Source organism: Rutidosis leptorrhynchoides, chromosome 11 (assembly GCF_046630445.1).
Source record: "Rutidosis leptorrhynchoides isolate AG116_Rl617_1_P2 chromosome 11, CSIRO_AGI_Rlap_v1, whole genome shotgun sequence".
Classification (NCBI taxonomy): domain Eukaryota; kingdom Viridiplantae; phylum Streptophyta; class Magnoliopsida; order Asterales; family Asteraceae; genus Rutidosis; species Rutidosis leptorrhynchoides.
Window position 1 is genome coordinate 63,402,418 of NC_092343.1, and position 72,089 is coordinate 63,474,506.

Consider the following 72,089-nt stretch of genomic DNA (forward strand, 5'->3'; position numbering starts at 1 on the left):
CGTTAGAATGATTTAGTTCATTTGGCAAGCGATGGAATAGATTTATGGCTATACATTATGGAGAAATCAAAATCAAAAGGTTTTTTAGGAAAAAGAATTGCCCTCCTTCCACAGTCCTAAACGATATTCAAGTATAATCATCTAAGTGGATATCTAAAAACTAAAAAAAAAAAAAAAAAAAAGAAGATCGAATGGCATGCGTGGCTATAAAATCCGCCGAGTTGCTGCAGTATTGGACGTGCATGGGTTTTCTAAAATGTTGTTGTCCCTTCCACTGTAGTCATGATTTTATACTTACATAAAGTTGTTGAAACGCCTCGAACACGTTTAAGCAAAATCGACCAAATTTTATTTTATTTTTTATTTTTTTAATAGAAGAAGTGCGCGGCGCGCAAAATCCTTGTGCGTCGCGATTTGTAACGGATTTTCAAAACAGTCTTTTAACCCAGACCTGGTCACCAGTACCAGGACATCTGCGCGTCGCGCAAAAAAGGTGCGCATCGCGCAATATTTGATTTTGAAAACAGTCACCATTCAGTAGCTGAACTAAATTTCAAAATTTTCTATGTATTGGAAAATGACCCAATACATGTCAACAAGGTTGTAAAATTCGCTATTAGGAGATTAATCGGTCGGAACTTTGGAAGGATTAATCAGCAATTCGTGGCTTAATCAGCAATTCGGGGATTAATTGGGGATTATTCGGATTGTACTTTATACATTTAAATATTAAATTTCAATAATTATATGTATATATATATATATATATATATATATATATATATATATATATATATATATAAGAAAACTATAAACATAAACATAAATTTTAACAAAATTGTCTAAAATTGTTCATTTTGTTTAAAAAATTTTAAAGTTTTAGTTTAAATTCATGTTAAAATGTTGACCAATTTTGACTTTGACCGACTTTGATTATCAAATTTGATTTTGGCCCATCAATTGGTGTTGACCGATTAATTAAATGGATTTTAGAAAATCGGAACAGGTTGCTCTTAAAAATGAGTAATCGGAGATTAATCGGGTTTTTTACTACAGTGCATGTCAATGTTGACCCACACATGTTCAAACACATTGATATCGCATATTTTATACGCATTTTCCTTAGCGATATCGGGTACATTTTGGTCCTTTTGGATACGATTTGAAATTATTTCGGTGAAAGTTGTGAAAAGTTTGAGTTTCAAGACCAAGGAGGTTAATTTTGAAGTTATTTGATGGTTTTGGGTGATTTTCGATGTAAACGAGTGAAAGGGTTTGGTCCGATTCGAGTTTTGGTGTTTGTATTAAGTTTTTCAGCTCATTTCAGCAAAAGTGATATGGAGCGCCGCTCCAAAAGGTGGCGCGCCGCGCCATTACACATAAAATACAGTTCGAGCGTTTTTTAAAAGGCAGATTTAGCTCACCAGTTATTTGGCGCGCCGCGCGAGGAAATGGCGCGCCGCGCGAGTAAGGGCGCGCCGCGCAGTGTCTTAACCGGGTTCAGAATTTTACCTATTTAAAGCCCGAAAATTACCCTAATTGATCATTATCGTATCCAGACGAATTCCAGCAGCTTTTTGACGAACTTAGGTGATTTTTGGGGATTTCCAAGGTCATTCTAAGGTATCAATCATTTCGGAAACAAGTCTCGATTCGTTTATCTTTCAGGATTCAATCATTGATTAGGTTAATCTCTTATCATAAACAATGAATTTCTCTATTACTTTATTTGTGATTTTTATTGTTGCCATGATTATTGGCTAAGTTCTTTAATGTTTGTCTAGATTTAATAACCTATGTATTGGATGCTACTTATCAGTTGTTTGATTAAATTATGATGATTTGATGTTTGAATTAAAGAACCATTCTTATTGAAGCTAGACTCTTCGATTCAATTGGTTGTGTACTTGTTTGATAGGACGAGAGTTCATTAATTTAGTGCATTAATTTACAATTGGTTTGTCTTAATTGATTGTTTGCTTACTCGGAGACGAGAGTAAATTGAATTCAAAAGGCTAGACGAAATAGGGGTGAATTATGCGCAACGAGAGTTGGTGTGATTGTGATTTGAGTCTTCATCTCAGTTGAACTGTTTAGTCACAATTAGGAGGTCTTAGGCTACGGGGAATTCCTTGTCGTATAATCTTAATTGAAGTGTTTGCGCTGGGAAATTCTAGGTGAACCGACTAGATAATTCACATAAGTTAGATAATAACTGGGGCTTAATCTAAATGCATCCAATACTAGGTGAAAAAGGTCTAGACAAGCATTCGTTTTCTTAATTGTTTACAACTATCTTATTTTACTCGTTTGTTTGCTTTAAAGCTTAAAACTGAAAACACCAAAAATATTGTTCAATCTTGTTATTAATTAAGGCTATCTTTGATTTTGGCTAATCGTTAAATAGCCAACCAAACAAATTATCTCGTAATTCAATTTTCTAGATTTAATTTAGTTTAATTCATTAGTTACAATCTTAATTTTCACGTCTAAACTGTCCTTGGAACGATCTTGGATTTACCAACTTTATGCTATTGCACGACCGGGTACACTGCCCGTTAGTGTGTAGTAAATCTTTAAACCGGTTTTTCCCATTATAAATAATAGACGCGATTTCACACATCACACATTTACCACTTCCAATTGGGTTCCAGATTCAATTCCAACATAGTTAATCGTAAAATGGGTTTGACGACCCGTTACAAAAAAATGACAATTTCAACCCAATTACATTTAACCATGACACACGATGAGCATGACCGTCGGGACCATCTATCCATATGCAAGTCTTCAAAATACAAATGCCCACAAGCAAGTAAGCTATTCCACGCCCTTACCCTTGTCCTTCAAAATGCTTGAATCAATAAAAAGAATAAACAACGAGGGGGTAAGCAATACGCTTAGCGAATGCAATAATTACATATATACATACATAATTTGCTTACTTGCAATCACTTACACACAACAATACACAAACGTTATCACGAACCCTATAGCATGTCAACAACACAATCGTGGTCGACTAAAAGTGAAGCCTTACGGAATGCACTTACCACACAACACAATCATGGTCGATGAAAGTTGAATCCTCACGGATAACACTTACTACTTATCACAATTCAAAGGTGGTCGACGAAAAGCGAATCCTCATAGATAACACTTACCACATATCAAACGCAAACATGACCGATGAAAAGTGAATCCTTGCGGATAATACTTACCATATTGCATCAAGTGGCCGACGAAGAGCGAATCCTCACGCCCGGATATCACTCGCCACATTACCCGCAAGCAACCAAGTTATATACGCATATATATAATAATTCCACTCACCTTGATTATCGGATGAATGAAATCTTAAGCTTGAACTTCCGTTAATCGACAATGTAAATAACTATTACATTTCATACATACATCCAAGCTAAATTCACACTAGCTTAATCAAATTCCGACAAGTGCAATTTCAACCCATTTTGCACTTGACTCGAATTGACTAGGTCAAACTCAACCCAAAACACCCATAATTACTAGTAGTTCGTTATGATGCTTGTAAATCACATTTTACACAAAAATCAAGTACTTCAAGCACTTGTTTAGTCACAAAGTCACAAAATCACCCTTTGGCCTAACCTCAAAGTAAAACACCAAATTTCAATTGACAACTTGTTTAACTCAACACAATCACTAGCACACTAAATGTTCTAGTGATCTCAACAACAAAAAGACCCAAACCTACCAAAATTCATCATCCAAACCCTAACCCTCAACATTAGGGTTCATACACCTAAAATTGACCAAAAACCCCCAATTTCTCAAGATATGGGGTTTATAGCTCAACCCTTACCCCATACCCTAATCAACCCGAAATTAAAGCATAAAATTCGGATTTAGGTTTTATTTCAAGTGTTGAACAAGACTAGAGAGCAGCTATACTAAGATTGGTCTACAATTTGAGTTCAAAAGATCACCTTCTTCCCCAAAATCAAACTTTCTCACTCTAACTCATTTTTCTCACTCAAAAGTGTGTGTTTGGTTTGAGATAGAAGTGAGCTATGTGATGTTCCAGATCAGTTTTACCAACCCAAAATGTTCACATGCAAAATTCCAGATCAACTTTACAAACTCAAAATGTTCACATGCAAAATTCCAAAATGGTGTATTGCATCTCCTTGATCCCATGCATCATTTGTAGTTTTCAAGATTTAATAATAATATTCTTAGCTTTTTTATTTTTTAAAAAAAATGAAAATACAATGACATTAAGTATAAGACCATTGCATTAAAATTTAACATGTTTTGAAGCATTATAAAAATAAATTTTTTTAAGAATGTGATGGTGATCGACAATGTTAATTCAATTTATGTTTATAGAATTTGATTGATTTATTGTTGACGATTTGCTGATTTAATGTTGACACTAAGTGATAATTTTAAACGATTGGTTGCATTAAATAATCTATGGCAAATTCGTTAGAAAAGTATTTAGCCAAATGACATTGTCTATTATCAAAAACTCAAACTACAACTGAATATCCGACGTGGGGTTATCAATTATCATTTTTTTATTAACTGTTTCAATTTTAGTTATATTCAATCTTTTTGTAATAGTAAATTTATATCTAAAATTTTGTTCAACTTCTTGCTTTGACTTGATTTATTTCTTTTGCACAACTTTTGTTGATTTAATTGACGTGCTCATAAATGATATATTATATTTGTAATTTTTATTCTCGAAACTCACAAATGTTGAGGGTCTTAAGCTAGTTTTAATTTATTAGTTTAGAAATTACATATAATATATATACATATATATATATATATATATATATATATATATATATATATATATATATATATATATATATATATATATGTATATATAATGTAAATATATATAATACATAATATATACTTCCTCTGTCCCAAAATAATTGTTCTGTTGAACTTTTCAAAATCAAATTATTAAGTTTTGATTTGAATTTTTTTTTGGTTTTTGCTATAGAATATTTGATGAAATTTATATAAATAGATTGATTTTCGAATGTATTTTCATTTTGTATAACTTTCATTCGATATTATATAACATAAAGAGAGATATTTATAGTCAAAATTGAAGAAATAAAATTTAAAAAGTCAAAATAGGACAAAAATTTTGAAACAGAGTGAGTGAGTGAGTAGTAATAATAATAATAATAATAATAATAATAATAATAATAATAATAATAATAATAATAATAATAATAATAATAATAATAATAGGACATTGGGTTGTCTGGAGGGAACGACAGGGCCCTCAGACCTGCAGATGTGTTACTTTATTCCTGGGATTGTGGTCGCGATGTTTGTGTTGACTTGACAGGGTCTTCTCCTTTGACACAGTCTGGGCTTTCTGACTTTGTCCCTGGACGTGCTGTGATTGATGCGGCTCGTCGGAAGCGGGTCAAGTACGAATCTAGTTGTCTGGCGTTTGGTTATGGTTTCATTCCTTTCTCATTTTCTTCCCTTGGGGAATTAGAGAAGGAGGCTGTTTCTTTGCTAAAGCGGGTTCAGAAGAGTTCGATGGCGCAAGATATTGGTGCCAGTGCTGCTGCTCATATTTTTACTAGGATAGGTTTTGCTATTGCTAGAGGTGTGGGGGCCCAGATTGTCTCTAGGCTTCCCACTAATTTTTTGTAAGTTTTAAAACTTTTAAGTTTATTATTATTTATTATAATAATAATAATAATAATAATAATAATAATAATAATAATAATAATAATATAGCTAAATTAACAACCAATATCCAGCCGATGGTCACTAACCTAGTTATTTCTATTGGCAATCCAAAATAGAATTCCTTACCATTAAAATAAAGAGAGAGTAATTGTGTGATCTATCTTGATTAACTAAAATAAAAAAAGATGGAGTAATAAATAAGACACACCTTCACTATCATAGCAGCCGAGTTCACCTTCACTATCATAGCAGCCAAGTTCGACTAGCTAAACGACACTTCATCCGAAATGTCCTAAATTGACCATTACTTCACCAACTCATTTGTCAACATAGCATACCACATCTGTACTAAAAGTACTATCGTATTCCTTTTCATTAAAAATTTCTAAAAGCACCAATAATATCTTTATTTTTGTCGTTACAATGATCTTCGGTCAAAATTACTCTAGTTTTAACTTTTACTGAGCCACCTTCATCTCTTATTTAAACCCTCGGTCCATTACTCTAGGTTGATGTCATAAACTTGTTAATTTCTAATACACGGTAGCAAAGTTGCAAAATTCGTTATTTGGGGATTAATCAGTTGAGACTTTAAAATAATTAATCGTTAATTCGGAGATTAAATGGGGATTAATTGGATTGTATTGTATACATTTAAATATAAATTTTAAAATTTATATGTGTAAATATAGAAAAATTCATAAATATAAAAATAAACTTTAACATAATTTTTTAAAATTGTTTATTTTGCTTCAAAACTATAAAGTTCTAGTTTAATTCATTTTAAAATGTTAACCATTTTTTTACTTTTATCGACTTTGATTATCAAATTCGATTTTGACCCATCAATTGACGTTGACCGTTTAATTAAACGGATTTTTGGAAATCGGAACGGATAAAATGATTAATCAGAGATTAATCGGGGAGTAATCGGGTTTTTTACAACATTGCACGGTAGTGCTCCTCGGACTTAACGGTCAATCAATGTTATTTTGAAGGGTAGTTAATCTCAATTCATTTATTTAACCCTCCATAAGAGATTAATTAATTCAAGATAAGTTTAATTGTCAAGAATTTAAAACCACAAATCAGCACATATAATTTTTTCAACTTAATAATATTATTAGAGTATGTATTATGATTAGTCGACTCATTTGTATATATGAGATTAAGGTCGCTAGGATTTAGATAGTTGATTAGAGTTCTGTATTGTAATCTATATATAATCGATCAATGTAATACATAATACTCACGGGAAATTTTATTATTCTACATGGTATCATGCTTTAAGGTCATATCTCTTCTTTTCTTTCTTCGCCACCACTATCGAAAACCGGTCTTCGCCGCCATCAAAATTGGTCTGCCGCCGCCACCGAGTACCGATCTACAACCGCTTTTCTTACTTTCTTTCTTTTCACGCTCTCCGTCCGCGAATCATCTATTTTCTAAACTTTTCTTATTATTGAACAAAAATTTTGTTGTCGCATGCTCATACCAGCAACTGTCACATGTATCAAAATAACCATCATCTTCTCTTTATTAAACATAAAAAAATAGTTTTCTTCTCATTAGAGGACTCTTAACCACGACGTTATGTCATGGTATCACTGACTGCCACATCATGGTCACATCAACACGTTCTTCCCATCACTAACCAAAGACTAACTGCTAATCACCATGACATACCACAACTTGGCCCCACTTTCAAGTTTTAATATTAAACTTAATTATTATTATTACTTGTATTTTATATAAAAAGAATTATGATATTAGTATTTGTATAAAAATTATTATTATTATTATTATTATTATTATTATTATTATTATTATTATTATTATTATTATTATTATTATTATTATTATTTGTGTTTGTAAAATAATTACGTCAAACAAGTGAACATTTTATTGAATTAAAAAAGACTGAAATACAAGACATGAAAATATACAAACGATTACATCAAAGTTAAAAACAATAAACACTAAACGTCCTCGCTAAACTTGTTCGCATACTTCTTCGTTATGTTATTCCTAGCTCGCATCAACAAGTCGTATTAGTCGGGTGGAATGTCGGAAGACACCTATTGCGCTAGAAGCTTCAAACTTTCCAACATCACATGAGTGTCGACTTGATCCTCCAACTTTCTTGTCCTTTTTTCAGCCTCCTCCTTTACCGCCCTCATGGTCTCACGTGTAGCATTTGCAGTTTCATAATACATGCTCTAGCATCCTCTGAACAACAACGAGATGCCGCGTTAGACGAACAAGAACTCTTTTGACTCTTTGCACGATTCGGTGGAAGACGGATTGGTGGACCTCGAAATAAATTCTCCAAATTGACTATCGGGGTTGGAGTCTGATCGGCATCTCCCAATTTGACAGGGTCAGGCTCGGTTTGTTGACGTTTGACGGTCACCACACTTTCATACGTTAAAAATTGAGGACTCCCTCACAACCCTCGGCGCTTCTTCATACGCGGAGATTCTATTTTGTTGATCACGAAAACTTCTTAACTTGCAAAATGATATCCACGTCGTTGTGTCTACTAGGCCAATGATTAACAAGTTTATCATAAAAAGCGATAAACAACTTGATATCTTTGGACATCTTGCTCCACTTGCCCGTTATTTGATTCATACGCCTTTGTTCCGTTACTTGAGAGTTGTAATCTTGTTGGACGCTCCCCCAAAAAGAGTTATGTGTTTGGGAGTTTCCGATATCGGGATTTATAGTAGCCCGCATCCAACACTCTGCCAAAATCCTACCCGATATCGGGATTTATAGTAGCCCGCATCCAACACTCTGCCAAAATTCTACTTTCTTCATCCGACCACAAAACCTTTGCTCTTTTTCCTTTTTTTGGCCGTGACATTTTCTTGTGTTTCTTCTACATGCTCAAATTCGGGTTGTGTTTCTTGCACTTCGATGGGTTCGTCTTCTTCAGGTTCTGTGTCAAACGTCGGTATGTAAGGGCTTTGAGGTTGGTTATATTGAGATTGGTTTTATTGTGGTGTTCGAGGTTGGTTATATTGAAATGTTTGAGGCTGATAGTGCGGGTTATTGAGGTAATGAGGTATGGAATATAAATTCACGGCCCAATTATTTAGTTGAGGATATAGAGGATATTGCGTGTTAGAAGACGAGCCCATGGGAGATTGATGTTGCATATTCATGTGAGATTGATGTTGCACGTTTGGGTGAGATTGTTGATGGGGATTTTGTTGAGCTTGATGAAGCGTGTTTTGGAGCTCCGAATTCCACATATCTTCATCGACGGTAGTTTGTTGTTGTTGTTGTTGTTGTTGTTGTTGTTGTTGTTGTTGTTTGTTAGAAGACATGGTGATCAAGTTGATGGGGATGATGAAGTTGATGATAAACAAGAGTTGAATGTTGATGAAAATAAGATATAGATGTTGGGTGTATATTAATGAGAGTGTAGATGGAAAAAAAATAAAAATAAAAAATAACTAGCCGTTTGAAAAAGAAAAAAAACAAAATCTAGCCGTTCGAACCAATTATCCATTATTCAATTGGTCATCCAACGAAAATTTGAGGAACGGTGGAAGGATCACGGCCCAACGGCGGCATGCTAGTAACGGCGGCATCCAACAGCGGACCGAATAACGGCGAACCGAATAACAGCTCCAACCACGGACCGTTACTAGCCCCCTTATTCTTCTTTTTTCTTTGAACATTGAGAAAAAAATAGAAATTCTAATTGGTCAGTACAAATTTTTTTTACCGCCCACCAATTTTAATCACTGCCACTTTTGTTTAGCCAACCTTTTGTCCTCTTCTTTTGTTTATTGGTAAACATTTTTTTAAAAATAAATAAATAACAATTCACATATCTCCTCGATTTCTTATTTATTTTTATCTCACTCTTCAAGTTTGATTCTATCTTTTTTTTTAATTATTTTATTTATAAAAAATAAAACATTTCCTTCAAAATCTTCCTATATTTCTTTATTTTATTTCTTTCAAAAAAAAAAAAAATCTATTCTATTCTTCTTGTTTTATTTATATAAACTTCTACCCTATAGTCATCTTCCATCCCTTCTTAATCTTAATCTTAAGATTTATGGTCTTTTATCATTTTTCTTCTTTCTACATTTTTTTTATCGTTTCTCTCTTTATTTTATTTTTTTAAAGAAAAAAAATATTCTTGATATCTCCTTCGTATTGTTTCCTATTTTGCATTTCTTATTTTATTTTCTTTCCTTAAAAAAAGGTTAGCCAAGCAAAAGCATTTAGACAAGCTGCCAAGACTTCGAGCTTCAAAAACGGATCATATTTTTAGTTTGATTATTATTATTCTAAATGATTAGATCAACCTTTTTTTTTTCTTTCTTTTTTTTTTTATGTATTTACGATTCAGTTTGAGCGGATATATTTTCCTTCCTCTCCAATTGCGGGGGAGTATTAGACTAGAGTACGTATTAGAGTATGTATTTTGATTAGTCGGCCCATTTGTATATATGGGTTTAAGGTCCGTTAGGGTTTAAATAATTGATTAGAGCTCTGTATTGTAATCTATAAATAGTCGATCAATGTAATACATATTACCCACGGGAAATTCTTTTATTCTTGAACGGAATTCTATTATTCTTCACACACACACACACACACACACACACACACACACACACACACACACACATATATATATATATATATATATATATATATATATATATATATATATATATATATATATATACTAGTTTTATGAGACCGTGCGTTGCACGACACTTGTATAAATTAGTATACGATAACGTCAGTACCGATAATTATAATAAAAAAATCATATATCACCGATAACATTTTTATCGAAAACAATATTATCAAAAACATTGTATACGATAATGTTAGTAATGCACACACTTCATATAATGTATGATTAGATGAGTATGAGGTATTGACAACATTAGTATCGTAAACGTTAGTATTGATTATTGATTACAATTACAATACAATAATTAGTTGTTCTCATTCAATGTCGTAAAGTTTCTTGAACATATAGTGATACGTTTATGAGCCCGTCCGTTAAAATATTTAAATATCATACTTTGTATTTAGTATAGATATTTGATTGTTTAATTAAATTAAGTTATATACCTAATTTTATTTAAAGTTTATTAATTTATTTTACGTATATTTCACACACACATTTGTGTTGTGGAGTATAACTTCTGCTCAAGTATAGTCTTATGTATTAGGACACATATATTGTTTACTATTTTTTATGTGTATACCTGCTAATAGCCAATAATAATATTGTCAAATTATATTTAAGTAATTGTATTGTACTTAGAATATGATTAAACAATATTAATTTTTATTGTTATATTATTTTATTTATTTAATTTGAATTATTATTTTTAGTTTTTATATATTTGTTAACGTCAAAAGTAAAGTTCTATTGCCCTTGTTAGTTTCATTTTTATTATTTTATTTATTTAATTTAATATTTAAAGTAATTTTATTTTATCTAGAATATGAATACTTTCCTTATTTGAGAAAATATTAAATATATGGAAAGAACGATAAAATGACATGTGGCAAAATTAATAAAGAGTTGACACGTCAGCATAATAACACATGTTATATATATATATATATATATATATATATATATATATATATATATATATATATATATATATATATATATATATATATATATAAAGCTTACTTTGAGCTTCAACAAACCAGGAACTGTTTAAGTGAATCAACATGAAATTCGGCCGACTAATAGTGAAATGTGTGAATAAATTGAGACAAATAGAGTAAAAGTTAGTGTTCATAAAAATGAATTTTAAAATGTAATATCAGTTAATGTTACATTAGTGATTTATATTAACTAAATTGATAACGAATGTTAAGTAATAATTTTCATGAGTATTACATATAAGGAAAATGGTCCAAATCGAACTTATAATTTTGATTGAAATCTCTTTAATGAATTTAAATTGAAATTTAATGGGAATTACGAGTTCAATTTAAGTGTAATTACAAGCCTGATTGTGAATATAGATTGCCCAAATTGAACTTGTGATTTACTTACAATCACTTAAATTAGACTAGTAAAGGACTCGTAATTCACACTTAAATCAGATTTATAATTCACACTAAGTTTCAAAAAAAATTTATAAATGTATGAATATTAAATGGTCCAAAAAACTAACATAAAATACGAAAATAATCAATAAAGATATTGTTTTTATAAAATGTCAAAAAACGGATGATGAGGTGATGTGTACGTGACGTCTACACACTGATGATGTGGCTGTAGAATCTATAAATTTTTAAATTATAATTTTTTCAGACATAAATTGAAAAACACAATATTTTTTAAGGATTCAAATAAATTACATATTGATAATTTAAGTAACTTAGACTATTTACCTTACATGTAACAATGATTAATAACAAGATGTCAAAAGATTAAAATATCCTTTAGATTAATATATTAGTATGAACAGTAAATATGTAGTTTCAATTGATATATTATAAATAATCTAAGAATATAAATATTACGTATAATTTTGATTAGCTTTTATCATAAACAATGTTAGCAATTCACCATTAGTTGTTAAGTTCCTAATCAAACACATCTTAAATATAATATGAATATACTTGGTGCATCACGGGTGTCTTTTGTTTACCATGGTCAATACTTGTGGACGGTTAATATTTTGCATGCACTCTATAAATACCATACGCAAACATCAAACATCAAATATCCACACCAAATCAAAACACACAATTATCAAATCTTCTATTAAGCATGGGTAGTTATAACCAAGAGGAGATTGTTCGGCCACTTGCAAACTATCATCCCAGCCTTTGGGGTGATCAGTTTCTCCATTATGATGAGGTACGTGTACATTTTGCATTTCAGCCACCATTTTTAAAAGTTTCAAGATATGAAAGAGTTTGAATACATATATTTTTGTCAAATGTATTACTCCGTAACAATAAAAAAAGCAATCTGTAGTGCCCAAAGCTAAAGCATTAAATTAAAAGATTTGTTATAATTCATGTAATTAATTATAATTACTCAATTACCCTTAGATATAGATATTAATATAATACGAGTAATAAAATCTCTTTACATGATAAATTTATTTAATTATATGATATAATATAAGTTTTAGTCATTTTATTTATTAAGTACTATTGGAAAATTTGATTTTCAAAAACACCAAAAAATATTGCTATTAAACATCGTAATCAAATCTGAATACCATTTATCTACAATACATCTTGCTATATCTGATTGTCTGATTTAGATTATCTAAAACACATAGTATTATTTTTTTTCAAAAGCAAATTCAAACACCTCTTAAGTGTATATCTTGAGGTTTAAACTATATTGGTTAGCTATAACTATAAGTTTAAAAGGGATCCGAGCTTTATTTTTATATCTTAATTCGATGTATAACGTGTTGTTAGAAACTCATCTACATAAACCCATGACGTCATTGTTAGGCCAAAACACAATAAATAGTCAAGGTTCCCTAGGAGATATACGAGCCGCATGACATTTACACATAGGGATGCTATGACTTAGATTCATATGTAAAGATCTCAAAAGTTAAAACGGTGAGCTATCTGGACATTTATATTTTATATTTTAATAAAAAGCCATGACAAAAGATATTAGTTACACATAACATTTTAATTTTAAGGGACTAAGTGTTAAGTAATTATACATTCATACTCTTGTAAGATGGAAGATCAAATTTTGTGGTACTGTCTAAAAATCATGATCTAACATAATAATTTTTATAATGATTTTTCCCTTAATTCAGCAAGAAGAACAAGATGATGTAAAGCAAATTATTGCAAGTTTAATAGAAGTAAGGAAAGAAATACTTGTAGCGTTGAATGATGCGACAAAGCATACTAATTTGTTGAAACTAGTTGATGATATCCAACGCCTTGGAATACCGTACTACTTCGAACAGGAGATTACACAATCTTTGGAACATATTTATACTGTATACGGTGATGAATGGAATGGTGATAACACTCCCTGTTGGTTTCGACTCCTAAGAACAGCAGGGTTTTATGTTTCATGCGGTTAGTGTTTATAAATTTAATCTAAATCTAAATTATATATTAAATCTTAGCTCAAAATAACTTGCTAATAATATTTTTAACCAAATCAGAAAGTTTTGGCAAATACAAGAATGATGATGGATCTTTTAAAGAATCCTTAATCAACGATGTTCGAGGAATGCTCGAGTTATATGAGGCGGCTTATTTGAGAGTTCCTGGCGAAATCATACTAGATGAACTTCTAGCTTTTACTAAAACCCATCTTGAAAACATCGCTAACGATCCCCTTCGGTGCAATCACACTCTTTCTAAGCACATACGTGAAGCACTAGAGCGGCCAATACACAAAAGTTTGCCACGTCTAGAAGCGGTACGATATATTGCCTTTTATGGGCAAGAAGGTTCTCATAACAAGACGTTACTAAGACTTGCAAAATTGGGGTTCAACGAACTTCAATCCTTGCATAAGAAGGAGCTTAGTGAACTTTCCCGGTATGCAAATAAGACCTTCGGCCCTTCCTCATTCTCGTGTTCCTCGTCTAGATTTAAAGTGTCATAATAATAATAATATGTGAAATTGCCAATTTAAAATGTGCCTTAAATTATTATAGGTGGTGGAAAGCTTTTGATCCTACAAAGAATTTGCATTTTGTAAGAGATAGGTTGGTTGAAGCCTATTTTTGGATACTCGGTGTGTACTATGAGCCTCAATATTCTAAAAGTAGGATTTTCTTGACAAAAGCGTTTCAAATGGCAACAACAGCTGATGACATGTACGATTCTTATGGGATATATGAAGAGCTTGAGCTTTTTATAAAAGCGGTTCGCAGGTATATACACACATCTAACACGACCAACATGAATCTTTTGACGAATACAAATATCATTATATTGTATTTACATTTTTACTAAATATATTTACTAGGTGGTCGATTACCTGCCTGGATGAAATTCCAGATTACATGGAAACACCTTACAAAATGCTCTTAAGTATTTATGAAGAAATGGAGGAAATCATGGCGAAGGAAGGAAAAGCATATCAAGTTAAATATGCTAAAGACTCGGTTAGTTAATTTATTTCCGACATTTTACTTTTACGTGCATACAAAGAGATTAAGATATAAGTTAATGTTTTATTTACAACACAGATGATAGAGTATATTGAAAGTTATCATAAAGAAGCAGAATGGCTACATAAGGGTTATGTGCCAACATTTGAGGAGCATAAAGCACTTACATATGTAAGTTGCGGCTACATAATGCTTACAACGGCGAGTTTTGTTGCGATGGGAGATATAGTTACACAAGAATCACTAGAATGGGCTCTTCAAAATCCTCCACTTGTAAAAGCGTCGTCTGCCATTAATAGAACCATGGATGATCTTGTCGGTTACAAGGTACATATACATAATACAAAATCTATAGTTTACTTTCTTCTATATATAATTGTGCTTGAAACTAGATAATTAATGAGATCAAATTTAATGACTTAAAATGCAGGATGAGCAACAAAGAACACACTTTATATCGAGTGTCCAAGTTTATATGAAGGAACATAATGTCACGGAGGAGTACGTCCATAAGTTATTTAAAGAAAAAATTGAAGATACATGGAAAATTATGAACCTAGAAGCTCTTACGTGTAAAGAGGTGCCTATGGTTCTAAAATTGCGGGCAATAAACTTGGCACGCGTAATGGATACTCTATATAAATATCAAGATAACTTGAAAGTTGTTGGAAAAGAAGTTCAGGAGCATGTCAAAGCATTTTTCATTGATCCTATGAGAGTTTAAGTAACGATGTTTTATGGCCAGTCATGTTCCAAACCGTAAAAGTTCGATCAAATTGTGTCGAGTAGTTCTCAATGGTCATTGAAGGAGGTCGAGTAATACTTATATCATATTTGTATTATGTATTTGTGGATTTATTAAGCTATGTTTATTATACTCCGTAATAATCTTTGTTTAAAGCTTTAAACTATGTATTATCTTCATGTTGTTTCGTCATTAAAAGACTTAAAAGAATAAGTTAAAGATAAAAACTTGAGTAGTCAGCATTCACCACCATACGTGTGAATCAAAAATTTAGTTAATCCACAATTTTATATGTATAACTATTCTAGAAATGCAACATGAACCATTAAGCATAATTGTATAAAATATTTTTTAATTCAGATCTCATCGAACCTACTAGATTAATCTTAAAAATAAATAAATAAAGTTGGACATACCCAATAATGTACACTAACATGATTGTACAAATCAATGTCCAACTTAAAACATCTATATATTACACAAAAATACTTCAAACATTACCTTCAAAAATCACCAACGAGATGAAACAATATACTCACCGTGTTTTTGTCGAAAGAAAAACTTAAAGAATAATTGATGTGTTTTTCCATTTTTCGTACGTTACATTTAAAAAACAAGAATTTTAATATTGATGTTATTAATGTTTGCCTTATAAACCTATATATTATATATTATATTATATGAATATATGTCTTGATCTTATTTGCATGTGACCTCAAATTGTCAAATATGATAACTATAATTTTTTTTTTTAACGGCGATTTATTAACATCAATAAATCATTCTAACAAACTCACACTAATGTAACTCACAAGGTCAAACTGTAGGATCTATTTATTTAAGGAATTAAATTAATCGCATACTCAAAATCAATAGTGTGGAATCCTATTAACTGGGATTTTCAACAACTATACTTTAATATGGAATTGATTCAAGTGATTATATGAACGTTTTGATAACTGTAATCGAGACCTGGAGTTATATAATTAATAATAACGACTTGAGACAGAATTATGCAGCCAAGGTTGTGCAAAGCAAGTATATTTGAATGAAACTTGTAACTCTTATTTATAGTGACATGATCTTCATTCGTACGGATGAGTTCTTTGTCTGTGCAGATGGCTTACTCATCCATATAGGATAGTTTCATCCGTATGAATGAGATTCTCATTCGTGCGGATGAACTAGAAATTTAATTTTAACATTCACAAAGTTATACTTGATTAACCTATAATATATTAAACATGTAACGCATATAAGTTAATCAAACAATTAATAACCAAAGCCCAAATACTATCAAATATTCAAATTACATCACAAATATAACAACCAAGTAATGAACTACATACTATATGTTTTTGCGCCAACAGAAGTATATATACAATGGTAGGTGTTTAGAAATACATCACTACCACTAACTGTATATGAATATATGTTTCTACAAAATATACAACAATATGTATGGTAGAATTTCTCGATATGGTCATTCGATAAGTCGCTGTGAGGACGACTCCTATACACTTCCTGCGAGAATTGGAAAAGTGTCTACGAATAAAGCACAATATACATATTCGTCACATACTCTCTGAATACCTTTCAATTTGAACCCAATAATGACTTGTTGTCTAATTTTTGCCCTTACACTCATGTCTATTCGTTTCATCAAAGGGAGTTGTGATATAACTTATTAATCTGGAGAACTAATCACATATTGACTACACGCGTCTATCATACATATCATATAATGTCTTTTTCTTGAGCATCAAAACTTCTAGAATAACCACACACACACATACACATGTTATGCATGTGACTGGGTCTGGTTATTGAAAGCGTAAGTGAATTTTGAATCACTTCGACAAGGTGAACCTTCAAAATGAAAGCATCGTCTGATGGGAAAATGGTCACAACGGGCAAACTACAAAGCGGAAACAAACCCGTTTGACAAGCATTTCCCGACCCGTATGAACCCGTGAGGAAACTAACAAATAAGGTATATCACAATCACCACAAATCAGCCCCAATTCTGTCCCAAATCAGCAAATACGAAATAACAAAGCACACACAATACACACGAGACTTTTTACGTGGAAAACCCCTCAAAATCGAGAGTAAAAACCACGGGACTCGTAAGCCACTTAAATTCCACTATCATCAACAAGGAGAGCAATACAATAATCCTTCTTTAGATCAACTAGAGGTATACAACATCATCATACTCTTGAACAACAATAATCAACAAGTATATGAAGAAATTAAAGACAAAAGAGTAATAACATCACCCAAAATTCTGCTACTGTTCGACCTGCTGTAACTTGAGCTACAGACCTCTTTAGACTAATTCAACGGTTGAAAATCTTGGCACTGATGTCAGGAAGACACAGCCCAAATTTGATGAAGATCCAACGGTTAGATCTCCGGGGATCGTCTCTTTTCTGTCTTGCTGTCACTGTAGACGGAAATGGAGTTTTTTTCACACTTTTTCTTGATCTCAATCTGATCTCTCTCTCTCCCGTATCAATTGAAGATAGCTGGACACAATTCAAAATAATGCCCTCAAATGTTTGACCAAGTCAACAAACCATTTGGGCCTAAATTGTTGGGCTTGGGCCATTACTTTCACATAAATGGAAACAAACTAATAAACCCAACAAATCTACCCCTTTCCAATTATGTGGAAGAGTTCGCCATCCCGGCGATCGAGCAACATACCTTGAGCTTCTCACTTGCTAAAGCCTTTGTAAACATGTCGGAACCATTATCATCGGTGTGAACTTTATCAAGTTCAAACGAACCATCTTCAAGACGTTCTCTAATCCAATGATACCGCACATCTATATGTTTTGTCCGCTTATGATACATAGAATTTCTAGCCAAATGAATCGCACTCTCATTATCACAAAGAACCACATATCGTGATTGCTTAAATCCAAGGTCTTGTAGAAATCTTTTCATCCACAGTAGTTCTTTGCACGCTTCTGTTGCTGCCATATACTCAGCCTCGGTTGTAGACAATGCAACACACTTTTGTAACCTTGATTGCCATGAAACTGCTCCCCCTGCGAAAGTCATCAAATATCCAGAAGTGGATTTCATGTTATCTTTGTTTCCTGCCATATCTGAGTCTGTATAACCAACAAGCATCGGCTCTCCATTTTCGAATGTGATACCTAACTTTGAAGTACCTCGTATGTAACATCCCGCATTTTTTCGTTAAATTATTTTTAACGCCGTCTTTTTTTTTTATTTTATTATTTAATATCCTCAGTATCTCGATTCGTATCCTCCATTAGCTACATTCTTAAAATATTTTCGTTATTGGATTATAACGTCTCCCGTACTCCCGTATAATTCAAAATATTCGTTCGGTAAATTCCCGCACCCGACTATAAACTAGAGGGACTAGGTTTGCCAAAAAGACAAAGAGGTGACTAGCACTTTGACTAGTCAACCTCCTCCCCATCTTTCTTTTTCATTTCTTTTCCAATTTCTTTTCATACTTCTCCATTTTCTCTCAATCCTTCAAAAAGGAAATCATCATCCATTTCAAATCGATCAAGCTTCAATCCAAACAAATTACATATTTGGAGCATCTTTTTGACTACTTTTAAATTGTGTCGCATAGGTTTCAATTGTACGTTTAACATTGTAATGTAACTAGCCGTCGAACTTCTTTTGTAAACTTGAAACACCCTTTTACATTGAAATGAATGCGACATATTTTGGTCAAACGTTGTCGTAAAGACTTATGACCATGTAATGGGACCTACGTAGTCGACGCCGTCACTTGACGATTTGTCGGGGTCGCTACAAGTGGTATCAGAGCCTTGGTTGTAGGGATTTAGAGTTCATTTGTGTCCACCCCGAGTCATAAGGTACATAGGTGAATCTAGACTACAACCGGCATATAGACTGAAGTAGGAATTACTTGACTATTTGTGCATTTATACTCGAACTCTTCTATCATATCTAACTCGTATTCGATCTTGATCTTACGTTGATAAATTTTGTTGATGCGCCACCTTGACTTTATGAAGTAATGTTAAATGCACATTAGAATCAGGGTAATATAATTTCCGGGATTATGTTACGGTGATTCACATGGACGTTCCGACATTATGACATAAAGAATTTAGGGCGAGTCAAGGAAAAATTTTCTCTCTATCCTTATTCCATACTCCGGTTAGTATTGTTGAAAATACTAACCAACGATATTCTTGTGTCATGAAGGAACAATGGCTCGTCGACGCGCTCCTCCCGAAACTCCCGAACAAGCCCTCCAACGTATGATAGCCACTGCCGTGGATGCGGCCATGGCCGGTCACTCCTCCAACAACAACAATAACAACAATCATCACAACAACAGCAATGGAGCCGGAAATTCCAACGAAGGATGCTCCTATAAGAATTTCATGGGGTGCAAACCTCACACTTTTGATGGAACCGGGGGACCGGTTGTGCTCACCCGATGGTTTGAGCAAACGGAAGCCGTCTTTAGCATAAGCGGTTGTCGAGACCAAGACAAGGTTAGATATTCCACTCACACCTTCGCCGGTATCGCTCTCACATGGTGGAATTCGTATGTACAATCGGTGGGTATCCACGAAGCCCACGCTCTCTCTTGGGCCGACTTAAGAGGAAAGATGATCACCGAATATTTTCCTCGCGAAGAAACCCGAAGGCTCGAACAAGAACTAAGAGCTCTGAAAGCGGTCGGGAACGACCTTAAGGCCTATAATCAACGATTATCCGAACTTGCTTTGATGTGCCCAAATCTTGTGAACCCCGAATCTTTAAGGGTTGAACTTTACATGGATGGTCTCCCCAAGAGCATCAAACAAGGAGTAATGTCATCCAAACCCGCTAACCACCAAGAGGCTTTGAATATGGCCCGCCAATTGATTGAAACAGTGGACGAGATTGAAGTGCCGGCACCTAAAGCCGAGGATAAGTCGGGTGACAACAAAAGAAAATGGGAAGCCCCCCAATCAAGCAATTACAACAACCCCGCCAAGAAGCCCTTCATCCCCAACGGCAAGAAAGGTTATACCGGACACCTACCGTATTGTAACGAGTGTTACAAACATCATTTAGGTGAATGTGGCAAACCATTTTGCTTGAAGTGTCAAAGAAGTGGCCATGTAGCCCACGATTGTAGGAATACCGCTCCCGTCGCTCAAAAGGAGCACAATGCACCCAAGACGGGTGTTTGTTTTGAATGTGGCCAACCGGGTCATTTTAGGAGTGAGTGCCCAAATAAGAAAATCAACCCCAACACCCGCCGTTGAACCTCCAACATCGACACCTAGGATGCCCGAGACGACGATGGACTAGTCACGGGTACGTTTCTTCACAACCAATCGTATATTTCATACTTATTCAATTCGGTTACAGCTAGACGTTTTATAACCAAGACTTTGACTCGTACCCTTTGCACTCCACCTTTTTCCCCTAGACACTACTTAGGCAATTTAAGTGACCAACGGAAAATATTGTGTGCCTATAAATTTTATTGGAGGATATACGTTAAGACTTTTGACTTGACACCTATAGAACTAGGGAGCTCGGAACCTATTCGTTAAAAAAAAAAAAAAAAAAAAAAATTTCCCCATCATCTTGTATAGATTATTGTGAACTGAGTAATTTTCGGTTGGAAAACGATACCCTCTCCCTCGCATCCATGACCTCATGATTTCTTGCATGAATCCCGTGTGTATTCCAAAACGACCTCCGTTCCGGTTATCATCAATTGGGGGTTAAGGGAGACAATGTCTCCTGAGTTTTTTCCGAACTCGCAACGTTAGTTGTAAATCTCTCTTAGTACCATTCGATTTATCCAAGGCTCGTCCGTATCCATAAACCTCCTAAACCACGTATGCAAACTTATCTAGACAAATCTGTTATCGTATTTATAGATGACATCTTAACTTATTCAAGTAAAGAAGGAAAACGAACAACATCACCATCTTACGCTCGAACTTTTGAGAAAAGAGCAACTCTATACCAAATTCTCCAAGTGAGAATTTCTGTTGAACGAAGTCCAATTTTCTAGACCATAATGTTAATGGTCAAGGCATTACAATCAATCTCGAAATCAAGCCACATGTAATCAGGAAACTCTCCCCACTCAGACTTGTATTCGTAAAATCTTAGATCTCGTCTGTTACTACTGAAGATTCATTTCTGACTTTTCTCGTGTTACACGACTTTTAAACTCGTTAACTCACTAAGGAAAAACTATAAACCTCTCCGTGTTCGAGCCTTGAGCGTGATTCTTCACACCAACATTTCTAGTTAAATTCGTTATTTTGCACGAAGAAGTCGAATACTAAATTGTGGATCCGATCAATTTTCTCATCATCACGTACCACACTACACACCTCTGATATTTCACCGTTACCGTCTGATATTACTGGAATTTAAGATAACACACAATCCAACGATACTTCACTCTTCTTTAACTTAACGCCCTTGTATTTCTGATAATCGGCCAACTATTATTCAACCCCGAACTATACAACTACGTGTACTATCTCGTTTCTCTTTCAGACTTCAACTTTTGACAACTAGAGGCACGTTATGGCAACCTCGAGATGTAAGCTCATCCTATTCAAAGTTCTCATTTCGCTCCTATCTTTATCGCTCGCACTTCCGTATAAGGAAACTTTTGTAACATTTCTCAATGGATAGAGAAACTCTTCATATTACATTAGTATTCGCCACGAGGGTGAATAGTCCTAACGAACATTTTTGAGCCCTAACTAACTTGTTCAAACATATCTTAAGGAATTCTTTTTCTAATATGGTGTACCATTGCCAATGCCAATTACCTCGGATCAAAATACTCGTATCGCTTCTAGTTTTGCAAGAAACCTTGGGAACCCGCTTAGACATGAGTACCGCGTATCTCTCACAAACCGACGAACCGAGCAAGCGAACGATTTACATCCTGGAAGGACATGTTTCAAACTCGCATTATCGCTTTTAGTTGATCCCTCATACTACGATAGTTACCGTTCTTGTACTAACGCCGCACTTCCGAAACCCTATATGACCGCAAATGTCATACCCCTATTCGTTGGACCAACGCATGTGGCAAACAAACACCGAAATCTGAACTACATCAGGAAACAACAATTGAGATCATTCAAGTCCGAGAAGGGCTCGAGACGACCCGTAGTCGCCAAAAGAGTTATACCAAACTTAGATGAAAACCTCACAAAATCCCAGTGTGTAACCGCGAAATATTGAGAAACCGCACCTTGGAAAGGTGTAATCCATTTTGGGAAATCGAGGAGGGTTATATTCGCAATATTTAACCTTTTGAAACTTTGGGGCGTATTGGAACCGCTCCCTACCGTTTAGAACTGCCGACTCAATTAAGTTTCCGTTTACCTTACATTTTGTGTAACAAACTTAGAAACGTGTCCTGCGGAACAGGAACGTGCAATCATTCTAAATGCACCAACTATTGATGACAAACTCCGCTTCATAGGAAAACCGGCTGAAAATGTGGATCGTAGAACCAAACCTTACTACTACGTAACACCCCGACTATTCAGATTCGTGGAAATGCCTAAGGATGTATCTTCACTTCTCCGTAGATTGAACAACACTATGTCTCGAGTAAGAGACATTGACTGTTACTTCCAACTAAATTTCGGGACGAAATTTCTTTTGAGGTGTGGATAATGTAACATCCCGCATTTTTCCGTTAAATTATTTTTAACGCCGTCTTTTTTTTTATTTTATTATTTAATATCCTCAGTATCTCGATTCGTATCCTCCATTAGCTACATTCTTAAAATATTTTCGTTATTGGATTATAACGTCTCCCGTACTCCCGTATAATTCAAAATATTCGTTCGGTAAATTTCCGCACCCGACTACAAACTAGAGGGACTAGTTTTGCCAAAAAGACAAAGAGGTGACTAGCACTTTGACTAGTCAACCTCCTCCCCATCTTTCTTTTTCATTTCTTTTCCAATTTCTTTTCATACTTCTCCATTTTCTCTCAATCCTTCAAAAAGGAAATCATCATCCATTTCAAATCGATCAAGCTTCAATCCAAACAAATTACATATTTGGAGCATCTTTTTGACTACTTTTAAATTGTGTCGCATAGGTTTCAATTGTACGTTTAACATTGTAATGTAACTAGCCGTCGAACTTCTTTTGTAAACTTGAAACACCCTTTTACATTGAAATGAATGCGACATATTTTGGTCAAACGTTGTCGTAAAGACTTATGACCATGTAATGGGACCTACGTAGTCGACGCCGTCACTTGACGATTTGTCGGGGTCGCTACATCGTAAGTATCTCATAATCCATTTAACCGCTTCCCAATGCTTCTTACCCGGATTTGACATAAACCGACTAACAACACCTACCGCATGAGCTATATCAGGCCTAGTACACACCATAGCATACATCAAGCTACCAACTGCTGACGCATATGGAACTATATCCATCTCCTCAACATCCTCCTTTGAAGTAGGACAATCTCTTTCTGTTAGCTTAAAGTTGTTTATAAAAGGGGAATTAACCACTTTAGCATTCTTCATGTTGAATCTACTTAGCACCTTTTCAATGTATTGCTCTTGTGATATATGTAACGTCTTAGCACCTCTATCTCTAGAAATCCGAATGCCAAGAATCTATTTTGCTGGCCCCAAGTCTTTCATAGCAAAAGACTTGCTCAATTCTCGCTTCAACTGCGCAATTCTTTTAATATTTTTACCAACAATCAACATATCATCAACGTATAACAACAATATGATGAAATCATCATCACCAAACCTCTGAAAGAAAACACAATGATCTGAAGTTGTCTTTCGGTAGCCTTGCTTTCCTATAACCGACTCAAACTTCTTATACCACTGTCTCGGTGCTTGCTTCAACCCATATAAACTTTTCTGAAGTCTACAAACATAATTTTCTTTACCCTTAACCCGAAAACCTTCAGGTTGCATCATGTAGATTTCCTTATCCAAATCACCGTGAAGAAAAGCAGTCTTGACATCCATCTGTTCAACCTCAAGATCAAGACTAGCAGCTAATCCAAGAACCACTCGAATAGATCCCATCTTCACAACCGGTGAGAAAATCTCATCAAAATCAATACCCTTTTTCTGGCTGAATCCTTTAACGACTAACCTAGCTTTGTACCTTGGTTGTGAAGTAAGCTCATCTGTCTTCACTTTGAATACCCATTTGTTTCTCAAAGCTCTCTTGCCTTTAGGTAACTTCACCAGCTCATAAGTATTGTTCTCATGCAAAGAATTCATCTCATCTTGCATAGCTTCACCCCACTCTTTCTTATGCTCATCTTTCATTGCTTCTGAATAACATTCTGGCTCTCCCCCATCAGTAACTAATACATACTCATCAGCAGAATATCTAACAGAAGGATGACGGTCTCGGGTAGACCGCCTAAGTAGGACAAATGGGGGCACATCTGGTACTGGAATCTCTACCTGCTCCGGAGCATAATCATCATCAGTACCATGTTCATCATTATGAACATCATCTCCAACATGTTGTGGAGTAACTGGATCCAAATCAACAAGATCAGCACTAGTTTGAGGAACTGAATCTGTCTTCTCAACATCTTTTAACATCTGATCTTCTGTAAAAACAACATCTCGGCTTCGTACAAGTTTCTTCTGAACTGGATCATATAACCTGTACCCAAAATCATCTTCACCATAGCCGAGGAATACACATGGCTTAGTCTTCATATCAAGCTTTGACCTCTCATCTTTGGGAACATGAACAAAAGCTTTACATCCAAAAACTCGTAAATGACGGTAAGAAACATCTTTGCCGCTCCAAACCCTGTTAGGAACATCAAAACGCAAAGGAACACAAGGGGTTAGATTAATAATATGAACTGCCGTATTTAAAGCCTCACCCCAAAAGGAATCGGACAACCCTGCATGTGAAAGCAAACATCTAACTCTCTCAACCAAAGTTCTGTTCATCCTCTCTGCTAAGCCATTCAACTAAGGTGTCTTTGGTGGAGTCTTTTGATGCCGAATACCATTCTCTTTACAGTAAGCATCAAATCTGCCAATGTATTCACCGCCATTATCAGTCCGAATACACTTGAGTTTCTTTCCCGTTTGCCTTTCAACTAGTGTATGAAATTCTTTAAACTTTTCAAATACTTGATCCTTTGACTTTAAGGTATAAACCCACACCTTCCTGGAATGATCATCGATGAATGTAACAAAGTAGGAACATCCACCAAGTGTCCTAGTCTTCATAGGCCCACAAACATCTGAATGAACTAGATCAAGTATGTTCTCCATTCGAAAAGGAGAATGACTCTTAAACGCAACTCTGGTCTGTTTCCCTGCCAAACAGTGAGAACACTTACTCAAATCAATACCACTAACACCCGACAACACATTCTTCTTAAACAAGATAGACATCCCCTTTTCACTCATGTGGCCAAGTCTTTTATGCCACAACTCGGTAGAATCAACATTGTCCACTGCGTTAACAATGTTCTGGATGATCTTCGGACGCGTGATGTATAATCTTGAGTCTTTCTTGCCTCTTCCCACTATCATAGAACCAAGAGTTAGTTTCCAAATACCATTACCAAAACCGTTATAATAACCATCATCATCAAGAATGCCTGTTGAAATAACATTAAGTCTCATATCCGGAACATGTTTTACATTATGCAAAACTAACTCTATTCCCGTGTCAAATTTCAAACAAACATCTCCAATACCAACGATCTTTGATAACCCGGCATTACCCATCCTAGCAAATCCATAGTCACCTGGAGTGTAAGATGAGAAAAGATCTCTACAAATTGCAACATGACATGTAGCACCACTATCAACAATCCAACTCGTGTCATCATGAGTAAGATTAATCATATCATAATCAATAGTGTTAACTTCAACCTTATCATCATCACCACCATCACTTTTCTTTTGTTTATTCTTGTCATATGCCTTTTTCTTCTCATTCTTCAACTTTGGACAATACCACCTTGTGTGCCCCTTTTCATGACAATTATAACACTCAACATTAGCAAATTTACCTTTGCGTGAGCTGCTACGATGATTGCCTCTTTTACCCTGACCTCTACTATGACTTCTCCCCCGCGTTTCTGTGACCAAGATATCTGACTGTGAAGAGGAACCTTGTGACTTTCTTCTCATCTCTTCATTCAAAATACTACCCTTAGCCAATTCCATGGTGATAGTACCATTCGGTGCAGAGTTGGACAAAGATGTCCTAAAAGACTCCCAAGAGTCCGGTAATGTACCAAGTAACCAGAGACCCTGAATCTCATCCTCAAACTTGATACCCATACCTGCAAGCTGATTTATAATACCCTGATATGCATTTAGGTGATCTGTAATAGGAGTCCCATCATGATACTTCAAAGCCATCATCTGCTTAATTAAGAACAACTTGTTATTCCCAGTCTTTCGTTCATATAACTGCTCAAGCTTTTTCCATAAGGCTTTAGCATCAGTCTCCCCAGTAATATGATTCACAACATTATCATCAACCCACTGCCGAATATACCGACATACTTGTCTATGCAAAATTTTCCATTGAGCATCAGATTTTTCCTCAGGTTTATCCTCAGTAAAAACAGGCAAATAATAATCTTTCACATAAAGAAGATCCTCCATTTTACCTTTCCAAACATGATAATTTGAACCATTTAAACTAATCATTTTACTTGTATTAGCTTCCATCTTTCACACAAGTCAAATCAAATAACCTAGCTCTTGATACCAATTTGATGGGAAAATGGTCACAACGGGCAAACTACAAAGCGGAAACAAACCCGTTTGACAAGCATTTCCCGACCCGTATGAACCCGTGAGGAAACTAACAAATAAGGTATATCACAATCACCACAAATCAGCCCCAATTCTGTCCCAAATCAGCAAATACGAAATAACAAAGCACACACAATACACAAGAGACTTTTTACGTGGAAAACCCCTCAAAATCGAGAGTAAAAACCACGGGACTCGTAAGCCACTTAAATTCCACTATCATCAACAAGGAGAGCAATACAATAATCCTTCTCTAGATCAACTAGAGGTATACAACATCATCATACTCTTGAACAACAATAATCAACAAGTATATGAAGAAATTAAAGACAAAAGAGTAATAACATCACCCAAAATTCTGCTACTGTTCGACCTGCTGTAACTTGAGCTACAGACCTCTTTAGATGAATTCAACGGTTGAAAACCTTGGCACTGATGTCAGGAAGACACAGCCCAAATTTGATGAAGATCCAACGGTTAGATCTCCGGGGATCGTCTCTTTTCTGTCCTGCTGTCACTGTAGACGGAAATGGAGTTTTTTTCACACTTTTTCTTGATCTCAATCTGATCTCTCTCTCGTATCAATTGAAGATAGCTGGACACAATTCAAAATAATGCCCTCAAATGTTTGACCAAGTCAACAAACCATTTGGGCCTAAATTGTTGGGCTTGGGCCATTACTTTCACATAAATGGAAACAAACTAATAAACCCAACATCGTCTTCTGCTAAGTGAACTAGCTTTCTCGTACTAGGTGAGTCTTTTGCTGGTTGTTTTTCAATTCTTCGTGTTGGCTTGTGTTAATGATCAAAAACCTTATTCATAAGCATAACCACTTCAGTTTAGTGAATGAATTAAGGTAACCCAAAGCCTCCCGAATCAACTCCGAAAAAATCTAGATGATGAGAAATAGATGGCAGCACGACCATTACTTGACCTGATTCTGTAATAGAGTTTGTGCTCGTGCTGGTTACATTGGACATCTCACTTGCATCATCATCTCCCTCTAAAAATGAACTTGACCTCAAGTTCTTGAGGTTGTCATCTTCCAAATATGACATCAGATCACCAACATTGAAAGTACTAGATACATCGGTATCACCAGGAAGCTGGACTTTGTAGGCACTATCACCAAATTTTTCCAATACCTTGAAGGGACCCTCAACTCTTAGGATCAGCTTGTACATTATTTTTTCTGAGAACCTTTCCTTCCTTAGATGAACCCAAACAAGCTCACCCAGAGTGAAAGTGGGATGCTTGACGTACTTGTTAGTCTTTTCTATCTACTGCTCATTAACCTTCTCAATGTTGGCCTTCAATTGCTCATGCAACTTCTTCATTTCTTTTTCCTTTATTTTTGCATCAACACTTCCCTTAGGCTCACTTGTAAAAGGAACTAGATCATTCATCAATGGCTATGGGTGGGATTATACCATAGCAGATTTTGAACGGTGATTTCCCGCTGAGTTAATTAGGTGCTCTGATAAAAGCAAACTCAATGCGTGCAAGCTTCAGGTCTAACTCTTTCAAACTTTCTTCACAAGTGCAATCAACAACATTCCTAAAGTTCTATACCTCATTCTGATCATCAGTTTGGGGACGGTGAGATGTGCTAAACAAAAGCTTAGTACCAATACCAAGCAGTTTCTATAACGTCTTCCAAAATAACTTAAAATTTTATTTCACGATCATATACAAAGGAATCTTTTTGGATTATGAATTCAATTGTGCCAATCGATAACTTTATCTTTGCTCCTCTTCGCGACCCACTCATAATTTTTAACTTGAATTTCATTTAAAGCAACCGGCACATTCCAAGTCTTATTTGAGAAAACTTTTTGATTACGGTTTTTTCAAATAAGGTAGCTACTTGACCATACCGCTTGCCAAATTATCTTTCCCAATACCGAACTTGATTGCCCCGCATCCATAAAATAGTCCCCCATGTTCCCGAAATTGAAGTCACCGCGTCCGCACCAATCAAAAACTTTGCGCCACACTTATGGCATGCTTGCATAGAAATAGGGAGTGATCAACCGATTCGATGTCTTCGTTACAAAGTGGACAACTAACCGAGTGTAAGTCAATCCCTTTTTTGTCCAATTCTACCACAGTTGGAAGTCTTTTCCTCCTTGCTCGCCAAACAAACACTTCTATCTTTTTTGGAACCAAATTATTACGTAAAGTCTCACCATTACCATTACCCGAGGAATTAGTTTCTCATCGATCAACACCGTTAAAGACTTTGTTGTAGAATTCCCGTTGCTTTCCGCCCTCCATCTCCATGAATCTTGTTTTAGAGGATTGATAATCGCTCCTACTAGCAACTCATTTAGGTTTTCTAATTCGCCACTAGCACACCCGAAAGGAGTTCTTGCCCATGACCAATTGCCCGCACATTTTGTCATGTCTCAAAGTAACCGATCTTTAACTGACACCGCCAAGTCATTTTCAAGTCTCGCCAATCTCTTAATTCCTTATAAATCCTTTAGTCATTCAAATTTATTTAGGTTAATAATTTTTATTCAAACTTATTTCGTTCAATTAGAAAGATTAATTATTTAGAATATTTAACCACTTGAAAAATAAATAAAATATATATAATATTAATCGTGTTGCGATAGTTTTCATGTGTAACTCCTTATGTTTAAAATTAGTGGTCAATACAGGCTGCCTACGGCACTGCCCAAGTCCAATGCATCATCCACCAAGCATGGTTAAAAAGTTTAGATTTTAATGGAAATGTATAAAAAATATACGAGTATGTTGAAACTAAATTTGTCCATAAGTAGCTTTTAATGGTCAAAAGATAAAACATTCACTTTATCCTTCATGCATATGGCAATAGCAAATTCAAACCTTATAAGCTTGACTTAATATAGATTTAATTTGTAGGTCGGTTTGTTTTGTATTTGTTAATTGGTAACATTGGTCTCGGTTCGAATTATCATTTAGTTAGTTTAGTCTAGTTAGTTTTTTTGAGCCCTTTCGTTGTAGTTCTGTTGATTGTATCGGTTTGGGGGGCCTTTCATCTATTGATGAATGTTCCTTTAATTTTAATAGTATTCGTCATTTTAGCCAAAAAAAAAAAAAAAAAATTTAAAGAAACACAATATGTCAATTTTTAGACAAAATTGCTTAAATGGTTTCTAAGATTTGTACCAAAATGATGTTTTAGTCCCTATGTTTTTTTTTAATCGACTTCGTCTCCGTGGTATGTCAATGTTGTTGATTTAGTCTCTATTATTGATGAACGTTAAAAAGTTCGTTAAATCCAATCATGGGTCAGGGCATGTGAGAGTAAATCTCCTTTTTTATGATCTCTTTAATCACCTTCCTACCTACCATCATCTTTCTGATCCTTATCTAACACCCAAATAAAAAACATACCCAAATTAAAAACACATTAAACTCTAAAATTAAAACCATAACTAATCTCCAACAATTTAATCATCACTTTTTTTTTTTTGGTGAAAAAGAAATATATATATTAAACCTTCATCGATGAAGAAAAAATAACATATTACATTGGAAGCGTCTTGAGAGCCCAACAATTTAATCATCACTTATTAAATCCAACGATAAATACATATGAGATTAAGGCCTTAAGTAACTGCAGCAACAATGAGCTAACAAAACAGCAGCAATCAAATTCATTGGCAATTTCAGTCAATCAAATTGTCTGCAAACCCAAACCCAAACCTAAATAAAAAACGAATCTCTGTTAAACAAACACCATATCTTGAAATCAAAGCCCGGATCTTGAAATCGAATCCTAGCAGCAGCAGATTTCGTATGCGAAAATTTAAAAACCCAGCATCATTGAATGTGAAAATGAACCTAGAAGGATCCATTTTGGTGGGCATGAATTTAAGAGAGAAAAGAAGATCGAACATGAGTTTATGATCCTGAATAGAATCGAGAGTACGAAAAGGTCGATTCCATTTCTTATAAAGTACACAAACACCATTTCTATTAAACACGTATATCATATGCACATTCCTTTATCAATTAATTTGGGTTGATTGTTAATTGCTAAGATCTTTGATTTGAGAAGATGGATCTAGATTTGGGTTCAATCTTAGATTTGAGAATGGAAATAAATTTGGTGTTAATTAGGGTTTGTGATTTGGGGATTTGAGAATGTTGGGAAAGGATGTTGGTTTATGCTTAACGATAATATTAATCTTAACCAATGTCAATAAGTGTTTTGATGATGACACATGTACATAACTAAAGATGATGGTATATATCTTGACATAAATATACAAGTTCACTAATCCACACTTACTCTAATAAAAGATCAAAACCAAATGAAGCTTAAAATGAAAACATAAGTCACACGGTTTGGTTCATAGTCGACCGCAGGTTAGACCGTGGAAGCCCTGCACCTTGGTTTATGATACCAGGTGTGCACGGTCGACCCCACAGTCAACCGTGGGTCGATCGCAGAAGGTTCTGTTCAAACTTTTGATCAAATAAAGTTTGATCACTTCGGGACATCTACAATTTATGAAACTTGTTTAAACGGATAGTTGCCCCCTTCATACCCAAAAGAGTTTTGGTCACTAGAACGCTAATCTTGGTTAATCACACCTAATGACACCTAAATAACGATTTAGCCTTAATTAAGAATAACACATAAATGTTACAGGAAAACTTCTGCTCCTAAAATGTATTTAGACATACTTAGGATGGTCATCAAGTCCCAATTAAGAGTTGTTCCTTCATTGCACATGTGTTGGACATCAATGTATACTTATACATTAATCTTGCAAATGCCACATTGCAAGTAAACTTACATAGCCTTGGTACAATGCTATGTCATCACTATATGTTTAATCCTAGATTAATTAGTGATCTCTTGCTAGTCATTACATAAGTATTACTTGACTACTTATTATTAATACATGAGTATTATTTGGCTATGTGCTAAATGCCAACTTGCTAGTAGTTACTTAATATATATATATATATATATATATATATATATATATATATATATATATATATATATATATATATATATATATATATATATATATATATATATATATATATATATATATATATATATATATATATATGTATGTATGAACTTTGTCTTGCTATGTGCTACAAGTTGGAAAACCATCAACTTGTATTTGGACTACTTCAATATATACTTATGCAACTTGGATAACAATTGAAGAGTCATAATCTTGTGGTCTTAAAAGGATTAAGAATTATTAACACACATATGGAATTTGCTTAAGTCTAGAAACAAGTTTAGAATGGTCTAGTCTTGATTAACTTAATGTCTTACAACATACTTATTTGATATTACTTGTTTCACTTGTTAAGACATTGTGAACACTCTTAATTAATCTACAAACAAGCTTAAAGATGAATATTAATGTGCTTTGTGATTAAGTAGGTTATTGTCATCAATGACATGTTGACCAACCAATAGGACTTTAGCAAGTGTGTTAATTCTAAACAAAAGATTATGACAAAACTGAGACTGCCTCAAATGACTATCATGACATGTACCCAAGAATGTTAGACTTACCACTTTGAACATGACAAGTCACTATCAAGGCAATACATCCAAGATAAATGAACACTTAATGCATATAGTACTTGTATATGATGTTGGGTATCTTTTGCAGGTATAAAATGAAGTAAGAGTCCAAAGATTTGAGTTCAAAACTGATTCAAACGGTTATACAACGGATACATGTTTTGGACTGTACCGCGTACGGCCGACCCACGGTCGGCCGTATGCTTAGCTGTAGCAATGGATAGTTTGTTTCTATCTCTTTATAAATAGCAAGACCTGTAGAGCTTTGAAGACTTGACCCTCTTGCATGCTTAAACTCAAAATTCATCAGAGAATCACAAGATCATAATTAATATATAGTTTTGTGATTAGCAAGAAAAGTTCTATGATCTCATAGATTGTAGAAGGGTTGTAAACTTACTATCAAATTACTATCTTTGTGAGTTTACTTAGTGATATATTATCCTTTGAATTGTCTTAGAATTTTCATCACTAAAAAGGGCGAGTCTTGTACTTTGTAACTAGAATCATAAGCTAGCTTAGTTATCTTCTTCCTTAAAGGGAACTAGGAAGTTGATTAATTCCATTGGAGATTATGAAGCGACCCGTCCTAATCCATCAGGACGAATACATTACATTTGGTTTACATCGCGAGGTACTTGACCTCTATATGATACATTTTACAAACATTGCATTCGTTTTTAAAAAACAAACTTTCATTTCATCGAAAGTTGATGGCATGCATACCATTTCATAATATATCCAACTATATTCGACTTAATAATAATCTTGATGAACTCGACGACTCGAATGGAACGTCTTTTGAAATATGTCATGAATGACTCCAAGTAATATCTCTAAAATGAGCAAATGCACAGCGAAAGATTTCTTTCATACCTGAGAATAAACATGCTTTAAAGTGTCAACCAAAAGGTTGGTGAGTTCATTAGTTTATTATAATCGATCATTTCCATCATTTTAATAGACCACAAGATTTCATATATTTAATTGTACACGTAACCCGAGTACAAAATAACACGCGTAACCCGCGAATTAAAAATCATTCATATGGTGAACGCTTGATAACCGACTTAACTTTAATGCATAGAATATCCCCAAACAGAACCTCTCGTCTGTATAATAATAATAATAATCTCGAAGTACTAAAGCATTCGTACCCCGGATTGGACTTGTCGAGGTCCATAGATCTATCTTTAGGATTCGCGTCAATTAGGGGTCATACCCGTTTCCTAATTATTAGGTTACCAAGCTAAAAAGGGGTGATATTCAATATTCATAATCCAACCATAGAATGTAGTTTTTGAACACTTGTGTCTATTTCGTAAAACATTGATAAAATCAGTGCATTTATTCTCAGTCCCAAAAATATATATAAAAAGGGAGTAATGAAACTCACAAAACTGTATTTCGTAGCAATAATGCATATGACGGCACTTGAACAAATGCAAGGTTGACCTCGGATTCACGAACCTATATTATTTATATATATATTAAAACACATGATGACAATTAACCAGTTTTTATTTATACTATTAATATACTTCTTAGATTAATAAGTTTATTAGCTATATTCATTTATATATATTTTAAATACTTAAAATTTATATATAACCGATTTAAAGTATACGATATATCATTTATTATAAATATCCTATATTGATGTTTAGAAATATTATATATTAACACTTTATATTAATATATTTATAATATTTATTTGTAATGTTAATGATAATATTAATGATAATCATTTTATTAATGATAATATATATAATGTTAATAATAATAGCTTAAATATATTTATTTTCAGTAATTGAAATAAGTACTTAATATATAATTTATCAATGTTAATATATTAGAAAAATATTTTAGTTTTAGTATTAGTAATTATAAAATAATAATATTAGTATTAAGTTTAATAACTTCTATAATGATTGTATTGATAATAATGTTAATGATAATAATAATACTAATTATAACGATAATAATATTAATAATAGTAATATCAGTAATAATAATAATAACATTATTAATATTAACTAGATCATAAGTTTTCTACCAATGATAATAATAATGATAATAATATTAATAATAATGATAATTCTAATTCTAATAACAAAGTGATAATAATATAAAATATATTAATGTTTATAATGAACCTCATAATATTTGTATTAGTAATAATAACAAGTACTCTAAATAATAATAATAATAATAATAATAATAATAATAATAATAATAATAATAATAATAATAATAATAATAATAATAATAATAATAATCATCATCATCATGATAATTACTAATAATAATAACGATAGAAATAAATTAAGAGTGTATACCCTTTTCCAAGTTTTTTTTAAAAAATGTCCCAAATGGGACTCGAACCCGAGACCTATCGCTTGCCCGCTAACACCCATGACCACTCTGCTATTTATGCTTTTCCTGAATTATACAGAATTCAGTTTTATTTAACTCGTTTTGTATATTTCTCTACTTATTCATGACATCAAACAAATCGATCCTTAACCAATCCTAAATTGTGATAAACGTTTGTTTAGCTTTGCAACTTAATTATAAATAACTTGTAATTGTAATTAACAGTCTAAATAAAAAAATTAAGCAAATTAGCTGTACAGGTTCGCAAAAAAAAATATAATTAAAAGCTTAATTCATGATTTTAAATTCTAGATGGTTTTAGCTTGTAATTACAACATAAATTATGTTTTAAATCGTCCCTATGAACTTCTGAGATTATCAATTAAACTGAAATTATAACAGATAACTCTAATTTAGTTGAAGAACATTTGTTTGACTTTTAAAAACAATAACTTTGACTTTGAAATTGAAACTCGATATTAGGAATTGGAACTTGAGGTTTTGAAGAAAGTTTCACTAAAATATTCCTAAGATATCTGTATTTTTACATTGTGAAGATTCATTCGATTTAGAGTTTACGTTCATCACAGTTAAGAGGGTTATGAACACTAAATCAAATTTTAAATTTTAGAGTGTTTTAGATTATAATTACAACATGAATTGTGTTTTAAATCATTCTTATAAACTTTATGAATCATCAACTGATCCAGAAATTCTAAAACGAGTTCTAATTTCATGAAGAACAAAACTTTGACTTTTTTTGAATTTTAACTTTGACCTCAAAATTAAAATTTAATAGGAAGATTTGAAGCATGGAAACTTACGGCTAGTGTCGATGGATGAATCCTAAGAGAACGTATTTATACATTTTGTAAATTCATTCAAAATTGAAGATTTTACAAAAATGAAGTAGAAACAGAGTCTTCGACTGGTTCTTCCCAATTACTGTTTTATTTTTCCGTGTTTAGCATTAGTTGGTGATTATATAGAGTTTAAATAATAATATTACAGCTATATCGTATCAATTATGATTTGTTTTGTAGCTGAAGTGGTTTGACAAATTATACCAATTGAAACAGAAGATGAAGAAAATAAAAACGGGTATAATTCTTTAATCCAATTCGTACGATCCAGTGACCTTATCATCAGATAAATAATTTAGATGTGATTATGACAAATAACAGAATACGTATTTTCTGTATCTATATATTTATATAACCGTATTATATGAATAATTGTATATATAATCGTATTATATATAATATTAATATATATATATATATATATAGGTATAATTGATTTTATATATCTATCTATATATATATCTGTTTATATATATGTTTTTATCTAACTGATATATATATATATATATATATATATATATATATATATATATATATATATATATATATATATATATATATATATATATATATATATATATATATTTGTATTTATATATATATATATATATATCTATTTTTTTAACTATATATATATATCGACTATATATGTATATGTATATTAAATATATAAGGAAACTTAATATCATTTATAATACAAACATTAAATATAAATTTTAATAATAATAATGAACTAATAATATTAATAATAGGAATAATAATGATAATCATATTAATAATATTAGTAATACTTGTACATATCAATTTTACAAATTTATACATATATATATATATATATATATATATAATACAAATATTAACATCATCATTTATAATGAATGTATTATTTAATAATATTAATCAATTATATTCCAACTTGTAATTTAAATTTAATTATTAATGTTATATGATAACATATAGTAAATATCTAATATCTATACATTTTATATATATTACATTATATATAATATTACTTATTATTACTTAAGTATCATTTAATAATTATATCTCCATATAATATTTATAATTTTTATATATAATAGTATATGTATATTATAATACTTATTTATAGAATTCATATTCATATATATATATACATATATTTATTTTAACAACCTTATTATCTTGTATATTATTTTACTTATTTATTATTATTTCATATTACTATATATACTTAAATTTATATATCTAATTATATATATATATATATATATATCATATAATAGTAACTTAATTATTCTATTTATTATTATTATTATTTATAATTCCAATTAATTAAATGTACTTTATTTATTCAAAATATTATATATATACTTATATATATATATATATATATATATATATATATATATATATATATATATATATATTCATTTACAAACAATTGTTCGTGAATCGTCGAGAATGGTCAAAGGTTAAATGAATCTATGAAAATAGTTCACAAGTTTTGAGACTCAACATTTCAGACTTTGCTTATCGTGTCGAAACCACATAAAGATTAAATTTAAATTTGGTCGGAAATTTCCGGGTCGTCACAGTACCTACCCGTTAAAGAAATTTCGTCCCCGAAATTTGATCGAGGTCGTCATGGCTAACAATAAGAATGTTTTCATGACGAATATGAGTTGATAAGATAGAATTTTATTACCATATTGTAGTATGGATAAAATGATTCGATTACTTGAAGCGTATGAGTGAAGCTATCATAAAAGACTGAAATGAGATACTATAGGTTTGTCTTATCCTCTGACGTAGTCAAAGCTGGTTTCCAGAATTTCAGGGATTTTAAAAAAAATCTTTCAAATCTAAATATGATCTGATTCTTCAGGATTTAAGGAATATTAGGATCTCTCTAATTAAATGCGGAGATCTGCTTTGATTTCTTTATCAAATATTTCACTATAAATTAACTTCTTCCGTTCCATTACTTTTACCACTCCTATACTCAATTCTCAAATTCAAAAGATTGTGAAAATGCTTAATCCAGTTCTAATCCTTGTCCTTATCCTTACTATCGCAACAATCATTCTCCTTTTCCAACTTCCACCGGAGGAATCTGTTTTCTTCTACTTCGCTCTTGGGGTTATAGTGTTTTTAATTCTCCCGTGTCTTTATGTTGCAATAAACATTGATATACACAGTTTGTAATTTTTATGTTGTTATCGGGCTTTGTATTTTCCGTTATATATCGAAGCTTCATGCTCTTGTTTTCTCTTCCCGACTTTAAATTAAGCGAATAATGGACCAGAATTCGTAGGTATGAAATTCGGAATGAACATAGTTAATGTTCTAAGAAAGAAATTGTGATAACACGATCTATATTGGTTAAATTACCAGAATTCAAGAGAAAATATCGAATTATCAAGAAAATATGTTCTTGATATGTTCGAAGATTAGATAGAATGTAAGAGTCGTGTAACATGGCACCTGATGACGTTATGGTCTGTGAATCATCAAGTTTCATTAAAAACTCAGCATGACTTACTGTAATATAATTACGTTGATCAAGTGTCATTATATTATACTAACTCATGCTTCAGTTCCCAACACTACTTCAAAACATTCATATTTTAAATTTGAAGATTTACAGAATATAGAAACTAAAATAGTTTCCTTTTATGAAATAACACAGATGGAGCGGAGAGATAATTAATATCGGACAAGAATATATATGAAGATATCTTCAGAAATATTGAGGATATTTACAATGAAAGATACGATAACATCGTAGAATTTTAGATTCAAAGTGTGATGAAGAAATTCATTCACATTGTTTTAGAGCGATTAAGGAGTAAGGTTTTCGCTAAAGATTTCATCAGAAACAGAATCATCAGGATTCTTTAAATACAGGGTTTGGTCCTTGTATTTGTCCTTGGTCTCCTTCATGGTTTGCTCAATTCGTTTTTCAGTACCAAATTTTCTCATCTTTTGAGCTTTTTCAGCCACTATTCTTTATCATCATACTTTCGACTGTTAAGATCGTTTACAGTTTTTGTTGCTTCATTCAGCTTTTTCAACATTCCGAGTTTTGATTCGTAGGCTGGGTGATTTTCAGAATTTCAGAACGGAAGATCATAATTCTAAAAGATAAATGTTATATGTATACATATAACTGTTGATGTAGACATGCTGCAAGATTTTAAAATACTGATTGCTGATTCTCGGTAATTGGTATGGTAATTCTCGTTACAAGGTACGGATGAGTATATGATAAGGTTTTAATGACAAATATACTGGTTCTTCGGAGAGACTTAAGACAATGAGTAATGAAGTTGCGGGTAAGTTTACTGCTAATGTGGTGGAATATAAACGATTCCTCAGTAATGATGACGGAAAGCGAACTTATATATCAGGGTTATAATAAGACTAATACGAATGAAAGTCGAAGTTGATTTGTTGGAGCTGTGACAAAATTGGCTAATTTGGAGAGGGATTGTAAAGTTATTTTCGGTAATAACAACGCCAAGGAATCATAACTTCTACTTAGGTTCCAAAAGTTTTCCAGGTGCATGACTATATGCATAAGTCTTTCCTTCGATAGATGAAGTGCGGTTGGTTCATCCTCTCGATTGAGGTGTTTTCAAGAATCATGAAAGGTTTGAACGCAGATTGTAATCGTCAAGATACAAATGAGGTTTAAGATGAAATCAAGTGGCAAACTTGAAGAAATGTTTAGTTTCATATGTTATAATCAATATTTTAATTCATTTTAATTGTCCAATGTCATTACTCCATAGTTAGGAGTCCACAATTAGTAGTTCAACAATTCATATATAGTTTAATATATAATATTCGAATTAATTATTACGTGTCGTGACCCGCTATATACATGTCTCAGACTCGATCACAACTCAAAGTATATATATTATTTAGAATCAACCTCAATCCTGTATAGCTAATTCAAGCATTACCGCATATAGAGTGTCTATGGTTATTCCAAATAAAATATATAGATGCGTCGATATGATATGTCAAAACCTTGTATACGTGTCCCGATATTTAAAGTGCGTAAAATAAATAACATAAATTAAATGACGATAAATAAAATTGCGAGAATTTAAATTACGATAAATAAATTGCGATAATTAAATTGCGATAAATAAATTGCGATAAATAAAATGTAATACGGAATTAATCAGTTAGCTAGGAACAGTTAGCTAGGAACAGTTAGCGTGGATTCTTATCAAAATTCTTCTCATAGTTAAATTATTTATTTCTAACAAATTTTATTTTTTTTGTCCAATATGTTCTTCATTATGCCACTTGTTAGATTCTGATAGGTCAAAATCCAAATATGAAATTGAATGAAAATGGTTATTCTGTGGTGAACGGATACGTATATCGGTGGTTGTAAGTAGGATAGTAAATGACTGTTGAATCAGCTTCGATGAATGTACAGTGTAACTTATTAAGGTAAAATCTAAATATTCCTTGGGTATTACCTACCCGTTGAAATATTTTCACCATTAACAGTTTGTACAAAAGAATTTTTAATTACAATCTTTATAAAAACATATATACATATATATTTTCTTCAGATGTAATCATGGATTTAATGAGTTAATATGATATTAAACTCATTTGGTTTACGGTTAGAACTAGAGTACATAATCTCTAAAACATTAGAGGTTACATAACCATCATGTCGAACGAAGATAAATGATGTAGAACGTCATGTAGAACGATGATTATACTCGAGGTACATAATGAGATGTTGAGGCATGTGATGTTGAAACTTGGGTTGTTGGTGGTACTGTTGGTGCCGGTGATGTTGCTGAAGCTGATAAGTTTTGCACCATATTTTCCAAGGCTACAACTCGGGCACGAATTTCGTTAACTTCTTCTATTACTCCGGGGTGATTGTCGGTTCGGACGAGCGGATAAATAAGATCTAGAATTTGGTATAGTATATAGTCGTGACGAGATACTCGGGAAATGAGAGAGAAAATGGTGTTTTGGACAGGTTCGCCGGTAAGTGCTTCAGGTTCTTCTCCAAGAGGGCAATGTGGTGGATGGAAAGGATCGCCTTCTTCTTGTCTCCAATGATTAAGTAGACTACGAACCCATTAGATGAATTGGGGATGGCTGATTGGTTGATTCATTCTGGTGACGCTGCTTCCGGAGCTTAGGTGAAACTCCATAACGGAATCTGAAGGACTTGAACTAGTGGTGAGTTCCATTTCGTACGATTGAATAAAGGATTTTTCGATATAAAAATGATTTTCGGCTATCGGATGGTATTCTAATTACATAGAATATATATATATATATATATATATATATATATATATATATATATATATATATATATATATATATATATATATAACAAAAGATTTCGTAGATTGCAGAGGAATTTGTGGAATATGTTAGGCAAAGTTACAGTAACATATACTCTAAGATATGAATTTTGTCTATACACTATTCATGCAATCAATGCAGTAAGATGTGTCTAGACTAAGAATGATAAGCAAGTGATTCCTAAGAATGATAAGCAGGTAATTTTCGACAAGGAATGATAAGCAAAACTTTTGACATGCAGACACGGTCGAAGTCCAGACCCACTAATGCATCTAAACAACTATCAGTCAGACACACTAATGCAAGACCTGGTTCGCTAAGACCACCTCTCTGATACCACATGAAGCGACCCGTCCTAATCCATCAGGACGCATACATTACATTTGGTTTACATCGCGAGGTACTTGACCTCTATATGATACATTTTACAAACATTGCATTCGTTTTTAAAAAACAAACTTTCATTTCATCGAAAGTTGATGGCATGCATACCATTTCATAATATATCCAACTATATTCGACTTAATAATAATCTTGATGAACTCGACGACCTGAATGGAACGTCTTTTGAAATATGTCATGAATGACTCCAAGTAATATCTCTAAAATGAGCAAATGCACAGCGGAAGATTTCTTTCATACCTGAGAATAAATATGCTTTAAAGTGTCAACAAAAGGTTGGTGAGTTCATTAGTTTATTATAATCGATCATTTCCATCATTTTAATAGACCACAAGATTTCATATATTTAATTGTACACGTAACCCGAGTACAAAATAACACGCGTAACCCGCGAATTAAAAATCATTCATATGGTGAACGCATGATAACCGACTTAACTTTAATGCATAGAATATCCCCAAACAGAACCTCTCGTCTGTATAATAATAATAATCTCGAAGTACTAAAGCATCCGTACCCCGGATTGGACTTGTCTAGGTCCATAGATCTATCTTTAGGATTCGCGTCAATTAGGGGCCACACCCGTTTCCTAATTATTAGGTTACTAAGCTAAAAAGGGGTGATATTCAATATTCATAATCCAACCATAGAATGTAGTTTTTGAACACTTGTGTCTATTTCGTAAAACATTGATAAAATCAGTGCATGTATTCTCAGTCCCAAAAATATATATAAAAAGAGAGTAATGAAACTCACAAAACTGTATTTCGTAGCAATAATGCATATGACGGCACTTGAACAAGTGCAAGGTTGGCCTCGGATTCACGAACCTATATTATTTATATATATATATATATATATATATATATATATATATATATATATATATATATATATATATATATATATATATATATATATATATATATATATATATATATATTAAAACACATGATGACAATTAACCAGATTTTATTTATACTATTAATATACTTCTTAGATTAATAAGTTTATTAGCTATATTCATTTATATATATTTTAAATATTTAAAATTTATATATAACCGATTTAAAGTATATGATATATCATTTATTATAAATATCCTATATTGATGTTTAGAAATATTATATTTAACACTTTATATTAATATATTTGTAATATTTATTTGTAATGTTAATGATAATATTAATGATAATCATTTTATTAATGATAATATATATAATGTTAATAATAATAACTTAAATATATTTATTTTCATTAATTGAAATAAGTACTTAATATATAATTTATCAATGTTAATATATTAGAAAAATATTTTAGTTTTAGTATTAGTAATTATAAAATAATAATATTAGTATTAAGTTTAATAACTTCTATAATGATTGTATTGATAATAATATTAATGATAATAATAATACTAAATATAACGATAATAATAGTAATATCAGTAATATCAGTAATAATAATAATAACAATATTAATATTAACTAGATCATAAGTTTTCTACCAATGATAATAATATTGATAATAATGATAATGATAATTCTAATAACAAAGTGATAATAATATAAATTATATTAATGTTTATAATGAACCTCATAATATTTGTATTAGTAATAATAACAAGTACTCTAAATAATAATAATAACAATAATAATAATAATAATAATAATAATAATAATAATAATAATAATAATAATAATAATAATAATCATGATAATTACTAATAATAATAAGGATAGAAATATATTAAGAGTGTATACCCTTTTCCAAGCTTTTTTAAAAAAATGCCCCAAATGGGACTCGAACCCGAGACCTCTCGCTTGCCCGCTAACACCTATGACCACTCTGCTGCTTCTGTTTTTCCTGAATTATACAGAATTCAGTTTTATTTAACTCGTTTTATATATTTCTCTACTTATTCATGACATCAAACAAATCGATGCTTAACCAATCCTAAATTGTGATAAACGTTTGTTTAGCTTTGCAACTTAATTATAAATAACTTGTAAATATAATTAACAGTCTAAATAAAAAAAATTAAGCAAATTAGCTGTACAGGTTCGCAAAAAAAAAAAATATATAATTAAAAGCTTAATTCATGATTTTAAATTCTAGATGGTTTTAGCTTTTAATTACAACATAAATTATGTTTTAAATCGTCCCTATGAACTTCTGAGATTATCAATTAAACTGGATTTATAACAAATAACTCTAATTTAGTTAAAGAACATTTGTTTGACTTTTTAAAACAATAACTTTGACTTTGAAATTGAAACTCGATATTAGGAATTGGAACTTGAGGTTTTGAAGAAAGTTTCACTAAAATATTCCTAAGATATCTGTATTTTCACATTGTGAAGATTCATTCGATTTAGAGTTAACGTTCATCACAGTTAAGAGGGTTATGAACACTAAATCAAATTTTAAATTTTAGAGTGTTTTAGATTATAATTACAACATGAATTGTGTTTTAATTCATTTTTATAAACTTTATGAATCATCAACTAATCCATAAATTCTAAAACGATTTCTAATTTCATGAAGAACAAAACTTTGTCTTTTTTTGAATTTTAACTTTGATCTTAAAATTAAAATTTAATAGGAAGATTTGAAGCATGGAAACTTACAGCTAGTGTCGATGGATGATTCCTAATAGAACGGTATTTATACATTTTGTAAATTCATTCAAAATTGAAGTTTTTACAAAAATGAAGTAGAAACAGAGTCTTCGACTGGTTCTTCCCAATTTCTGTTTTATTTTTCTGTGTTTATCCTCATTGCATTAGTTGGTGATTATATAGAGTTTAAATAATAATATTACAGCTATATCGTATCAATTATGATTTGTTTTGTAGCTGAAGTGGTTTGACAAATTGTACCAATTGAAACAGAAGACGAAGAAAATAAAAACGGGTATAATTCTTTAATCCAATTCGTACGATCCGGTGACCTTATCATCAGATAAATAATTTAGATGTGATTATGACAAATAACAGAATACGTATTTTCTGTATCTATATATTTATATAACCGTATTATATGAATAATTGTATATATAATCGTATTACATATATATATATATATATGTATGTATATATATATATATATATATATATATATATATATATATATATATATATATATATATATATAGGTATAATTGATTTTATATATCTATCTATATATATCTGTTTATATATTTTTTTTATCTAACTGAAATTTATATATATATTTGTATTAATAAATATCTATTTTTTTAACTATATATATATATATATCGACTATATATGTATATGTATATTAAATATATAAGGAAACTTAATATCATTTATAATACAAACATTAAATATAAATTTTAATAATAATAATGAACTAATAATATTAATAATAATAGGAATAATAATGATAATCATATTAATAATATTAGTAATACTTGTACATATCAATTTTACAAATTTATATATATATATATATATATATATATATATATATATATATATATATATATATATATATATAATATTAATAATACAAATATTAACATCATCATTTATAATGAATGTATTATTTAATAATATTAATCAATTATATTCCAACTTGTAATTTAAATTTAATTAATAATGTTATATGATAACATATAGTAAATATCTAATATCTATACATTTTATATATATTACATTATATATAATATTACTTATTATTACTTAAGTATCATTTAATAATTATATTTCCATATAATATTTATACTTTTTATATATAATCGTATATGTATATTATAATAATTATTTATAGAATTCATATTCATATATATATATATATACATATATTTATTTTAACAACCTTATTATATTGTATATTATTTTAATAATTTATTATTATTTCATATTACTATATATACTTACATTTATATATCTAATTATATATATATATATATATATATATATATATATATATATATATATATATATATATATATATATATATTCATATAATAGTAACTTAATTATTCTATTTGTTATTTTTTATTTATAATTCCAATTAATTAAATGTACTTTATTTATTCAAAAATATTATATATATACTTATACTTATATTTACATATATATATTTATTTACAAACAATTGTTCGTGAATCGTCGGGAATGGTCAAAGGTTAAATAAATCTATGAAAATAGTTCACAAGTTTTGAGACTCAACATTTCAGACTTTGCTTATCGTGTCGAAACCACATAAAGATTAAGTTTAAATTTGGTCGGAAATTTCTGGGTCGTCACAGATTAATATTTGTCCAACTTGAAGACAAGTTGATCTAAGTTAGAGGTAATTTTTCGACGGGATAGAAAGATTAGGTTTGTTGTCTACAAAGTAGTACAAAACTTGTAAATCGGATCTCCACCGGGTTTTGAGAAAGAGACTTAGTGAAGAAAAACTCCCGATTAGTGAATCAGGGAGTGGATTAAGGTGGATTATTTAACATACACCTGAACCATTATAAATTCTTGTGTTTGTGTTCATTACTTTACATTCCGCATTACTTCAAACATAAACACTACACACATTGAGTTTGAATTGATTAAGTTGATCAAGGATTATTTAAATCTTGTTGATCATCAAAAAAGTTTTAAAATCGTGTCAAGTAACTATTCCCCCCCCCCAACTTTCTAGTTACTTACAGAGGAAGATGAATGAATGTGGATGATGATAGAAGAATGAAGAAGTTGAGGATGAAGAGGACTGTAAATTGATAAAAACGCCCTCATGTGCTTGACATGTGACTGGATTTAACAGACGTTAAAACTACATCAACAACATTGACATACCACGAGGACGAAATTCATTGGAAAAAAAACCACAAGGGCTAAAGCAACATTTTGGTAAAAATCACAGGGATTATTTCAGCAATTTGGTCCAATTTTTAATTTATACTTACTATGTTCAAAATTAGATAACTTGTTGAAGTTCAATACAAAATTTTTATGTAAAGTAGAAAGTTCTTTCTTTTATGAGTAAACCAAGAATGTGGTTAACACGTTTTGTCGCGTACGAAAAAATTTTGTTGTGCATAACTATATATTTACAGTAAAACTATTTTAACGTTAATTAGCATAACATAAATCAAAAGACAATAATTCGTTTCAATATATCAAACACCTCAACTATAGGAAAAATGTAGGGTAGTTTTCATTTTTGTCTTTTGATTATATGTATCGCACATTCCTGCAAACACTTTAAATAGAGAATATTTAATGTGTGTTTTCTTCATAAATATTTTAGTGTTTATATTAAAAAGATTATAAGTAAAATGGTAAGAAGTGTAATTATGTATAAATAAATTTAAGAGATAACAAAAAAAATATTCATGATGATGTGCAGTGTTCAATTACAAGAAGGAGATGACTTAATAGTTGGCTTTCGCAACAAAGATCTTTACTTAATGTAGCTGTTGTTGCATGTTCCTCACAAATTTTATGGATGAAGACACGGCTTACATATTATGGCTTTACATCCAACAAAATCCCAGTCTTTTGTGATTTAAAAAGTGCAATTGCAATATCATGCAACCCTGTTCAACATACCCGCACAAAACACATTTATGTGCGCTACCATTTCATTAAAGATAATGTGGAAAAAGGAAACATTGAATTAGATTTATCCCAATAAATGATCAACTTGTTGATTTCTTCACCAAGCCTTTGGATGAAGAACGATTCAACTTTCTAAACTGTAAACTTGGTATGGTAAATCTTCAACCCACTTCTAATCAATATGATCTTTAATCTTGTAATTTTGCACTTATATTTGTACATATTTTGTTTTGTTTACCTCATATAAACCCAAACCATGCTTTTATCTTTCTTAACCATTTAATCACAAAAACATTCTTATTTTCATAATGGCTTTTGTAACAGTACAAAACCCGTGCTTTAGTTTTTTTCTTGCAGGCTTAAGATTTACATCATCATTCGGCAAGGGTTTATGAAAACAATCGATCCGACTTTGTTTCAAGGATGTGCTTACCAAGAATACTAACCAAACTTTTGTTTAATATTAACTGTTGAATAAAATCACCATGAAAATAAATCACTAAAAGAAAAAGGCATAAAGTCACCTTTCGAAAGGAAGTAAAGTCCTCCGCTAAGACACTTCTATCCGACTTCCGTAAGAGGTTGTAGTCCCGAACAGCCTAAGGGTCGCCGAAGATTCTCGAAAAGGTTTCCTGCATATCGGCTGGAAAACCTCTTGTGCCTCAACGTCAAACAGGGACTAGAGGTCTGATGTATAAAATCAGGTATATAATTTATAGAACAAGAATCACCGATTTAAGATCACACACAATCACGAGCAGTGTACCCGATCGTGCAATAGTATAGAAAATGATAATTACCGGTCATCGTTCCAAGGACAGTTCACACGCAATTCAAGATTATTAACTAAATGTAATTAACTAAAAAAATAAAATGAAATAAAAGAAATAGCAGATATTTGGTTTTGGTTATTTAACGATTAACCAATCAAGATAGATTTAAAGTAAAACAATATTTTTGTACTTTTAAGTTTATAGAAAATAAATGCAGACTTAGCCAACAAATTAAAAATAGTTTTAAATTCAATAGAAAAAGAAATGCTCGCCTAGATCTCTTACCCTCAGTGTCGGATGATATAGTATTAAGCACTAGTTATATCGATAAATGCATGCAATTACAAAATCGGTTTACCCAGAGTTCTCTTTTAGCAAACACTTCAAGCTAGGATTTATCGGTTTAAGGTTCCCTTTCACAGAAGACCTCTTTCGCTTGTGACTAAGTAATTAACTAATTAAAAGATTTAGATTCAATTGGTTACGCGTTCGATTCACATAATTCATCCCTGTTTTGTTCAATCAATGTTACCCAATTTACCCCTTGGTCCAGTAAGCACCCAATTGCTTAAGACAAAGCAATTGAAAACTAATGCACTAAATTGAAACAGGGTTCCCTTTGTTCAAACAAGTACACTAATCAATTTGATAACATTAATCAACACCCACAAGAATGGTTCTTCAATCCAAACTTACAATTATCATGAATAAATCAATAAAACATAAAATTAATCACCCAACACTTAAGAGTATTCAATCTAGACAAACATAATAATTTTAGTCATTGACCATAATATGAATAGAACACAAACAATTAAAACACAGACAATTAATTATTCGTATTAACAAATAAATAAACTGAAAGTGTCAAAATTATTTATAAACTAAATAATGAAAGTCACGAGCCAAATTAAATAATTAAAGTTAAAAAGCCAAACTCTTTCTTTCTTGTTTCTCGTTTCTCGTTTGACATCAATAAGCCAAGGGGTCCACCCTCTTTGTTTCCAGTACAAAACAAGACCAAATGCCTCCCTTTGTTATTCTCCCAATTATTTTACTTGCAAAAACAAATAACAATTCCTTTGCTTCTTGATCTGCTCGAAACAAATCCCACAAAGGGTGGCCCCACCTTTCTTTTATAATTCCCACCGTCATCACACATGTTGGGTTAATTAATAATTGGACCCTTAATTAAACAGCCCAAGAATTAAGTGCATAAATGTAACCCGTCGGCCCAACTCAAGTTTTGTCTTTTGCTGCACTCTGTTCAGTCAGTTCATTTTCTATCTCGCAGCTCATTCCGAATCTCACAAACATATACAAACGAAAGTTGTAGTTCTTTTAATCACGGTCATCTAGAAATTTGAATCACCTCAATCCAAACTCGTATCTCATACGTTCAAAAACTTAAAACGCTTATATATCCAACTTTATCATCTTTGTAGCTCTTAAACTTGAATCTTTACAAATATCAACAAAACGCCTCCAAACCGTATCCAAAGGACCAAAATATGACGGATATTGCTAAGAATAATATGTATCAAATAAGCAATATCAAGGTCATACTTATCTTCTTCATAAGGAATATCTGTCTCGAACAATGCGGGGCATCATGACACTCAAAGAGAATTATTAGATCCTCAGATAGGTGATCTCCATAAAGATCAAGCTACTATGACTGATTGTGATCAGCATAGTCATGCCTTAACAGATAGAGGTGTGCGAACTCATGACTCACCGATGATGTTTGGACATATTGTAGCATCATCCTACCCTGCGTTATTTTCATCGACATCAATGTGATATTCGATTCCGTGGGAAGCCTTGGCTTGACCGAGAACGTGAGAAACTCTCAATTACAAACCGATAGAAATAGTATCATGTTAAGGGATGCACCATGGGTAGAGTCCCATGATACTATAATCATGGAGGCGGATAGCTTGCTACCGCCATTGGAACTTTTAGTTCTAGTCAACCAATCCCGATGAGGGTAAACCCAGAGAAATCTTCCATCGTAGCAACTGGAGTAATGGCTATATGTTCGACTTTGCAGTATCACACTTTTTCTCAGAGTTCATCCACTTCGTTGGATGGATCATGTACATTTAGTCCGTTTACTCCTAACAATTGCTTGCTCATCGCCTTCTTTTTCACCAGGAGGGTAGTTCGCCGACTAAGTTAAATGTCTTGTGTCGTTGTTCAATTCCAGAATTAGTCGTCGATGACACACCAACCTCTACCCATTTTTTCCTTTTTTTTCTCATCCTATCACATGCCACAAGGATGGTTTTGTTAGAGCAAATTAATTGCATCGTGCTTCTATCCTAAAACACAAGGATTAAATGTGGTTGACACATTCCTTTACAAGTGGTTCTTATCACTTACTTATCCAATTCATGTCATCGTATTAATAATTTATTCATGATGTATCCGTCTCACAAACACATCATGAGGGGGATAAAAAGTTAAAGTTGATACTCACATTCGAGAAGATATTTCATGATGACAAAGTTTCCCTCATTAACTTAAGATCCTCCCTCCTCAACTCAAAGATCGACACCAAATCAAGATCTTCAACAAAAATATTCAGGCCTATCAATCAAACAAGCTTCCGCACCAACACCTTGACGATCAAATCAAATCCAGACAACAAACATTCAAATATACAACCAATGTCCAATTGAGGGGAAGTAAGAGATAATGCATTGATCTAGGGGGAGCAAGAGATGATTACACATCTCAACATTCGCCACACAAAGTTCTCTCTTATCTACAAGACAAGACAACATAGCTTCACATCAAAAGAATCATTAGAAAGAAGGAGATTCTGTCACAACATCAACCAAGTGCTTCTCAAAGAGACAAAACTTTCAAAAGAAGAAGTTCATTAACAGTTCATCAACACTTTAACACAAATAAACTTAACCATGAGATCAACAAAGTCAATAACTTCCAAAAGAATAAGTTTTCAACAAGTTCAACAACACATTAACTACATGAATTCTCATCATCAAAGCTTCAAAGATTATGAGATTTTTCAAAAGAAGAAATCTCAACATTTCAAGATTTCAACTCAACAATCATTAACAAGTTATTTAACAAGTCTTCCTCGGAAGATCAAAGACAAGTAATGCTCAACGAAAAATCACGTCTAAAGGGAAGATTGTTAAGATCAAAATTATAAATGATATTTGTAATCAAAATTAGGAGTATAAATACCTCTGCATTGCTTAGAATTGAAGCTAAGACTTCATTTATACACCTACACGTACACCATCACAAACACACGCATATGCAATACTATATCAAGTCACATTGTAATCATCTTCACCTTGCAATTCTAACAAACTAAGATTCAACACAGATCATCTTCGTCGTTCAATCATCATCATCATGACAGTTAACACATATACACATTCATACATATAGATATACATACATATACATACAACACGCATACGTACATTCATATACTCTGTACTTGATCATAAACATAAATTGAAGCTAGATCATATCTTATCAGTTTTAATAAGGTCGAATGTGGGAATCGAACCCATACTTTTGCTGTCAACATGCACATCAAAAACTACTCAGGTAATCATGCCTTTATTTATATTATGCATAATAAACTATTTAACAATTATAAAAGTTGGGTTTTTAAAAAACAATAAATAAAAAGCCAACTGTCAGTATTACGTGGAACTCCGGAATCTACAGTAACATTCGGTTTTCTAACTGATGATATACATAATGTCACTTTTTGGCTTTTTTCTGTACACTTCGATTATTGAAAAAGTGTAAATGGTGGAAAAAAATGTAAACTTGATTGTGATATTTGAAAGTTTAACTTATGTTTAAATATAACTAATATCTAAATGTGAACACTTATGTTTCAACGAAAGAAATGATTATCTTTATTCTTATGTATGTGTGCACAAACAAATGAATCAACTAATCTGAGCCAAATAAAATAATTTGATAGCTCTACCCCAACTTCATAAATGCTCATTGATATGTAAATTTTTAGATTAGAATCACACTATCTGTAACTACAAAACCTTTTCTTAGGAACGAGTAGTTCGCTCGAGCTTTTTTAATAATGCCGCTTCAAGTTAAGACGATTCATTACGGGATATGGTGTGTTTTATGGCATTTAGGGGCATTTTGTTTCGTCCATCACTACTAACTTGCCACATCGCCCAAAAAGCCTTACCACAAAGTTCACTATCAGAGATTCAGAGAGCTGTCACAGCCCCCACTCTAGTCACCACCTCGTCGCTCACCTTGGTCGAGTAGTTTCGTCATGCAGGCGACACAAGTTTATGCTATTTTTTTTTATTTACTTCTTTTTTCTTAATTGTACAATATATATTTTCTTCTCTAATTTCAAAGTTTGAATAAAGAAGTGAACTAAATAGTTGAAAGTGTGATTTTGTGATTTACATATTTATTGACTGAAGAGGATAATGAAAAGTAAATGTATATGAGAAAATTGGGCTAGATGGGCCAACAAAATTAAGTGAGATATAAAAATCAAAAGGTAAAAAGATTAATAATATACATATTATAAAGAGTTAAAACTATAAATTGGCTATATACTTTTTCAAATATTCCGATGTTGCCCATATACCTATTTGCGTCTCACTGTCGTCTACAAACTTTCAAAAAATGTACCAATGTTAACATTTCGTTACGGGTTACCTGCTGAACCGGTAAAGTTAACTGTTTATTTTATTTTTTTTCATTTTATATGTCACGATGTCGACCATATACTTTCAGTTGTGTTCCGATGTCGCCCATATACTTTCTATGTCTGTTCCGGTGTATTACCGACGTGTCATGACTATCATGAAGCCACGACATCAATTGTTTTCGTTACATGTAAAAAAGTATTATGGACGACACCGGTATATTTTTTGAAAGTGTAAACGACAGTTGGACGTAAATGGGTATATGGCTACATCGGAACATTTGAGAAAATATATAGCCAATTTGTGGCTTTAACCCTATTATAAAAAACTTATTGCAGATTAATTAAATTTTATAACTAAATATTCATTATATTTTTGAAAGACCATGAGCTAATGATATTAAACGAACTCATCAATCAGGAATACCCGTAGAATTTATTCTGATAAGCCGGGTTGCTCCATGGGAGGTTTTACTGACTATATTCAGGATTCAGGTCCGACTCGTCTGTCTCTTGGAATGGTTTAAGGTTCGGATCTGTGTAATATAGTTCGGATTTCCACTCGAAAGCGTGTGTGTGCATAGTAAATGAGAGTATTTGATGCCAACTATTGTTTTTCAAAAAAATTACTCCTAATGATCAAAATTAGCGGTCAATACAAGCTGCTCACGGCACTGCCCAAGTCCAGTTCATCATCGACCAAATATGAAGCATGGTTAAAAAGTTTAAGATATTAAAAAATATATTGTATAAAAAATATATATGTTGAAACTAATTTTGTCATTAAGTAGCTTTTAATGGTCAAAAAGTAAAACACTACTTAGCAGTAGAAATTCAAACCCTACGAGCTTGGCTTAATCCATTTGTAGATTTTTAATTTGCACTCGCTCTATCCAAAATTAGATACAGTAACATGATAAAGTCCGACAAAATTATTTATGTTACAAAGTTGTTTATCTTATGGAGTGTCATTTTTTAGCCTTTTATTTACTTTAGACATCCATTTTTAAAAAGTGTGACAAATTGTTAAACGCCTTCTCCACCCATTATTGATTGATTTGATTATTAATAAAAATGCTTTTGAATATTATTTTTTTTGTTTTTTAAACGTCTTCTCCGTCTTAAAATAATCTTTTTACGTGCACAAATCATATGGTGCACCATTAAATCTCTCTAGTTTGATGTCATTATTTAAAAAAAATAAATGCATTAAACTTTAAAAAAGAAATATAGTGTCTTTTGGTTTTTCCTTAGAAAGGTATCTATGTCATCGCCGCCTATTGTCGATTGATTTTATTGTTAAACACGATTTTCAGCGGTTGATTTGATTAAAAAAATATTTTTTTGAAAGGCAAGTTGTTGGCATCACATACTCTCATTTGCCACACATGCACGCGCTTTTGGATAGAAAATCCGAACTGCATTACAGGGATCCGAACCTAAACCATCCTGACGGGCAGGCGGTCGGATCTGAGTCTTGAATACGAGTCGGTAAAACCTTCCCCGGGCCAATCCGCCTTCAAGAAATAAATCTCACGGATATTTTTAAGGAGACAGACTCGAACTTGAGACCTCCCCACCCTCATCCCAATGCACAAGTGCAAAGAGGTGAACCACTGGACTACTAGGGTGGGTTCAATTAATATACATTTTGATTTGAATGAACCTTTTTTGAATTTCAAACCTTATATTTTGAAAACTTCTTTTGATCCAAACCTTACACGTGTCTTTATCTCAACCATTGATGTACTTTAACTGCCTTTTTAAATTCTCTTTTTACTTTTTTATTGTATTCAACTTCAAAACCTAAAACCCGATTTCGTCTTTCATATATTTTTTCTCTTCTTTAAGTACCTTAATACCTTATGATGCACTTATGCCACATGGAACTCTTAATGAGATAAATGTTAACAACTCTATTACAAAGACCTTTTTGGAAGATATAAGTAAGCAATTTCCCAATTTAATTGTTGCTGATGTAGTTGCTCCTTCTCCGTTGGATCGTGCCTCTAATCCTCCTCCTGGTAAATTTGTCGTTTATGTCCATGGACGTACATTTTCAAACTTTCGTCTTCCTTTTACTGATTTCATCTAAGAAATTTGCGAACTTTATGGTGTTAGTGTTGGCAAATTTGATCCCCATTACATTCGCAAAATTCTAATTTTCGAAATGTACTGTCAAACTCGTAAAATAAAACCTTTTGTCCGTATTTTCTCCCATCTTGTGCATGTTATTTCCTTTGTAAGGAGATGGTTTTGTATTGATAAGCATCAAGGACTTTATCGTCGACTCAGAGATGTTGTTGGTGAATGGGCAGTATTCTTTTTTTGTTTTTTTATTAACAACTGTTATAAAATATCTAGATTGTGTTATAAAATATCTAGATTGGATGTTAATTTTATTATTATTATATTTCTTGCATAGTAATATTTTATACTATAAATAGACATGTATGGTAACCATTTAAGGTGTACCATTTCTCTTGAAATATCAATATCAATATTTTTCTCTCTTTCTTCTCTTTTTTTTCTCTCTTTGTTCTTATAATCATTAAAGGTAATTATAAGCCTCTTGAATTATAACACGTTATCAGCACGAAGAGCTTAGTGTAATCAAAGGATATCTCAAACGATCACGAGTCACTGATCAAGGTATGAAATTATTAATAATTTTCAGACTCGAATATATCAAACTTTGGACTACTAACATTTTGAACTACTAATTTTTATTAAGTTCTTAGTGCATTTGTATTGTTCTTATTATATGGTTGGCTCTGCCACCTAAATTATATATGGTCGACACTGTCGCCTAACTATCATTTATGTTTACTAACTTTTATTAACTCCACTAACATTTATATTTATGTTATTTAAGTTATATATGGCCGGTTATACCGCCTGAATTATATTTTCTGTAATCTAACTCTTATTAACTTCACTAACATTTATATTTATGTTAATAAGACCTCATGATTGTACGCAACACGTCATTTGACAACACGGTACTTTATGTACGCAACACGTCATTTGACAACACGGTACCATGGGTCGAGATTAATTCCGATCAATACGAATACGATGGGGTCTTTATATGTTATCTAACATTTATGATTACTTATGCAATTAATCATTATTTATTTCATGCATACTAATGTTTATTCTTAAATTTATAATCTTAAAAGTTAAAATAATAAAAAAAAACATTGGTGCTACCGGATAACTCAGTAACTCACTTATTTTGTTATTCAGGATATTTTAAGCAATATACAGTTGTTGAAATTTGGATGATTGTAGAAATATCAATTAGAAATTTAGATGTAGCACCATAAAAAAAAGTGGAGCAATTTTTACTGAAAATGTATTGATCTTAATATATAGTTACCTTGAGACGCCTTGCTTGCTCCTTAGCGTGTAGAATGTTAGCAAGCTTTGATTGTCCATATGCATAGAAACTACTGTAGCTGAAAAGTTTAAAATCGATGTTAGCTGACCTTAAATACCGCCGTAACCATATATTTGCATATGGTAATTAAAGTTTAACAAATCTAGAAAAGGACAGTTTTTTTAAAGTTATCATCTTCATTTGTTAGTCTAACGTGTGGGACCCAAGAAAAGAAAGGCTAAGACTTGGAACCATTTACATAATTTAGAATCCAAGAAAGCAAATATATATTAGGTAAACTCATTAGTACTTCTATCCATTATGTGGGTCTCATCTTAATATGTGATTAGCACAATAAAACGAAATATGAATGAAGATTAAGACAGTAATCTATCCTAATATAAAAATAAAATATCTACTTTAAAACACGTAATGTTATCTGAATGTACAATTGTACAATTTAAACTCTCAAATCCTACAATTTATTACCTTTAGCTCTTCATATTTTTTTTAGGATTATTCTAAAATACTTATTAGAAATTGATATTTCCAAACATGTTTTTTTTGATAAATTCACACAGAGTTACTAAATTGCCCTTAATGAAATGTTCAAAAGATTTTTTTGTTATAATTTATTAAAAGAGTATTATTGGAAAGTATCACCAAACTTGTGTGGATCTATCAAAAGATTGTTTGAAAATATCACTTCCCATACTTATTAGGCATTAAACTTTATACTTGTAAGATTGTAAGAATATACTCAGTTGTACTCCATAATTCATATTCTTATAAATGCTAAATGATATTTATACAAAATATATAAGAAATATTAAGTATAAGTATAATGACAGGGAAGATGTTATTAGATAATCTTAATTTAACTCCCAAAACCATTTTTAACATTATTATATATATGAGCACAAGATTTCAAGTTACATACTTTGATTATCTATTCGAATTCCCATCCAATTTATTAAATAGAAATCAACATTTTAGATATAAGCTTGAAATGAAACACTTTACTAATTCCATGGATGTTATCAATGGTTTATAACAAGAAAATATCGTAAAAATGTTTCTATTAAAAGGTAATTTGGTTTTTATTATATTTATACCGAAACATAATTCGTGATTTTTTTTTTATGATTCAATACATGTCGTTATATTTTGTGCCATCAGTGACACAAAATGCTGGCTTCGCCACTGCATTTTACCATCTTTAAAAGACAAATAGCAAGATAAGAAAAAGGAGATAAGTTGTCGAGAAACTAAAAGGCCACCAAATTGGGAATTTTCATATATTATGTAGGTGAAGAAAGAAAATCCACAACTACTAAAATAGGGAACATTTTAGGTAAATAATAAAAGACATTAACATTGGGAAAAAAAATCTTTTGAGGAGAAATATCTAATAAAGAAGATGGGTTACTCCAAATTTTGGGCAAGAGAGAGAAAATGAGGCTTGAAGTTTTTGGAAGAAGAAGAGCTTGAATAAATACTCTATACAATTTACTTAGAAAGTGGTGAAAAATAAAAAGAATGAGTAATTATAAAGCAATATTTTAGGAAGTTACCTCAAATTTGAGTGGGGACAAAGAATTGACACCTTTTTTTTTGAATAAAGATGATAGATAATGATAGATGAATAATGCACTGAACAAAAATTTCAACTAATTGATATCAATAATACAAAGTAATAATAAAGAAATAATAAAATAATAATTTGATATCAATTGAATTCTCTCACGAACAACTTATGGATATTTATGAAATTAGTGGTGATGCATGATTGCATATATATATTTAAATATTAACAGGTACAGTAATATATGTACCTAATTTAATTAAAAGCGCATATGATAAAAGGCGCATATGATTAAAAACGCATATGATAAAAGGTGCATATGATGAAAAGCGCATATAATGAAAAACACGGCGCATATGATTAAAAGCGATTAAAAGCGCATATGATGAAATGCGCATATGATGAAAAGCACATATGGTGATTAATGAAAAGAATATTGAAAAAAAAAATCACCAATGTTTCTTGAAAGAATTCAAGGTTATATATATGAACCAATTCATCCATCATGTGAACCATTTTGATATTTCATGGTTCTAATAGACGCATCTAGCGGATGGTCTCATATTTGTGTGTTATCAAGCCGTAATATGGCATTTGCAAAGTTTCTTGCACAAATTATTAAATTGAGAACACATTATTCTGATTACACCATTAAAAGGATGAGACTTGATAATGCTGGTGAGTTAACATCTCAAACATTTAATGATCATTATATATCTACAGGGATTGTTGTTGAACATCCAGTTGCTCATGTGCATACACAAAATTTATTTAGCTGAATTAATAAGATAAACGCTTGCAGCTAATAACTAGACAATTGATAATGAGTACAAAACTCTCAATATTTATATGTGGACATGTAAATTTACATGATGCGACATTAATTCGCATTAGACCATGTGGAAGTCATAAGTATTTTCACTTACTACTTGATTTTGGCCAAGAGCCAAATATTTTCCACCTTAGAACATTGGTTGTGCAGTGTATGTTCCAATTGTATCACCACAACACAATAAAATGATTCTTCAAAGAAAGATGGTAATATATTTTGGATATAAAACATCTTCAATCATAAGATATATTGAACCCATGATGGGTGATGTTTTTACAGCACGTTTTGCTGATTGTCATTTTAATGAAACGTTGTTCCCTAGATTAGGGGGAGAAATGAAAAATAAAGAAAATGATGTTTCATGGTATGAACATCAATTAAGGTATCTTGATCCTCGCACAAATGAATGCGAAATTAAAGTTCAAAAATAATGCATATGCAAGAACTTGTAAATCAATTACCTGATGCATTTACAGATATAAAAAGAGTGACTAAATCATATATACCAGCGATAAATGCTTCAGCTCGAAATGAAATTCCAAAAGCTGGCAATAATGTCACTGTTGAGTCTTTGCCACGCATCAAACATGGAAGATCAATTGGTTCCGAAGATAAAAATCCTCGAAAAAAGAAAATCAGCTGATAATGAGGTAAAAGAAAGTGTTCAAGAAGAACCACAAATCAATATTCCTTCTGCAGAGGATATTGATAAATGTAAATACTAAAATTTCGACAAATTATGCAATATTATGGAACCGAAATGAAATTAAAATCTCTATGAGATATTTTCATATAATGTTACAATGACATCATGAATAAAGATGATGATCCGGAACTAAAATCTGTCATTGAATATACAAAATGGACATGATTGAGCTCAATGGAAAGGAACAATACGAGCTGAATTAGAATCGCTCGATAAAAGAAAAGTTTTCGGATAAATCGTTATCACTTTTAAAGATGTGAAACGTATGGGATACAAATGAATTTTTATCCGAAAAAATGTGCAAATGAAGTTACAAGGCAAAACTAGACTTGTAACTCAATATTTCCCACAAATACCAGAAATGAATTAGGAGGAAAACTTATCCTCCTGTAATGGATACAATTACTTATTAGATACTTAATCAACCTGGTAGTTATTTAAATGCATCTCATGAATGTTGTTACTACTTATCTGTATGGATCACTTAATAGTGATATATATGAATATACCTAAAGGGTTAAGGTATCATAAGCATCTAATGTAAAACCCAAGGGAATATATTCCATTAAATCACAAAGATTTCTAAATGGGTTTATACAAACGGGACGTATGTGGTATAACCGATTAAATGACTACTTGATAAAAAAAAGGGGTATAAATATAAACTTATTTTGCACGTATGTTTTATAAAAACAATGTTCGGATATGAGATCGTAGTTGTTTATGTCAATGTTCTTAACATCATATGAACAAATAAAGAGATCTATGAAATCATTCAACTTATAAAGAATTATTTTGAAATGAAAGATCTTGAAAAAACAAAGTATTACCTTGGATTACAAATTGAGCATATGCCTAATGGTTTACTTGTACATCAACAACTTATACCGAAAAGATTTTAAAACATTTTTTTAAAGACAAACTCATTGTTGTTAGATCACTCAATATTGACACTGATCTATTTCATCCCTGCGAAGATCATGAAAATCTTAACAGATCGGAAGTTCCATATTTTAGTGCAATTGAGGTTCTTATGTATCTTATAGATTATACAAGACCTGACATTTCTCTTGCAGTTAATTTGTTGGCAAGATTCAGCTCAAATAACAATGGAGCGGGATCAAACACATATTTTGATACCCTTGAGAAACTGCTGATTTAAAATTATATTATTCTAACGTTTCAAAACAAGATTTGGTTGATTATGTATATACAGGTCATTCATCAAATCCTCATAAAGATAAATCTCAAACTCGATATGTATTCCTAAATGGAGGTACCACAAAATCATGACGTTCTTAAAACAAACACTTGTTGCAACATCATCAAATCATGACGAAGTGATTGCATTATATGAAACTACTCGAAAATGTGTTTGGTTGAGATCAATGACACAAATCATTATTGATTCTTGTAGACTAGAACGCTATAAAAGACTAACAACTATCTTCACCAACAACTATATATGAAGATAATGTAGCTTGCATAATACAAATGAAAGAAGAGTATCAAAAGTGACTGAACAAAATATAAATACTGACGAGGCGCCAAAGCCATAGACGGTCATAACGGTCATAAGTTTGATGGAAAAGAATGGTATGTTGGTAAGGCTCAGAAAAGACTACAAGGGAATAGGAATTGAAACAAGGGTTTGAGCAAACCATGAAGGAGACTGTAGACAAATCACAGGAGCTAAACTTGTACATAAAAGATTTAGATGATACAGTTTCAGATGAAAACCTCAGATTCTTCTCATATACTCAAGATCTCGTAAAAGACAACTAGATTAAAATGAGATACGTTCAATCAACAACTCTGCTGATCTTTATACCAAAGCACTACCAACTACTATTTTCAGAACACACGTTCATAATATTGGCATGAGGCATGTTCAGAAGATGTAACAACTCAAGCGTTGCCTACTTGAGGGGGAGTCAACTCTATACTGCACTCTTTTTCCCTTAGCTAAAGTTTTATCCCAATGGGTTTTCTTTAACAAGGTTTTTAACGAGGCAGTACTAGTTATTCTCTAATAAAATTGTCATCCAAGGGGGAGTGTTATAAAATATCTAGATTGTGTTATAAAATATCTAGATTGGATGTTAATTTTATTATTATTATATTTCTTGCATAGTAATATTTTATACTATAAATAGGCATGTATGGTAACCATTTAAGGTGTACCATTTCTCTTGAAATATCAATATCAATATTTTTCTCTCTTTCTTCTTTTTTTTTCTCTCTTTGTTCTTATAATCATTAAAGGTAATTATAAGCCTCTTGAATTATAACAACAACGATGTTATTCATGATTCTCGTCGTAATACTCGCTATTGGCGTTATAGTCCAAAAACCTCGTACTATTGTTCTTGAAAGGTTAATGGCCATCGAACGTAAAATTTTTAATGGAATTAAAGGTGGTCTTGTTATGGACCGTCGCTATTCTGACCATTTGATGTCTCTTACATCAATGAGTACTGATTGAGATTTTTCTCTTGGTTTTCCTGTGATTCTTCTCAACAAGTGTTGATGTAGTTTGGACCTTAGATCATACGTTGTATCTAGATTAATGGCGGAAACACTAATTAGAATGAGTCGAATACGTATTAGACTAACGGGATCGAATTAACCAATGAATAATTGATAGAATCGATGCCTAAGACTGTGTATTCGGTTGGTAAGGGTTTTGGGATGATTAGCAGCAAGTAATATGACGGCCTAAGGGTTTATGGTGTGTAACCTAACACAAAACCACGAAACCCGTATTTATACTAAATACAGCGACCATCGGCCGGTGGTCGGGGACCTTCGGCCGATGGTGACAGTCCCTCGACCGATGGTCCCTACCATCGGTCGATGGTCTTGAGCAGCCAACCGACTGCTTGACCTATTCACGACATTATACTAAGCATCATAAACACAAAGTATAAGTGTCCACGTACATATATGACTGAAATATCAAGTACATAACAAATAGAACAATAAACGTAATAGAACTCGGGATTTATGCACCAACAAACTCCCCCTAAGACCTAGTTCTATTCCATAAGTCTTCAGTCATCATACGGATCGATCACCATGTTGTTCAAGTAGCACAGCTTAGCCACTTTAACATACTGTTCAGCCTGTACCCTGTTTTCACGACGATAAAGTATACGGTTATAGTACAAAGTAAAAATATCAGCTTCGGTACAGTTCCTTAACCAGATCGGATCCAACACACGAATACAATCGATATCATCTTCCTTCAGCTTATCTAAAACAATCACAGCTTCCTCAGAACGATCATCATAAAACCACCAACGAAATCTCTGACTCCAATTCTGCGGAAATTTTCTTAACGGAACCTTCTTCATAGTCTTTGCCGGCTTATACTTCAAAATTTGTCGAGATACTCCATTAATAGGATCAACCCTGTACTTAATCCTCGGATACTGTGGTCTAAAATCCTTCCAGTTATTTGAATTGTACGCGATTCGAACTTTCTTAACCAACAATGATGAGCGATCGTTCATTCCACAATACAACATCTTTAACCTGGCAATCTGCATAAGCTCAAAATACGGCAGTGACTTGAACTCATGACCATGTTTGATGTAGTCAACTCCAAACTCTCGTTTAATTGCAAACATGTTGAATTCTTCAATGTATGCCCAGGCCAAGATCCTTCCTTTCGCACCTTTCCTCAAATTTATCATCTTCAAATACTTTGGCTCAAGCTTCGGTTTTTCACAATACTTTCGAATCCTCAAAATATCACGCTAGTCAGCTTCTAACTTCGCAGCAACCTCATCATTATACTTGACTGGCAAGAACCCTTCAGGGAAAACCTCAGTTCTCTCTTTTTCTTTACACCTTCGATTCAAAACTTCGTCATCTGTTCTAAACAACTCCTCAAAACCAGGAAGATCTTCATTCCTATCATTCATATACGTAGGATATTCTTCAAAAGTAACATCTTCCATTAAACCATCAACTTCCCCATCATCGATATCCTTAGAAATCTCAGGGCCAAAAGAATCATCCTCTGATGGAGGATCATCGGACTGTGCGTCAGCAGCTTTAGCTTCTTCTTGCTCTAGACGCACCAGCTCGTCCAGCTCAGCTCTGGTGAAGTTGTGAGGGATCTCCCCCTCCTCTAAATCATCATAAACAACAGAATGCTTGAGCTCATCCTGTTTAGAAAAGAATTCACTAAAACTATAATCAATTTGTAAAGGAATTACTGACAGTGCTGTTTCTTTTGAAGTACCAGGAGCCACCACCATTTGAACATCAGTTTCTCCCTCTGGCAATTCAACCAGATCAAACTTCTCTTCCCAAGCAGTAATCTTAGCCAAAGCCGACTCTGCCACCTTTCTAGCTTCAGAAGCTTCTTTCTTTGCAGCAGTTAACAACAATGATTGATCACCAACTTTCTTCTGTAACAAATCAACCTGAGTTCTCAACCTAGTAACATCCTCAGTTTTCACACGATTCTCTTCTCTCAACTCCTCCACTTTCGCATCCATATCCTTCTTCATTCTCAGATTATCAGCCATAGCTTGAACATACAAATCATTCAGATTCTGAAGCGCAGATGAACTAACTCCTCCTTCTGCTCCTGTATGTGGTGCCTCCGGAGTTGGAGTAGACACAGTCTCTTGAGACAATTGTTGAACAATTGGCGGTGATTGATGTTGCGGTTGAGTTTGTTGCCGTGGCTGACTTTGTTGCTGTTGTTGACTTTGTGCTTGAGTAGGTGCAGTTCTTTATGTAGCACCTGTAGCAGAACCACCTGGATTCTTCAAAACCAACTTAAACCTCTTGCTCGGTCTCATCTTTGTAGAAACCTGAGAACCTTCATCTTCTACCAGACGTCTCCTCTCACCTCTAGGAGCTTCTTCACTAATACCAGTATTAACATCAACGGGCTCACCAGCCAAACCTCCAGTACCAGAACCACCTGTACCCTGAGTATTCATCGGCTGATCAACCTCTTCATCACTGTTTGCTAGCTCAAAATCAGGCTCATGACCAGATAGACTGTTCTCATTCCTCCACTTCTTGCCTTGTGGACATTGATAATCTTCCCTCGCAAGATGACACACCAGCTTTCCATCACTAGCACTCTTCTTCTGATTTAATCGATTAAACGTAAGATCAGTCATATGTTTCAGCTCGATGACGTCCTTCTTTGATCTCGGTAGATCCATAGTTTGAGCATTAATCATTATCTGCAGGAACCTCGGATAAATCAAGTATTGTTGGCTCGTAACATTCTCCATCAACAGATCAAAGATAACACCCGAAAAATTGAAATCAGCTTTCAGAATCAAGGCAGCAAACATTCCCTGATAAATCTCACTCAGCTCATCAAATCCGCCTTGTAACGTACTCAAACACTTAACAATCACTAAAGACAGATATCTGTACGGTGGAGTGAATCCGCTTCTTTTGATCGTAGCACGTGTAATATCACCAGCATACTCACATCTCAGCACACATCCAGTAATCTTAGTCTTCGACAGTCTCTTGGGCATTTTCTCATCATCCTCAAACAAAAACGTGTTCCGAATAGTATACTCAGATATCTTAACCTCTTGATCACATACTCGACTTACTATCACAGGCTTATTATCAACAGTTTCCACTCTAGCGTTAGCCCAGAATTCTCTCTGATGAGAATAATAAGCAGTACATGGCATTGACACCGCAGCAAATATCCTTGAACGCTTCAAGAATTCAATCACAGTCTTGTACTTGCTAGCATTTGGACCTTTGTCATTTAGACACGCCATCAGATTAGAGTTAGGGCTCGCCTTCAACCCTGGAAGACTAGCAGATGTGGGTCCTCCTGATGATTCAGTCTCAGAACTGTGGACAGCTTGTTCTTGATCCATTTGTGCACCTGACATGATTAACAAAAACTGCAAACACAATTCTTAATCAGCGTTAAAATCATGATTAATTAAGTATCACTGATTTATCATCACAGAACATATCACATTAATACGATCACGGTTACATAATCACATGTTCAAAGTTAGATCATTACAGACATAAGATACCGTATCAATGCTAACAGGCTAGCATTATCAAATTACACAATAATCTGAAAATAATCAAACATAAACATAACATCAGAATCAATCATCCCATTATGGGATCCTCTGGCACTAACTTTTCTTCATGTTGAATCACACCAAGTTTCTCAAACAAGTTATACAGTAAAGCTGCATATGGGAATGGTTCTTCTGATTCAAGAAAATCTTTCATCACATGAATGAGAAAGTGTCCCACATTCACTTGAATACCCTCTAGTAGGCAATATAGAAACAAGACTTCAGTACCAGACAGCAAATGATCTCCTTCTCTCCTAAAAGTCACATTTCTTTTGATGATTCTCAAATGTATCTCATGTTGTGGCAAGATATCTTCATCACTAACCTCAACTCTACCAGTATACACTACCTTCTCTGGCTTGCATATCCTAACAATAACATCTGACAATCTGAATCTACTGGGAATCTTTCTGATATCTTTGCTAGGGTACAGTATCTTAACCCCAGTATGAGGAACGTTTAACAGGTTTGAGAATTCCTCTAAAGTCCACCTATACTGTTGATTAAATAGACCCGAGTGTACAAACTTCTTCTTACCATCCTCTAAAGCAACATTGGCGTAAAATTCTCTAAGTAGAGCAGGACAGTAATAATCCCCAATATCTATGAAAGCCTGACACCCAATCTGTTCCCAAGGACTATAAGTCTGTCGAGTCGCAATGACCTTTTGTTCTACTAAGATTGGTCGATATCTAGCTAGGATTCTCCTACGGTCAATGTTGAACATCCATTGACCAACAAATGAGCCACCTGACATTCTAATACAAACTACAAGCACTAGCATTAGATGGGCATCACAGAAATTATCAGAGACCAATCATTCAATTAAAATTAATCAAAATAATCTACCATCGGTCCAACAGAATGACCATCGGTCGATGGTGGAGACCATCGGTCCGATGGTCTAGACCTACGGCAGATGGTCTAACCACATACACACACTGGTCAAATAACGACCTTCGGCCGAGTGACAAGATGTCCGGCCGATCGATGGACACCATCGGTCGATGGTCAGAGACCCTCGGCTGGAGGTAGTTCATCAGATCTGTGACTCGAAATTGATCAAATTGTCCGATTTGACGTTTCTAGTTCAAATTCCTGTTATAACAGATGCTAAAGGGGCCGTTTATCATACATCAAACATCAATTTCAACAGATATCAAATAAAACTCATCCGATTTAAAGTTTATACTTCGAACACTAAATCATCGATTACAAACAAACGATTAAGAGTTATGTTACCTTGTTTACGGTGCTAAGATCACAAAGAAAAGATGAATAATAAAAACTGGATCAAAACCTTTCTCCTTAACTTCAGAAAATTAGGGTAAAATCACACAATTTTGGCCAGAGTGACTGACCCGTTCGTCGCTGGGTCCTTTTATACCCTGTCAGTGACCATCGGCCGATGGTCAAGTCCGTCGGTCCGATGGTCTTGACACTCGGGCGAGGGTCTGAGTCCATCGGCCGGATGTAAAGACTGTCGGCCGGTGGTCTGACATTTGAAAACTTTTAAAACTTAACACTTTTCAATATCAGACTTTTACCCATTTACACTAACTCCCCCTGGGACTGATCTCCACAATAAAAAAACATCACGCTTTGTTCCTTTAAGCTCAAAACAACTTATATTCAAAACAATAAGAAACCTAAGGTTCCTTTCACAGTAAACCTTACCCAGAACTGAGTTGTGGACTTAAAAGATGAAATATAAATGCACATGCAACTAACACATGAATGCAAACTAATTCAGAAATGCATGCTCATGCAAATACACAAAGCAAATAACTGTACAAGATCAAGTGTATCATGATCAGCAATATAATAACAGATATAATCAGTAACATTTAACCTTTTAGATCTGTGGATAATAAACCTTTAACATCAGTTTCATAAAGCATTAACATTAACAAATTCATGATGTTATCAGCATAGGAACAAATAATACTGCTTATCATCAGTCACACTTCCAGAAGAATAACATATCTTTTTGTGAGTTGGCATATAAAATTGATTGAATCTTTTTGATTCGGGGATCAGAACTGAACTATATTGACATGTTATTCCATAGTTCATTCACGAACTTATTCATTAAAGCATATACAGAACAACCTTCAAATATATCAATAAACATTCATCAACTTTCACCCTAGACTTCGATGATCACGTTAGATTAATTACTTTAACATTTTAATTGTGCACAGGAGAAGATGATCTTCTATAAAAAGAACGATTTGGGCTGAGATCAATCTTCCTGCGGGGTGTCTGTCTAATGGGTCCACAATCCACAGCCCTGTGTCCCAGCCTCCCACATTTGAAACAGTTAACATTATCAAAATCATTAACGTTAAACAACCTGCATCTAATCGGTGAAAACTGTCTCCTAGGCTGTTCAGTACGTTGTCTAATCGTAGGGGGTGTCAAAACATGTTTTTCAACAGTCTGACGCCGACTAGGCGGAACATACTTGGACACTTTCTCAGAATTAGAACTCCCACCTTTAGGTGGTTGTTCTACCTTAGGAACACTAACCTGCTGTTTTCCTGAATTATTTTCTTTAACAAACTTAATAGGAGTAGACAAAGTGGTCTTTTTCTTACTCTGTTTGGGCCTTTCTACACTCTTTGTCGGCGTCTTAAGACTCTCACTCCTATTCTCACTGTGTTTTGGATTCTTAAGAATCATAACTGGCTTAGTCACTGGCACAAATGGTTTGCTATCTTTCTCAGTGTCTATGTCAGTATCAGACTCAGTCTCATAAACAACCTCTATAGGGTTCTTAGAATCAACAACCTTACTAGCACTAACTACTGGGGTCTCCTTAGGTTTACCATATGGTGGTTGCACCACTGGTTCCTTAAACTTCTCTACGGGCTTATTAACATACTCACCCATAAGAGGTGGTGCAACCTCAGAATATCCCAGACCCTCCCGTTTAGGATGATTAAAAGTCTGAGTCACATACGACATCCTCTGCCAGTTATCTATTCTAGCTTTTTCAGACTCATATTTTAACTTAAAAGAATCCTTTTCAGCCTTAAGAGTCTCTATTTGCCCCAAATACATTGTGATCACCTTTTCATCATCTCTAATGGTTGATTTCATGTGACCTATTTGGTTTTCTAGAGACTTAATCACCTCAACATATTCTTTCTGTTTGTTAAGGTAGAAAAGGGCATCTTCATAGTTCTTCTTGTTGGTCTGATTTTCTAAGCTTAGGTTCTTAAGGTCAGTCCTAAGTTTAGGGCAGGTCTCACAAGTAACAGGTATTTCACTTAGCTTAGAAATAACGCATTCAAGTCTTTCAATTTCCTGTTCATAACCAAAACAATAAGCACATTTAGAAATTGAATCAGTACATACCTTATCGTTACTGGAAGTATTAGCCATAAAAGCATAGTTATTCCTTCCATCCTGTGATTCTGCATCTGACTCTGATTCGTACTCCGAACTTGTGCTGTCCGAATAATCAGCTTCATAACCTTCCTTACCCTCACTATTATCTAAACTAACTTGACTTTGAACCGTCACAACTTTCTTATCACCACTCACAAAATCACGGTTGAGCAAATGACCCAACTCTTCTCTGAACCAAGTACCCTCATGACAACTTTTACCTTCTTCTTCATCGGATGGATCAGTAGTAAACTCAATGTCTGACAAATCCTTGGCTTTCCGGAACTTATCATACAGCTGTTCCTTAACCCTCTTTCTGAAACACCATTTCATAAGCTCCTCAGCTCTCTTTAACCTTGCATCACACTTGCACACGTAGCATGTGCAGTTTGGATTATCTTTACCCTTACAACCTGCTCTTCTTCGAACTACTCTTTCTTCCTCAATTTTAGCCGGACTCTTTCCCACAAATACAACATTAGCTTTCTGAGCATCAACTGGAATAGACCAGTCACAAACTTCATCAGGATATATTGTGGAACCAGTTAAGGCTTTAGGTTGAGCAGAACCAGATGATTCCTTCTCAACAATGACGTGTTGGGGAGTCACTGAGATGGTTGTACTAAGAAAAGGATCATGATAACCAGCCTTTGGTGGTCTAGTACAAGTCTTCTTGAAGTGACCAAGTTCATCACAGTTGTAACATCTAACCTTCGCCATGTCAAAACCAAACTTAGAATCCCTGTTTAAACTCAAAGATCGTTGACCAGTTCTCTTTAAATACTTCCTTGCACGCCTAACAATGCTACCCATACAGTACAGAATGTCCATCCTCTCTAGCTCATCTTCATCGATCTAATCATAATCTTCATTCTCGAGATGATTGTTAAGAACCTGTCCACTAATCATATCGTTGTAAGAGTTAACAACGATAGCAGCTAAAGCCATGTCCTCCTGAATGGACTCAATAGATCTTTTCCTGATATTGTCAGTTTGAAACATAGGACTCTGAGTCTGAGTCTGAGGTGGAATCTGAGTCTGCTGAGTCGGAACGTCCTCAATCATCTTAATTGTAGAGTTCTGTATTTTGGCATTAAAGTAACCAGATTGTGACTTTGGTGCAGATATCTGATTTGCATTTGCTGTGATGTACGCTGTCTGCAATGGAGCATGACCAGAAGAAGAAGCACTAGATGTGACATTGGCTGCTACAGTACCAAGCCTTTTCCTTTTGGCCTCAACCTGAATATCCTTCTCCATTAACTTTGAAGTAAATGCAGTCAATGTCAAAGGACGTCCAGAAGCAACATATAGGTTTTGGATCTTCTCTACTTCATAATCCCACTTCTCAGGAAGACCAAGTGCCAACACTTTTATTGCCTTATCATCTTTTACCTCAATCCCATAATCCGTCATCTCGGCAACCAATAACCTGTACCTTTCTAAAGTCTGGCTCAAAGTTTCTGTTGGAAGGGCTGCAAACACCTTCCACTCATCCTTCAACACTTTACCTTTAGTTGCTTTATAAGTAGCAGTACCCTCAGATGCGGACACAATAGCCTGCCAAAGAGTATAGCACGTCTTATAACGGTTCTTAAACTGACCGAAGATTTCCTTAGACAAGGCTTGCGTTAACTGAGCATAACATCGACACTCAAGATTATACCCTTCGCGTTCTGCGGGATCAAAATCATGAGTTTCTTTAGGTTCACCGTCAGCCCCTGATGGCCAAACAAAAGGAGTCTCAATACACTCCCAAAGTCGAGAATCTTGTCCATTAAGGTAAATCACAAACCTAACTTTCCATTCTAAAAAGTCTTTTAAGTTTTCAAGCCTCGGAACTTTATTGTTAGATCCTGATTCACTTTCGCTTAATAATAGTCTTTGAATTCCGGGTGCAATAACAAGTGCACTGTATTCGTTTGTTAATTTCTCGTTTGTATCAGACATTATTAACTGATTAAGTGATTAATTATGGATTAATTAAATTATTCTGGATTAAAAGAGGATCGGCCGATGGACTGAGACGATCGGTCGGAGGACTGAGACAATCGGTCGATGGTCTAAGGACGAACGGTCGATGGTCTAGACAAACGGTTCAAGGTTATCACAAACTGTCCTCCGGTTCAACTTAAGACGATCGGTCGAGTGTGAGTGACTATCGGTCGAAGGTCAAGACACTCAGTCGATGGTTAATGACGATCGGCCGAGGGTAGTTCTTACGTATCTGGGCAGAAAAAACTAGGGTTTTTGGCCAAAACTCAAATTTTGATTGATTCTAACGTTCTGGACTCAAACAAAACCGATGAAAACTTCACAAAAACACCTTTGAACACAAAAACACTCGAAAACACTGGATTTAAACGTAAAAGTTCCAACCTTTTAATTGAAACCCGTTTTGACACAAACCCTAATCACAAAAATCAAAAATTCGACTCAAAAACGTATGGATCAGCAACACAAGGCTCTGATACCACTTTATTGATGTAGTTTGGACCTTAGATCATACGTTGTATCTAGATTAATGGCAGAAACACTAATTAGAATGAGTCGAATATGTATTAGACTAACGGGATCGAATTAACCAATGAATAATTGATAGAATCGATGCCTAAGACTGTGTATTCGGTTGGTAAGGGTTTTGGGACGATTAGCAGCAAGTAATACGACGGCCTAAGGGTTTATGGTGTGTAACCTAACACAAAACCACGAAACCCGTATTTATACTAAATACAGCGACCATCGGCCGGTGGTCGGGGACCTTCGGCCGATGGTGACAGTCCCTCGACCGATGGTCCCTACCATCGGTCGATGGTCTTGAGCAGCCAACCGACTGCTTGACCTATTCACGACATTATACTAAGCATCATAAACACAAAGTATAAGTGTCCACGTACATATATGACTGAAATATCAAGTACATAACAAATAGAACAATAAACGTAATAGAACTCGGGATTTATGCACCAACAACAAGAAAGGTATAATATTGTTTCATTTGTTTTGTTAATATGTTTAGCTGTGTCTGCTTCCCAATGTGAAATTATGTTTTCTCTTTTCTTTTTATTTTTAC

General features: G+C 32.9%; 1 protein-coding gene across 1 annotated transcript; it reads left to right on the top strand.

Moving 5' to 3' along the window:
* Nucleotides 1-12,469: 12,469 nt before the first annotated feature.
* On the top strand, nucleotides 12,470-15,665 carry LOC139876467 (sesquiterpene synthase TPS1-like). Its single transcript, XM_071863783.1, has 7 exons — nucleotides 12,470-12,592; nucleotides 13,530-13,800; nucleotides 13,890-14,271; nucleotides 14,391-14,609; nucleotides 14,705-14,843; nucleotides 14,928-15,176; nucleotides 15,280-15,665. The coding sequence occupies exons 1-7, from the start codon at nucleotides 12,503-12,505 to the stop codon at nucleotides 15,571-15,573; spliced, it is 1,644 nt and encodes a 547-aa protein (XP_071719884.1). The 5' UTR covers nucleotides 12,470-12,502; the 3' UTR covers nucleotides 15,574-15,665.
* Nucleotides 15,666-72,089: the final 56,424 nt, after the last annotated feature.

What these genes read in the sequence shown, in the direction of transcription:
- LOC139876467 (XM_071863783.1), top strand. Translation starts at nt 12,503, where the DNA reads ATGGGTAGTTATAACCAAGAGGAGATTGTTCGGCCACTTGCAAACTAT. An exon ending in TTTATAAAAGCGGTTCGCAG is followed by an intron (nt 14,610 to 14,704) that starts GTATATACACAC and finishes TATATTTACTAG; the next exon opens with GTGGTCGATTACCTGCCTGG. An exon ending in ATGATCTTGTCGGTTACAAG is followed by an intron (nt 15,177 to 15,279) that starts GTACATATACAT and finishes CTTAAAATGCAG; the next exon opens with GATGAGCAACAAAGAACACA.